Below are 62,875 nucleotides of genomic sequence, written 5' to 3' on the forward strand. Positions count from 1 at the left end.
ACACTTTTTGAACAATGTGTGGAATGACAAAACAAATGTGTGTACCAGAACCTGCTGTTTTACTTGATTACACGCGGAAAAAAAACTTGGATAAGAACATGGAAAATGATTTAAATAGTCCTGCAGATGGGCTTTATCCAGATGGAGTTGGGGGACGGCTGGGGGCACGAGATGAGCCAGAGGTGAGGTCCACAGCCAAGTACAGGAACCGGAGCACAGACAAGGCAACTGGAACCTGGAATCACTCCCACTCCCCTGTGGGAGTGGGAAAGAGGGACAACACATGAATTGCACTGCACCAAACAGGGGCATAGAGATGATAAATGATCAAGTATTGATGAGAGGAAAAGTAAATAAGTAAAGAGGACAGAAGCCCAGTGCACCATACTTTCCCCAGCTTCTAACTTCTAGAAGCCTACTCAGTTATTTAATTCAATTCAAACATGTTAATTGTAAGCCTGCTAGAAGGCCCTGCTGGCACCAACTCAAAATTGGTTCAAGGAAATTAATGATCGCCATTGATTTTGCATTAGAAGAACTTCAGAACTCATTGGTAAGGCCTCTTTAGCTCTGACCCTCCCTGGCAACAAAGGACAGCTGAAATGCGATTGGTTAAATGCTCCAATATGAAAATGTCTAGAGGCAACATAACCATAAACCAAACTATTTGGAATGATTAAGTGTATGCATGACCAAAACAATGCAGATATTTAGGCCTTCAGAGAAGGCCTTGACGCCCCACAACTGCTCTCATTACTAGCAAGCCTACAAGAAGACTGTCCATAGAGGAATGTTTCAAACCCAACTTTGATTGTAGAAACTGGCGGACTCTGACATGAGCTGGGAGCTTACTCCATAAGACAGGGGGTTGGTGGCGTAAAGGCGCCATCTCCCACTATACTTTTAGAAATTCTGGGAACCACAAGCAGCCCTGCATTTTGTGAGCCAAGACTGGGGCAGTAGCATATTCCAATAGCAACTAGGTGATCTGAAATTAGGGGGTTTAAGAAGAACAGTCTGCTGGCCAACCTCTAAACCAGGAGTTAGAGGTCCAGGGTGTGCTTGTGACAGCAAGAGTGTGAAAAAGAAGTTGCAAATGCATTTCCTAGTAACTACGGTGATCAGCATGATTAACCAAATGTGAAAAGAAAAGTGCATTTCATTGAAAACCCATTTATTTCACTACAGGTTTACAGCTACGTCTTCAGCATCCAGCCTTCATCTGGTTCTGGGGTGGCAAAGGTTTGCCCAGGTGAATGCCCACTGTCAGACCAAACTCCTGGCTGGCATGTTTCTCCTGAACATCAGGAGTCAACTGGAAAGACTTTGGGTCAAAGCAGTCCAAGGAGATGAAGGACAGCGGCTTCTCTTCCAGCAGGCCCTGCAGTCGGGAACGCCAGCCCTCCAACATGGCTGTACGAGCTTCAGGAGACGCACAAGAAGGAGCCCAAAAGACCTGAGGAGGCAGGACCTGGAAGCCACAGTAATGCAGGATACCATTCTGCATGGAGAAATAAAAATAAAAAGTCTGTTAGAAGCACTTCTGCAGATTTCACTTTAAATTAGTTGCTGCATGCAGTACCTGGATTGGCCACAGAGTGACGTTCATGTCTCCATTCATGCCAGTGGAGCTGAACATGGATTCAAGAGAGCCAGTGGTGAAGGACAGCATGGCTTTCTTCTCCTGGATGAAGAGGAGAAGTTCAGAACATGATATCCATGCACACATCTGCACTGAAGCCTCACCTTCAGGAGTCCCTGGCTGTAACGCTTCTCTTTAGTGAAGGCAAAGCCACATGTGAGCACACGGTCAATCCAGCCCTTCATGATGGCAGGAACACTGAACCAGTACATGGGGAACTGGAAAACAGCAAACAAAATGAGCATGTGCCAATTTCCTGGTGATCAGTGCAAACTGGACTTCACCTGAAAGATAACCAGGTCTGCCTCAGAGAGTTTAGTTTGCTCTGCAGTGATGTCTTCTGCCAGCCTGCCCTCCTCCCATGCCAGCCTGGTCTCCTCCTGATACCGGAAGTGTTCAGCATCCTTAACGTCCCCTGTCACAGAGACATGGTCACTTAGTGCTGGAGTAGAGTCCAGGTTTCTGTCACATGCCAGCATACCTTTGATGTCCTCAGCAGTGGCAGCAGCTTTAAAGTTCATAGCATACAGGTCAGAAACCTCTACTGTGCAGCCCTGAGCTGCCAGAACCTCCACAGCAGCACTTTTGGCTGCAGCATTGAAGGATCCAGAGCTCTGGTGGGCAAACACAATCAACACTTTCTTGGCTGCAAACAAACAAAAATTGAAAATATCAGAAGAAGAAAAAATGAAAACAGGGTTGTAGATGCAAGTTTAAAATATATGAAATGCCAGTCAAAAAGCAGAAAACCTTCACCCATTGTTAAGAAGGGGACAACGGTGATAATCTCCATAAATAAATAAATGTTAAACTAAATCACAGAGAAAAACAAAACTGCCTAACATGCAGCAGCCCTCTCTGTTTTATCTACACACTCTCAGGTGCTTTCAATCAAAAATCAAAGGCACAAAGTGATCAGGTGGTTTTAGCTGGTTTAAACAGATGCTAAATAAAGTTGTATTTATTTTACCAGAACAGAGACGAAAGCAGGGATATAAACAATAGTTGCAGTTGTGACATTTAAGACCCAAAGAGAATTTCCAAACCAAAAAAAAGGAAATGTTTCCAGCTTTTTCAGAATATCTTTTGACTTAAAATGACATTTTTATGAAGAAATAAAAAGGCAACTTTTGTGTATATTCCTAAAAATAGACCGTTTTTGCTGTTTTGGGATCTTACAGATCTCCAGTGGCTCACAAAATGTGTTCTTTTTTAATGACTGAGAGTGAATTGAAAAAGGATTGAGGAAAAAACAAAGTTCCACTCCAATCATCTTTTAAGCTATTTTAAAAGCCTTCACAGTTGTCTTTCAATGATTTTTTTTTTTTTTTTCATTTTTAGCAAAAAGAAGAAAGGCAGTTGAGGAAATATGTTTCAGTGAATTCAGAGAGGGGAGTGGAAACTCTTAGGTAATAAGTTTGGTTTACTCAGAAGCCCCCGTGAGTCTACATTTGTGTTTTGACTGTCAAGTTTGAACATTTGGATACGTGCATGTCTGTCTATGTTTCAAAGATGTCTCCGAATCGTGCGTCACTCCCAGTTTCCTTAGACCACATGAAGAAGCACATCCTGGCTAATCCTCTCACTCTCGGCTTCTGGTTTTTCTTTACATCGACGTCCTCTCACGGAAGAGTTGCGTGAGGTCGAGCCCACTCATAAACTCTGTGAGAGTACAATAAAAGGCTCAGCAGTGATCTTCAAAGAGGCAAATACAGGACTCGCCCAAGCCAATGTGAGGAAGAGGAGATGCAAGCACAACTGGTGGATGTCAACATAAACACAACCCTGATAAACCTTAAGACGTCTTCATGTCAAAGGTTTTTATTCTGATTTGAGTTAAACACAGAGTCAAACCAGCATTTAAATTTCCATGAAACAGGAATTCAAGTGTTTATAAATTTGTAATCTTGCTTGTTCCTCAGCGGTTTCCACACAAACCCACTGTGGTTGTTTCAGTGCTAAGCAACCGCATAGTTGAAAACAGATTCATTAAAACTATTTTTTTTCACTGCTGGATGTATATCATGTTACCTCATTGATGACACGCTAATCCTCAGCCCTTCTGACACACAATCCCTCTTTAAGGTGACTCCACCTTCAACCAGCAAAGGGTTTTTCCTCCATATTGCAGATATAAAAGGCCTAAACATGGTTTCGCAATTACTCCTGTTGTTAGAGTGCAACACTGCCACGTGAAAGTTGAGCTGCTCTTGTGGAATATTTTTTATAATTGAAGGAAATTACAAATTGGTAACAGTTATACATTTCCTGAAATGTCAGTGAAATTTAACACTGAAAATTTGTATGATCCTCTGTAAGAGAAACAAAATTCTTTTTAGATCTCATTAAATTGTTGTTTGCTCATGTCAGTATTGAGTTAGAGGAAACTGAAATTTGTGTGGATTCTGTAGACAAAAATAAGCCACTAACATTTTTTACCTAAGTGTTTTATTTTTATTTTTATTGTTTTATTTCTTTCTTTATTTTACGTTTTTTAAACAGGAAAAACGGGTTTCCTATATTTTAAATGAACATGAAAACCTCCAAAAGTCACAGGGAAAACTCATAGAGGTACATCTCAAAGTCTGAATGAAAACTTTAAATTGTGGGTTACACTGCCATCTAGTGGTTGAAATGAGACTTTCATTTAAAAAATAGTGCATTTGCAGTAGTACAGTTTTTCTCAGTCGCTTTAGTACAATTCTCAGATCAGAATTGAAGTTTGCAAATACGTGTGTGTATTTCTCAAAACAATTTATACAAACAGCAAAACACTATGGATTTCTTGCAAAAGCCTGTAACTTGCTCAAAATCTTTAGTTCATCTCCCAAAACTAAGTGTTTATGTCATTGAACAGTCAGTGCCATCAGAATGTCAAGTCCTTGTGTCATTGTCTACGAACAAGACAGTCAAATTACTTAGTCATGTTGTTCAACATAACTGTGTACTTTAGAGGGAGGTTCTGATGTAAACTATGGCTAAAGTTTTGATGACAATTATTGTAAAATGTAAGTTACACCTTTTTTGTTTGATTGGAAGAGACTGGACAAGATTCACATTTACACTTTTATTGTTCATATTGTAATTTGTTGACAGACCATGTCATACCAACATAGAAAAAACCCACTGCAAACAGTAACACAAAGGGAAAAAAAGATAGGACAATATTCTGTCCAACAGTACAGGCAGTGCAGTAGGAATTGGTGTGGTCTTCATATACCTCTTGTCGTTCCTGTATGTTAGGCCACAAATTCTCACCCATATCACAGCCAATATCCTCTCTTGCAATGCAGCGAAATATGTTTGTCACATTATGACAACCTGGTCAACCATTTTGCAGTTAATGACTTATATGATGAACTAATGACTAGGTGTTTTGAGGAGTAAGACTATTGCACAGTGAACTATATAATACATTTTGATCAACATGACATAAACAATTGATAATGTAGCAAAGAGCAGAGAATTGTACATAATCATTTGCATGGATGTACCAAAGCAATTGCAACTTGTTCAAAGAAGTGAGAAACTCCTTATATGATGTGCACAAGTGAAATCATGATGTGAAGATTGAACAAATAGTTTTGGGAATTTCATTCTGATCTGAGAATTGTACTAAAGCGACTGAGAAAAACTGTAACAAACGTTGAACGTGATTTTTTTTTTTTTGCTTCTAAATTATTATTATTTAACAAACTGTATTTTTCTAGGAACAATGTGATATTGCAAGCGTCCAAGTTTGGAATAACTGTATTTTTATTAGTCACAGAATAATCTAATTCATTGCTGTTTTCGTTTTATAACCCTGTTAACGTTAGTATTTGTTAAGCGCCGTGCGTTACTGCGATTTCATTTAGTAAACGGTGTAAATTACAGTAAAGGCACTCAGGCCAGTTGAGCCAGTAAGTATGTTCCAGTCAGAAAAATTGACTGGGCGGAGCGACAACAAAATAAACGATTTTGATTGGCTAACAGCAGTGCCTTGTTTTATGGGAGCCAATCAGAGCCAGCGTGGTTTTAACACACCAGCCAAGGGGATTGCTCCCCCACGCAGATAGATAGATAGATAGATAGATAGATAGATAGATAGATAGATAGATAGATAGATAGATAGATAGATAGATAGATAGATAGATAGATAGATAGATAGATAGATAGATAGATAGATAGATAGATAGATAGATAGATAGATAGATAGATAGATAGACCAAACATATAAATAATATATAAAAATGCATTTAAAAGTGCATTATTCTGTAACTAAAAACAGGAAATTAAAATTAAATTAAAAGTAAATTTGTCAATAAAAAAAACAGGCTACACAATTAATAAGTATTAAAGTTTTTTAAACCAGAAAATAAATAATATTATACAAAACATCCACTGTCGCACAATTCAAGAAGAGGTCCATGTTAACTTTGTATGTTTCCTAGCAAACACTTAACAGGTGGAAAATGTGGCAGAAACTGAATCTGGAACAGCCTGATGGAAAGATGACTGTCTCTGGGTAAAGATTTAGGAACCACATCCAGATTGTTTCATTCATTTAATTAGCTACAATTACTGCAAGAACATTTTATTCTGTTTTTTACCTGGTGACGTTTAAAGAAAATAAATTGATGTGAACCAAACTGGTTAGCTGAGGTTGTGAATTTGAGAGTTAAATTAACTTAACTTAAACTTCTACTTTAATGTGAACAAGACGATGTAATGAATACTGAATCTTGTGTAAGTACATGCTAATGAGATTTATTCACTTTAACTGACATGTGAAAATTGATCAGTAAAATATCTATTTTGACATAAAAAAAACTTTTTTTTTTTACTGTAAAGCAAATTTTTCCTGTAACTCTCCATATAAAAACGCTTTAACTAGTTATAGTTTTACAGCCATAGCTCAGTTAGTTTTTGGATCAAATATAGTCAGTATTGCTATTACCTTTTTTAAAGTAACATTTCCAACTCTGGTGAATTTATATGAAGGATGTTATCACTGACATATTCTCTAGATTATTGTAAACATGTCATTTCATTGTGAAATTCTTCAAAGTGCATTAAAGCAAAGCTGCATCTCAAGAATCTCTTAAGTTTAACAAAGCATGTTTATCTAAACTCTGCTGTATTTGTTTAGTCCTGCCTCAGGTTTTTCCACATAAATCCACTGTAAAATTCAAAAGTTCTTAAACAGTTTTAGGTTTAGATTGTAAATTGTTTATTAAACAGTCCTTAAGTTGCAACATGTGTTGCCTGGATATGGATAGATAAACCAAAAGGCTTTAAAGGAAAAAAAATACTATAAATAATAGGTGGAGCTTTACTTAAAAAAAAGGCTAAGAATGATGTATTCTTTAGGCAAACAGCTCTTACATGACACATTTAGGCTTTGCTACCATCAAGTCCAGAGCTTCATTATTTACAGGACAGTGTGGATGTAAAAGGTTCAAATGTATCCACTAAACCAGCTTGGTGGATGCTTAACCTCAAAGGTGCACAAGAGTGCTTTGGTCATAGTTGGGTCAAACGGGGAGTCAACATTAAACCAAACCAGCTGCACGGTGGCGCTATTTTTCCGGTTAGCGCTCTTGCCTCACAGCAAGAAGGCCCCCGGTTCAATTCCCGGCTGGGAAACAACGGGGAACATTGTGTGGAGTTTACATGTTCTGCATGATCACGGCTTCCTCCCACTGTCCTAAAGCATGCCTCATAGGTTAATTGGCAACTCATAGGTGTGAATGGGTGTGTGATTGTGACCCTGGAACAGACTTGGCAACCTGTTTGGGGTGTCCCCTGCCTTCGCCCATAAGTGGCTGTGATAGGCTCTGGCAGCTTTGTGACCCCCAAAGGGAACAGATTAATTGAACCAAACATGTGAGTCACAGAACATGGTTGACCTTTGGGGTGCAGGTGGAAATTAAACATCTGTTGAAAGAATGTGAGAAACATTTGAAGTTGAACTTTGACAGAGAAAGCTTAAAGAGTTGGCCGACAAAAAGTAGTGCATCTGGGAGCCGAAGTGGGTTTTTTCTGGTGTGGAAAGGAACCAAGGCATGATCCTAAAGCTTGCAGACATGTTCTGGAGGTGAATGGTGTACGAGAGGGTGATGAGAGACATTGAAAGCTGAAGGTGTGATGTCAGTAGCAATGACCCAGTGGTGATTAGCAGACAAAAAAATTAAAAAAAAGTTTGGCATCCAAGACAGTACAGATTGTCAACTTCAAAAATGACCTGCAAATCCAGAAAAGGATATAAAAAGGTGTGGCCAGACAATATCCAAAAAGGACATTAAACCTGGCAGATTAGCATTTGTATAAATTCTGAGAAAGTAAATGCTGACTTTTCCAGGGTAGTTCGTCCTCAAACTAGAGGAATAGTAGCAGAATCTCAGGTCAGAAGTGAACATTTGTGAGCAACAGCATCATTTCATACAAAAGAGCCACAGACTCAGAAAGGTTAGGATAATATACACTTAAGTACAAGCCTTTATTTCACTACAGGTTTACAGCTACATCTTCAGCATCCAGCCTTCATCTGGTTCTGGGGTGGCAAAGGTTTGCCCAGGTGGATGCCCACTGTCAGACCAAACTCCTGGCTGGCATGTTTCTCCTGAACATCAGGAGTCAACTGGAAAGACTTTGGGTCAAAGCAGTCCAAGGAGATGAAGGACAGCAGCTTCTCTTCCAGCAGGCCCTGCAGTCGGGAACGCCAGCCCTCCAACATGGCTGTACGAGCTTCAGGAGACGCACAAGAAGGAGCCCAAAAGACCTGAGGAGGCAGGACCTGGAAGCCACAGTAATGCAGGATACCGTTCTGGATGGAGAGAGAGAAAAAAAATAAATGAAAGTCCGTTAGAAGCACTTCTGCAGATTTCACTTTAAATTAGTTGCTGCATGCAGTACCTGGATTGGCCACAGAGTGACGTTCATGTCTCCATTGATGCCAGTGGAGCTGAACATGGATTCAAGAGAGCCAGTGGTGAGGGACAGCATGGCTTTCTTCTCCTGGATGAAGAGGAGAAGTTCAGAACATGATATCCATGCAAACATCTGCACTGAAGCCTCACCTTCAGGAGTCCCTGGCTGTAACGCTTCTCTTTAGTGAAGGCAAAGCCACATGTGAGCACACGGTCAATCCAGCCCTTCATGATGGCAGGAACACTGAACCAGTACATGGGGAACTGGAAAACAGCAAACAAAATGAGCATGTGCCAATTTCCTGGTGATCAGTGCAAACTGGACTTCACCTGAAAGATAACCAGGTCTGCCTCAGAGAGTTTAGTTTGCTCTGCAGTGATGTCTTCTGCCAGCCTGCCCTCCTCCCATGCCAGCCTGGTCTCCTCCTGATACCGGAAGTGTTCAGCATCCTTAACGTCCCCTGTCACAGAGACATGGTCACTTAGTGCTGGAGTAGAGTCCAGGTTTCTGTCACATGCCAGCATACCTTTGATGTCCTCAGCAGTGGCAGCAGCTTTAAAGTTCATAGCATACAGGTCAGAAACCTCTACTGTGCAGCCCTGAGCTGCCAGAACCTCCACAGCAGCACTTTTGGCTGCAGCATTGAAGGATCCAGAGCTCTGGTGGGCAAACACAATCAACACTTTCTTGGCTGCAAACAAGAGACAAAGATTTTAGAAATGCTTCAAAAAGGCAGCCCAAACTAAAACTGTTAAAGTACCCATTTTGAAAGCTTCTTTCAACCAGTGTCTGTTTTCTTCTGCCACAGAGCTGATGAACACAAATGAATCCACAACACATGACTGTCAGACTGCAGTTTTATACAAACCTCCACCTCAGACTGTCTCAGGTGTTCTCCGTCAATAAATCAGTCAATAATCAGCTTCACTTCTCCAAACATTTACTTTTGAACAAAGGCTGCTTTTCAATTAACAAATGGGATGTTAACCTTTTGTAACACAAACATCTCAAAGTTGGGCTGTTTTTCCCCCTAGAATAAATTTACTCTGGAGGGAGTGTATCATTTTTTAACAAGAAGGTTTAAAACCGATCCTATTTTATTTTCTTCTTTTGTGCATCTTTTTTTAATGATGTTATCTCTTGATAATCAATAAGATTTGTTTTTCTCTTTTTTATTGTAACGATCTGCTTATTTGATTATGTGGCTAAAGAGACACATGGTGTTGTAAGCGTGCTTACATTTCAAAGATGAAGAACCACAACACTGCATACATGTCAGATAATTCATAAATTCAATCTTTGAAATTTCAAAGAAAAATAGTTTTTCTATTTTATATAAAATAAAAAACCCATGCCCCAGTTCTAGATTTTCACCAGTAGGGGGCGACAAAGCACCGCTGTATTTAAAGCCAAAAGCTTTGATACATGGTTTATGGTTAAATCACGTTCAGAGTAAATAATATCGATTCAAATTTGAGTTAAAACTGAATATTTATTAAAATAATCGTTTAAGGATTGGAAAAGAAAACCTTTTAAGGATTAATGTTGCTGTTCTAATCAGGATTAGTTAGAGTAAACTGGGGATTTGCTGTGAGATTTTTGGCAGACAAAACTGTCAGCTGTTTTAACAATGTGGATTGAAAATACAATCAGTTTATCTTTGTATAATAACATGTTTTTGCTTTTTAATTTGACTTTAAAATTACAAGAGAGACTGAACAATCAGTACTCAACTTTTTGGTTGTTTGCTTTTTGTCTTTATGTTTGTTTTCCATCTTTAAGAAAGTTTGGCTTTTCTTTAAGCTTGGTGTCAAATTGAGTTTATTTTTATTACAATCTTACAATTAAAATCATTTTTCATCTTTGCATAATTTATTTTGTCCATTATGCTAACTATTTTGACTTCTCACACAGTAAATGTTAACATAAAATACATTTCTACTAAATGTACAAAAAACACTTAACATTCATTCATTTTTATTTAAAATAAAGGTGTTTTTTTCAAACACTTGCTCACTTTTCCATTTTACTTTTGTCTTATGTCCTGTTTTTAGTAGATTTCACTTTTTACACATTTTCATTTGGATTAAGCAAGTGTTTTAATGCTTAAAAGATCATTTTCATCAGAAAATTACCGCTTACACGTTTAACATCAGTTTAACATTTTCTATGTGCATTTTTCTCATGTTTCTCCACATTTGAGAATCAGACTAACAAATCACACATTCATAAATGATAAAAATGTTAAATAATCTTAGAGTTGTGAAATTGTGCTTCAGCTGGTCTTGGCTTTGTTTGTTTTCCAATTTCTCCTCTTCAAATGAACAATTTGTTTACTTTTTTTATTATCATTTAAGTTAAGATTACTGACTTAGTTATTTAGTGTATTGCAAACAAATGTAAAAATTACATTGCTATTATTTTTTTTTACGTTTTCATTTGAAAATCTCTGCAAAGTACAAACAGCAAAATAATAGTGTGTCTCCAAAAAGTCAACCTATTCATCGGAACATTGTGTTCTTATTTCATTAAAATATTTTATATGTATTATTATTAGTATTTTTTTTATTAAAAAGATTAGTAATTAATCAATAATTAGTAATATTTATTATGGATGACGTATTTAAAAAAATTATTTTAATGGCAGAAATCTTAAGAAATTGGTTGTTTTGTATTGGGAGGCTCATTTTAATTTTTAAAGACAGTTTGAATCCAATATTCACATCTTAAATTTAAAAAATCTCCTTCAATGAGAATGCCTAATAGTGACTTTTTTAATTTGTTATTTGCTTTTTTTCCAATTTTTTCTCATCTCAACCTTTCAGTGTTTACTCTTTTTGCAGAAATTATGGGATCCTTAATGATGTTGTAACATGTTTTTTTAAAGGAACAACAACAAAAAATGAAAAAATTAAATTTCATGGTTTTACCAGCAAATAAGCTCAATAAACTGAAAGTCATTGGAAACAAAAAACAAGTGGGAGCAAAAATAATAGTTCAAAAAAAGCGTACATGTGTTTATTAATAGCATCGTGCAATGCTTTTTCCTCAATTAGTAAAATATTAAAGAGATTATTCAATGCAATTGTGTTAACAGCTGAGAAGGTGAAATTAAGGGTTTTTGCCTTTCACATGTTGCCAATTGAAACTAATCATAAACCCTGCAGTGAAAATAATAAAAATAAGTCAAAGCAATCCCAGTTTTTAACCATATATATACCATATAAACCATACCATATATATGATATACAAGGTTGTAAATTCTTTTTGCAACAATCCAAGATTTCCAATCTTATTATTGTAATCTTTTATTTTGGAGGAAAGAAAGTGTCAATGTTGAATAACGTTCAGCGTGTGAAAGAACTTTTAGTTAATTATGGGACACAACTAGGAATATTTCCTAATTCTCTTCAGTATAATTTGTTGAGACATTTCAAACTTATAGTGAATATATTAATAAATAAAAGTGTAAATCATTCTTCCAAAAACGCCAATTCCAAAACAATCAAATATGACTTTTAACAAACTTGCATGTAGATCAGTAACAGATGTCTGTAATCTGAGCCTCTGACACAGTGTGGAGGTTATTGAGACACAAAATATGATAATTCATAAAACAATTATTATTCTATTAAAGGAAAAATTTGTTTCTTTTTTTTGTTTTTCCTGATTTGGGCATTTTGCAAAGGGTTGCATTTTTGTGCAAAAAACACTTCAAACATGTTTCCTTTCAAAGCAGTTATAGTTTTCAATGGCATACACCTCAGGAAAATGTTGACAATAAATTTGTAATAATTAAAAGATACTCATTAAATTTGGGCACAGACTTTTATAAGTTTGCGTTTAATGTATCTGTCCATGTCTTCTGCACGCTTTGGTGAGAAACATTTTTCATTTTGTCCTGCAGTAATTCTCCTGTCAGAATTCTGACTCACATGTCTTCTGATGTTTCGTTTTCATCTGTGTCCTTTTAATAACTTTTGCATTTGAGTAAAAAGCAAAGATTGCTCTGGACAACATTTATTTGTTTCATTAGTTGTTTTTTTTAGCCCAACACAAGTCTAAATTTGTCTCATTATAAGAAAGTGTGTTTACTTTACTGTCAACAAAACCACAGTTCTGCCCTCTAAAGAAGATTATCTGTGGCTATGTCCTTAACTTTCCTTCTCGGAACTTAAATTTTAATTCAGATGCTTTAAAATGTAATAAAAATCAACAATCCTGGAAATCAAAGTGTCACCATTGTACTATGAAAGAAACTTTCTGTAAATTCTGGCTCTGTTTTGTCAAAAAAGTTAAGTTAATTCACTGTTAACTTCCTAAAATATTTAATAAAAAAGGCTCAGTGGCAAGATCAATGCAAGGCTGTTTATTCAGGAATTTGTCATTTTATTTACATCCAAATAAATTATGTTCCATGTGATAATTCCAGGATCTTGTAACATTTCATTGTAAAAAAAAAAAATCCTCTGTTTGTATAGTTTCTGTATTTTCCTCATGCTGAGGCTCCTGCTCTCATCTTTGTCTGTGCATCTCTGTGCTGCAATGAGACCTGGAGGGTTTGAGGTATTGTTCATGTCCACTCCAGCAGCAGGAACAAGCTTTTCATCCACACACTCTGCCCACTGAATACAGTTTGACAGACGGGATCAGTCTGACAACCAACAGAGCAGGAAGCTGCAGAAAGGATTAGGCAGACGGTCTACTACCGTTTTATGTTTTTTATTTTTAGTCTTGTTTACTATATTTTATTTTTCAAAAAATGACTATGAATATGTCTAACACAAATTTGACCCTTTGATTAAAAGGATCTTCTATTTTCTGTCATAACCATGTGCATCGCCCTGCAACAGACTGGCGACCTGTCCAAGATGTCCCCTGCCTTCGCCCACGAGTGGCCGGGATAGGCTCCAGCAGCCCCGTGACCCCGAAAGGGGCACAACGGGTTTGGAAGATGAATGAATGAACCATGTGCATCACCAGTAGATGGTTTTATCCTTTCCAGTTAAATAGTCATCACTTCCTAATGGGTCAATTGTTTTATTTTCAAATATCACTTCCTTATTTTATTTTTTTAACAGCTCCCAAAACATGTCTACAGTGACAATACTTAATATTGACGGTCAATTCTTCTGGATCCAGGTTTTTTTGGTGTTTTAATAGCAGTTTGGCTTTGGTTAAAAAAAATACTCCCGAATATCTGATGAAATTTGGCATTTTAGAAGGTGACATGGAACTAAACTTATTTTAAATGTTGGTATGCACCCAATATAGTGCATTTGCCCCATATAATGCAAGACTTGCAAAAATATATTTGATTTTTGATCAACCCACAAAGTTAAATGAAAACTGAAAAAACACCACAAGGATCAGAGAAAGTTTAAAATCTTGGACTTTAAATTGTGGAAAATGAAGGTTTAAATATAACCCAATTTAAGCATTTTGTTTAAAAAAGTATAAAAAGATTCTGAAATCTGATAGATCTGACTTAAAAAGCTACCAAGAAAATAGAATTCCTTTTTTATTTCATTATATTTATCAATTAAAGAAGGTTTCTAAATAAAATTATTTTGAGGACAGAGTCTGATCTCTTATCCTTTGTTTGGAGTCTTGCAGCTAATTTCAACCAAAATGTTTAAACTAAAACAATAATAAACAGAAGAAATTATCTAGGTAAATTTGTCAAATGCATTTTAAATGTCTGTTTTACTTACGACTCAGGTTACATCTTTGTGCCAATTTCTTTTTCAATTTTAATATTGTTAATCATAATTGTTATTTAAACTACTGTATTTTTCATGCAGATTTATTTCGTTTTATCTCAATATTATGTACTTCATGTTGAGAAATTATTTGTTGAAAAAACTGAATAAATATCCAGGGGGAAAAATAGAAATATGATGGTTTGTCTTATTTATTTTCTTTCTTTTTCTTCTAAACTTGTCCTGTCCAACAACTAAGCAAACAGATTATATATATATATATATATATATATATATATATATATATATATATATATATATATATATATATATATATATATATATATATATATATATATATATATAAAAGGAAAATTATATTTCTGTGCAGATGTCGTTTGTGAAATCTGCCGTTGGAGCGCCCTCTTGCGGTGAGATGTCAGAACGGGAGTCATTAGGAGCTGCACATCCCCTCTGCCTTCCTCTCTGCGCCTTTCAGCCACAATGAACGGGCTCTTCTGAGGAAGACGCGCCTTTCAGGAGGCGAGCAGGAAAGGAGGCGAGCTGTTTGGACTATGAGCCCCCTCCGGATCACAGGTAAGACCTTACATCTCTACCTTTCCCAGCGTTCGCCTCCAGGTGAGGCGTGTCTTTCCCCCCTCCAAAAGATAAAATAAAGCCGGAGACGCGCTAGCTGATCTCAAAAACTGATCGTGGCGACAAACGGGATTCTTCCCGCCGGGATGGTTTGGGCGTCGTTTTTTTTTGTTTATTTTTTTTACATGCAGGTGCAGCTTCGTGGGTCTCATATGCAGAGACCCCGCTCCTCTTAAAGGGACATGAATCTGGGATGGGAAGCATTGAAGTGATTGCAGATCTCGTGCAGGCCACTGTGCTGAAGTGCGTTCAGGCTGATCCTCCTGCAGCTGTGCGTCAGGCTGCAGACTCCGGGGTGTGTGCAGCCGCCTGCAGGGCTGCCTGCACAGCTGGAACTCCTGACTCCCACTCACCTTTGAGGTGCACGGATGCCTCCTGAGGAGCAGGGGAGTCTGAGAAACTCTGGATAAGATGACTCATGGATATCAGTCCTTGATGGAAGGTGATCAAAGGAAAGGACCCTGTCTTACTCTTACTGAAGCCTTTTGTTCTCTTTAGTTTTCTGACTGGCTGGACAGAATGTCAGAGGGGTAATGGGAGGTGGAATTGCCTTTGGGCTACGGGGGAGCACGAGGAAGCAGGGATGGTGTAATGCATGCTCCATAATGGACAGTTTGCATTGACATAAAAGCTCTTTTTACCAGGAATGTCCTGTTCTGCAACCCCCAACCTCCTTCTCTTTTCCTACTGTACTTTTCTGTCATTCCACATGAGCGAACTTGATGTCTGAAGTGCCCAACTATGTATCCCATCTTTACTTGATGACTGTGGCTTCAAAAAATCAAAGCAGCATCGGATTTAAAACAAATTTGAATTTTTTGAAGCTGTGTTTTCATAAAATAAGAAATATATCTGTTTATTTTGGAGTATTTGAAAGATGTGATTGAAGTGGATTTTTAAAAGTGGCTTGATGAAATGAAACCCACTCTGGATTTCTGCACTACAAGCCTAAAAATGGGAAGAAAATCCCTAGAAAACAAAATTACCAGTCCATGCAGCAAGTCCTTTTTTAAATAGTAAGAAATCTGATAATGAGATGTGAAAATCCTGAACACATTAGTTAAAAGCTAACTGTCTGATAGAATCAATTCAAATTCAATGATATGCAGCATTTTTAGCTATTATAAGCAAATAGTTTGTATTTTGTATCTTTACTCTTTTTATTTTTGTACATTTTCCTCTTGCTCTTGTATTTATACACTGTATTCTTGCACTGCTGCATATTTGCACAGACAACTCGTTTTTGCACAACTGATGTCATCTGTTTGTCCTGAGCTGCTCTGGTTAATATTTATAACAGTGATTACAATAAAATATTCTGATTCTGATTTTTCTTAGTATTTATAAACCTAACCGTAGATCATTTTAATCAAAGTGACAAAAAACTACAAGTGGAAATAACTCATTTTAGAAAACAATATGTAAATAAAATCCAAACTTAAAAATCGAAATTTTTGTTTCCAAATAATGACAATGACCGTCTGAACTTTTATTGAACTTCATAAAGACTTTCTCAAAACTAATGTTTTGAATGTTTTGTCTTATTGTCAAAAGAATCTTGACTCATTTGAATATTATAAATATATAATTAGATCCTAGCTCTTAATGAGACAAAAAATCATAACTGATTTTGAGAAAAGCTTGGAAAGTTGTAGAGCAACGAGAAGCTAAATTGGAAACCTGGTAAAATGTCTTAAATGTGGCAAAGCAAGGTTTTAAATCTTTGCAAGTGTCAAACAGTGTGCTAAAAGTAACCTTTTCTGTCTGGGAGTTTTAATAAAACAGAGCAGCTACAAGAACACATCATTTTTCTGTATTAAATTCAGCTTATTTAAAAAAAAATAAAGTGGAAAAAAGCTGCTGGAAGTGGCAGAACGGAGGCTGCAATGTCTTCAATGTCTGCGTGGGTTTAGTGCTTTGTGGTTTGTTGACTGCTGTGAAAGTGTGAAACAGCCAGCTGCTGCATGTGGCGGATTATGGCATCAGGCCACCACAGAAGGGTGTATATGGAGGAAGGAAGGAAGGAAAAATGGGGTTTATGCGAGAGCACAGGTGCCATGGCAACCAGGCCTCAGCATGAGCTGTGGATATGAGATTGATCGGTACCATTTAGGGGTGATAAGACCATTCTGGACGCCCTAATGACACGTCAGATTCCCATCCGCTCAGCAAAGGAAGATTTCGGCAAAACTCAAACCACACTCTCCTATAATTTTCTCCAAATGACACGTTGCAGCTCTGCTGGCTCCAAGAGCCAGGCTTATTTTTGAAAACGTGACGTGTGTGCACCTCTCTGTGTAATTACGTTAGCCCCCGCTGCTCGGTGACCTCCGTCCACTAAATAAACACATTAATGAATGTTTGTTTTACATTAGTGTCACTCCCTGCCCCTGTGAGTCGGTGCAGCCAGGCAGAAGGATGTGCAGCGATGCAGCTGAACTTCAATGGAGAGTGCGTTTTCTACCGAGGAGGGCCGCCGCTCAGAGGGAGCACATTTGTACCCTCGTCTGCTGCGTTCGCAGTTACCCTTGCTCTGTCATTGATAGCTTTTCTTACCCCGTGGCTGCGATTTTCCACGTGACCTGGTTCACGGTGTCTCCACTTGCTCGTCTTGTGGATGAAGTGGCCTCTCAGTGGGGTCCCCCTTGGCCCACATGCTCACAGATCAGCACTCAGGGGGCTAACAGCTTTCTTCCAAATCATCAGGTTTATTCGTTTTACCATAAAAAACTATTATTTCACATCTTTCACATCTCCAGTCCCCCCACCCTCACACACACACACACACACACACACACACCACCCAATTTACTCCCAGCCAGGGTGATTGATTGTTGCTCCTCAACGGGGCCTCCTGCCTCCTGCGTTGCCAGGGCAACAGTGGACTCTTCAGATGCGAGTTAGAGATGAAAAACGAGCGTGATGCCGTCGAATTCGATGAACGACATTTGAGGCAGTTAAGAAAGAGGGCTTTCACCAAAGCACGCTGCATCTGACAGACTGAGACCAGCAGACAATCTGCTGAGGAGTCCAGAGAGGAGCACCAGCAAAACATGAAGGCTGGGCTTTTTAAAAATCCTTTTTCTCAATCAAACATGCGACAAGATGCTTGGTTGTGAAAACACATGAAATCACTTCCTGTAAGGTCAAAACATGTTTTTCCTTTAACCTTTAGCCATCCATCCAGGTTTGCATTAAATTCAGTTTAAATGAATAGTTGTAACAAAATTCATCTTTATAGGAAAGAAAAAAAGTTTTTTGAAATAAAAATTGAAACATAAATAAATATTGAATAGAAACTTAAGTTAAATCTTGACTATTGAATCTAAAATAGTCTAAAATATGTATATTAATCTGGTAATTGGAATTATTTTGTCTGAAAATAAGCTTGTTTTGCTGCAAAAACGTAGGTATTTTTATACACAATCCAAATGCCGTTATCTCCAGTCTGTTATAATCTTTGGACTACAAACTATAATTACACATTCAAACTTTTATCTCCTAAAAATTACTGGGCACATGTAAATTATTTAAAGAAGTAAAATAAAACTTTCCTCAGATTAAAGGTTTCTTGAAGCAAAATCCCTCACTAGATAAAACCTCAAATAATATGTGAAATTGACAAAAAGAAAAATAATTACCATAGAGATATTGCATAAAATAAGATATTTTCAAGATCAAATGACTAAATATTAAAGATTTATTGTTTTGAAACAAGTCGTTACATTTCAAAAGTTACTAGTGAGTTAGTTTTGCCTTATATCAAGTGTAATATTCCTTTTGTAGTGTATGCACATGAAAAAACTATTACCAAGTATCCTTTTATACTTGATATAAGACAAAACGAACTCCCTAGTAACTTTTTTGTAACATGTAATGACTTGCTTTAAGACAATAAATCTTACATTTCTTTTCTGAGTCATTTTATCTTAAAAACATTTGCTTAAGGCAATATCTCTAATGAAACAAAAGTTTTTTTACTTATAATAAACATTTAATTTTGACAAGTTAACCCTAAAATATGTATTTTTAGCCTCAATTTAAGTGGTCTAAAATAGGATATATTTTTGGTGGAAGTATACGCATGTATAAATGTACCTACTTTAAAGATAAGAAATGTTTCCTTAACAGTAAACGCTTATTTAAAGCCAAAATATTTCAAATTACCAGAGTAAGATATCGAAATATAAGTGTTTATAGCTAATTCCAAGAGTAAATTTTGTCTTAAGACCTTACGACTTCTTTTAAGGAATCATACCAAGGCAGATCTTTTATTGTATATTTCATTTATGTCTTTTAAGAAGGACTTTTTTTCCAGTGGGGACTTTAGTGAAGGGAGAACAATAATGGGGCAGTTATCAGCTGATGGTAGGAGGCAGAAATTCTTTGAGGCATCATGAAATTGAATCTTTATGATTTAACTTAATTTAGAAAAAAAAAACACTGAAAATGATCACATGTACAGTGATACGAGCAACAATAAAGATGAAAGAGAAATCATGAACCATGGAGTAGATAAGAACCATAGTTAAAAGCCTTTTTGCTGCGGTATGTGAGTCATCAACTTGGGCCAGCTGCCACTCGCATCAGACCTCCGCCATCTTGAAGACTTCTGTGGCTGAGTTCACGTTCATGGGCGTACGTTATGACGTCATCACGTCTCATTACTCATAAGTTTTGACTCCAAGGTTTCATTTACTCAAAATGTTTTAGTCCAATAAAGATATAACTGTGGCAAAAGTTGAATCGGCTTATAGGTTTAAAGCTGACTCAACTTGTTTGTTACTTTTGAGTTCAGTGATCATAAAACTTTTGAGCTCATTGGACTATTCGGGTTTACAGTGTGGGATACCAGAAAGTTCTGATCTCATTTGGTAAACCAACTCAAAAATGTAAAAACCAAAAAGAAATGTTTTATTTTTATTCAGGTTTTCCATCTTGCAAAACCGATATCTGTCATTAGGAGTTTACAAAATATGGCAAAAACATTTTTTGGAAAAGCAAAAAAAAATATTATTAGATGCATATATTTAGGGTTTCCATAATTACAGTGTTCACAGTTAGGTTATACACACATAATATCCACTCAAATAAAGCCTTTTGTGAAGTAGTCTGACCAGCTGCATATATTTGTTTGCTACCAGGGTAAAAAAAAACACATTTGTGTTCTTAATCTTTACCTTACCTAGTGAAAAAATGGTTTAACGTAACTCGCAACTCCCGCTTTCATATGCATTCCTGCAATAAAACTGTAGGGATTGTGAGCTTGTCATTTTTTGCTCAAGTTCTGTTTTGAATTGTCCTTTTTTGTCCGTCACACCATTTTCTGGTGATTCACAGCTGTTTTCATCTCAGTACATTGTTCTGTTCTGCTGTGTCACCCTTTTTGTTTCGCTTTTTGTCATGTTCTGGTTCATTTATCAAATGTTTAAGATTCTTTTACTCACAATGTTTACATTTTTATTTTGACATTTTTTTAAGGGTTGCATATTTTTTTAAAACAAAATGTTAATTTCAATGCCTCCCTTTGAGGAATAAAAAGTAAAGTCTTCTGAATGGTCCTTTAACTTCCATAATAAATGCGATGGAGTTGACTAAATGATTTATACAGCTAATTTGGTAACGCGGCATCATTGGTCACGGCTCAGCTTTTCCTTCCTCTCACAGATCTTTCATTCGATTTTGAAAGCTTGGTTCTAACATTAAAATCCAAAACTTTCCATCTTTTTATCTTAACATTAAGCTTTCTAGGATTGTATTTTTTTGCATTTCGTATTCCGAGGAAATTCTGTCGCCCATGTTTCCACACCAACACCAACTCAGTTCTGCTCCGATTGGGCCAAAAACCTCCAACCACCCTGATCGCATTCAAGCGCCCAACATGCTGCATGTGCTAATTTCATGTTTGCAGGCATTGTTGGCTTCAGAGGAAACAAGCGGCCTGTAAATGAGGTGCAGTGTGACTCCGGTTAGTAATTGAGATGGTGCAAGGGATGAATATTAGCTGCCGGTTGTCAGGGTAACGGCTGGAAGATAGACAGGATGGAGATTGATGTCTAAAAAGAATAGAGGTGACTAGTGAAGCAGACAGTCTGCCCAAGAGGAAAATGCAAAAGTTCAACAGCATTTCTGGGGTAAATATGTTAGTTTAAGATAATTTTTTAGTCCTATTACTGTTTTAGATGGGCCTCCATGCCAAGCACACAGGTTTCTTAAAGGGGGTGTGAGGTTACACACAGGTTTTATAGCGGCTGCACCCAAAGTACTTCCTTCCTATGATGAGGCGTTCAAGGATGAATTTTTTGGTACTGACCCTGAATACACAAACTGTTTTCGCTCACTGCAAAAATAGCAAGTCAGCATTGAAACAGACAAATTACAAGACACTTTGACCGTGAGCGAATGATCGCCCAGATAACGGCTCCGCGGCTGATTTAGCTGTAACTGAACTCATGTTCGACTCCGGAGGTTTAGATCGGAGGATTAACTTCTCAAAGCTTCATTCTTGGTCTCATAGAAAGCCTTTGAGAAGTTAAAACACTTCCAAAGAAGTTGATTTACTTCAGACAACAGGGCCTTTCTTTATAGTGCATAGTGCTGAAGTAAATAAAACAGCAGATAAAAACAGTTTCTGAAAGAATCTTTTACTCACAGATGCATCAAACAGCTTATGTTTTCCTGTAAACACTGTTCCTTATGTTACCTCCACTCCAAAAAGAGTTTGCCTAAAAATAGGAAAAGAGCACTAATCTCAAGACGAAAATCACTAGAAAGCGGGGAAATCATCTTTTCGTGCAGAAGTAAGATATCATAATCGACAAACAATGAGTTCCACACAAGCATTCAAAAAAAGGGAGCCAAAAACACAAACTGTTTGATAGAATTAGTTCAAAATGAATGTTCTATGGCCCGATAACTATTTTTTTGTTAGTTCTAAGTAAATAGTTTGTATTTTTTTAGATTTAATGAACCTAATAGTAGTAAATTTTGATTACAGTGACTACAAACTAGTGTAATGAGAGGAAATGACTCATTTTAGAACTAAATATGAACAAAACAAGAATAAGATCTCAGTATAAGCGTATATAGTGATAGTATAAGTTGGTCCGTCTTAAAACCTTCATAAAATACATATATTTTTTGTTTCCAAAATAAAGACAATGAATCCCATCTAAACATTCATTAAACTTTATAATAAAATGATTTCAATGGAACCAAAAATTATAGTGCAATTTGAGTTTTTTTTAGTTTAAAATCATGTTGTTTTTTAATTTCAAGAGTTTGTAGCAAAGATTTTGATTAATTTTAATGATGATTTCCTTATTTCTAGATCCTAGCTCTTAATGAGACGAAAAAATCTAGACTTTAGAGCAAAGAGAATTTAAACTTAAAACCTGGTAAAATATCTAGAATGTCTAAATCTTTGCAAGAACCAACATTTTGCAGTGTGTGTTACCTGTGGATAAAGGATATTATTTTATTTTTGCCATAAAACGAACATATAGATGGGCCGACAGGAGAATAAACTCATAATTATGTCGAACAAGTCTTTGAAATTGAATTTCTTGATTGTTTTGGTTTGATTTTATTCATAATCCGGCTCTGTTACTCTGCAAAAACAGACCCATTTTAAATAAGTCAAAAATTCTTACCAACAGATTTTCTTTGAATAAGCAAAGAAAATCTGTGACGCATTGAAAAACTCTCTGATAAGATTATTTTTTCTTGTGAGACAGAAAAGATTCAGTTATTGCAGTTTTGTTCCTGTAACCTTCTGCTGTAACTTTTTGGTCTTTACTCGTGTGTCCCTCAGGTTAACGCAGCACCTGAAGCGACTCTTTGGGACAGTTGTCAGTCACTGTGGATTCCTCAGGTTTGTCTCCATAGCAACGCCTTGCTCCTCCTGACCACTGCTGCCAACTCGCCCTGTCTGCCACGTGAAAGCTTCCTCCCCATCCTCTCGCCTGATCAACCCTGAGTTCTGCCGGGATGGACACAGAGTCAACCCACTCCGGCTACTCCAGCCGCTCCGGGAGATCAAACCGACACGGGTATGTTTCCCGTCCGCCATGTTCCTCGCTCTGCTTCTTCCCAAAACAATGTGTTTTCTCTCGCTGTCTCCTCTGTATCCCCCCGCCACCGCCACCGCCTCCGCCTCACCCCAGCCATATGCTTTTCTACTAGTTTTACTAGTTTAGCTCCAACCACATGGTTGAGGCCCAATAAATGAGATGAGTGAAAAGAGGAGGACGCGGCGAGCAAGAGATTGTGGATTAGGGTCGTCACAGCTCAGTGCCTCTAACCCATTTCTCTGATTGAGTCCGTCTATTCTGCAGACGACAGATTTATTTCATCCTCTCCTCAACTTTGATGTTAATTTTATTTTCCTTCTGCTCTCTTTTTATGTAGCTGCCATCCTTTGTATTCATTTATGTCAGAATATGAATCTTTGTCCTGGTAAAATGTCATGAAATAATGACAATCACAGCCTCCCCCGGCATAAGATCTATTTAAAAAAAAAAGCCCTTCAGGTTTAAAAAATGCATTAAAAGTTTAATTTATCATATTTACTTTTTTATTCTTTTCTTTTGCTGCCTCCACGTTTTCAAAAGTAGAATTCGTCTGGAAAAATTTGAAATTTAGTCTTCATTTTTCCAGATTCTTATTAAATAAAACTGTGTTCATCCCAGAGATCGAAGCCGTGAGCGTCACAAAGCCAGCAGCAGCAAAGACAGCAATCGCTCCGAGAGATCGGTGGTCATCAACCCCCCCGACACATCGTCTCAGGACTCCCCGGTCCACAACGGAGAGCCGCTGCCCGGTGAACCCGCACCAGCGTCCGCAGAAAATGGGGACGAGGCGCAGGTTTGTGTTGGAGCAGAGCTCCGCCACAGCAGAGATTTCAGTTAAAGAGTTGTTTTTGTGTTTGTCTCTGATCTCATTAGTTCAGAATAAACCCAGTAATCCCTAAATGAACTTTGTGTCCCGACCTCATAAACTCACGTTCCCACACAGCTGGCTGCCCACTGCCTCACATCAAACAACAATGCTTGCACAAGATGAAATAGGTCAGTGGATTATAGCCTCCCTCCTGTAAGCACCGCCTCTTTACGCAGCCGAAAGACCGAGTCGGTGCTTCAACCAGCTCCACCTTTCAGGAGATCGTTTAATTGATCAGATACTGTACGGATACTTTTTTTCCTGATGAATTCCTCCAGTTTTATTATTACTCTGAGACTGCCAAAAAATTAAACTAAAAATATGTTTGTATTTTAAAGAAAAAGCAAAAAAAAAAAAAAACTGGGAAATATCTTTGGAATCACAAGGATGTTTTTTTTTTTTTTTAGAACTTTTTGCAACAGAGCATTACACACAGTCGTCTCCATGGTTTCCACAATAATCAACCTTAATACAGTGGGTGCATTCGAACGAGGATAAACACAGGAAGTTGAATTACTATAAGACTCTTCCCCTTAAACAGAAATATAAAATCTAAACATGACAGCATTTGACTAGCTAGAGACAAGGATGTCTTTAATTCCTGGACAAAAGCTGCTTGTGGCAAAAATAAAGCTTTTAAAGACTCACTCCAATGAAAATAGTGGGGATTTTTTTGAGTGTTTTTTAACATGTTCTTTTAGCATTTTTCTGATAATAGAAGACATACATCAATTACAAGTTTATAATTGCATTACTAAGTATATCTTTACTCTAATCGATATGAATCAGGAATGGATGAAAACAAGCAGTTGGAAAACGTTTGTAACAGTGACAGAGGTGCTACAATCGGCGGGCCTCAAGCTTCCTGCTCTGCTCCATACTGATGCATCCACTTGGAGACGACTAGATTCATGTGCGTCTTTGTTTTTCTAGTCCGAGCTTGCATTTGGGGCAAAACTGCATGGCTGGATAGCTCCAATATTGCTCGCCATATTTGTTGAACCAGTAATGATACATTGGGGGTGTGAGGGGCTGTAAACTAGCTGGAAAGCGCATAAACAGATGGGAAGTGGGGGCGGGCTTGCTCTGCCCTAACAGTCCCGCCCAGCACAATATAATTCCACAGGTTTTTTATTTTTTATTTTAGCTAGGAACGTCATTCAAAGGACCACTGGGAACGCTTTGAAAATAGATCAAAAGATGATCTGAATGGGACTTTATCTACCATAGAAAGGAAAAAGACGTATTCTTTGTATATCATGTGTTTTAAAAACATTGAGCAGAACCGTCAAATCATTTTAGCAATTTTTACACACAAAAAAAACTTCCCATCTCTTTCTATCTCTGCAGAGCATCTTCTTCTGCTGGGAAACTAACATTCCCCACATTCCCCACTGACATGAGAGTGTCAGTGTGCAGCCCGCATCCATTGTTGTCAGTGTAACACAATCTACCATTATACTGCATTTGTCCCCCCCAGTTCTGTCTTACCTTCTCCACCGGCAAAGTCCACTCCAGGCTGTGTTTTTTGGAGCGGCTCGCATTAGCTGGCAAAGCTGCTGTAACACTAACTGGTCTCCAGTTTGGACAGATACTCTCACAGACTGAGATTAGCCCCAGTATTCCAGCCAAACACCACTTTGGGGAAAAGTGATATGAGTAATCCTCTTTGTTTACCCGCATGACATAAGGATACAGTCTTGGAGTGCAGCTTGTGTGTGTGTGTGTGTGTTTGTGTTAGTGGGACGTCCTTGCTGCTTTGTGAGACTCGATGTGCCAGGAGGGAGCAGCTTTAGTTTCATCCCAGTGTTAACTCAAGCAACACCAAAGCAGATGGTACTTTGGTTTGTAGCATTTCACAACTCCTACTCCCGACCTTTTTTCCTTTAAAAAAACATAAAAAGAGAAAAAGATTCCAGTTTCATTACATGTTCTCCAACCAGAAAAGGATAACTGTCATGCTTTACTCAGCAGCTGACAGGATTTTCCCTGTGTGGTGTTACGCTTTGTGACGGTGGAACAAGCTTGTCAAAGTTACCCTCAACTAGGGAAAATGTCAGAAAAGGGCGGTCAGATTTAGGGACTTGGACAGAGAAAGTTTGGCACACCAAAGAATTTAGAGATTAAGTTTGAAAGTCTGACAGCCTCTGAAGTCAGAAATTAAAGCCTTAGGGGACGTCAAACCGCATTTAACTCTAAATTTCTGTAAAAAAGAAGGAAAAAATGGGAATTAAACTGGATAACTATTGCTGTTCTTGCTAGTTAGGATTTACTGATTTATTGACCCACTGGCTCGTAAGAAACTAGCCAGTGGGTCCAGTTTCTTACCAACCAAAGCCAAGTGAGAGCTGCAAAAACAAAGTAATAAAAATCACCTTCTGTGGCTATTTATTTCTGACATGTAGCTCTTAAACATTACAACACATATATATATATATAAATATATATATACATATATATATATATATGTACAAGTTCTTCTCAAAATAAAATACACCTTGTGTTAACAAGATCGTCCTCTGAAGAGATGTTTGTCAGCAGAAGATAAAAATATGTCCTTTTTACCTTATTCTAATACTAAACCACTTGGTTTATTATTTTTGCTCACTTATCTGACACACTAAAATGCAAACAGAAAAGAAAGCTTAAATTAGTAAAACAAGAGGTTAAAAATTCAAGCACAAGATCACAATAAAACCACATCACTAAATGGTAAAAAGGTTAGATTGTAGACAACTAGAGAACAAAAAAGCATCACGGTTTAGGACAACTCTATTATCGCTCTGTTTAATGTGGAATAATGTAACGCTATGACGTGAAAGAATATCTCAGTTTATCTGATGAAAAACACAAGGTGCCCTCATGGCAAAACTGTGTAAAGTCTACAAACTGTGAAGCAACACATCACTAACTAACACATCTACTGTAAAATAATCGCTTTTACCTTTTATTTGGTAATGCAGTGTTTTTCAATTCAAATGTTCAGATTTGATTATGAAATATAGCAGAGAATGAGAGATCACAAAGTTCATCCCAAATGAAGTCTGATCAGAGGAAATCCTTAGAGCTGCTCATTCCAAACATACTTGACCCTTTAATTCATCTCCGTCTTATCAAAGAAGGTCTTTCTTTTAATGTCCGTCAGCCAATCTGCCGCCATGTGCTGATGAGCAGAGACTCTATTCGTCTCAGAGAAAATATTTTTGGAGTTTATTCTGTGTCGCTCCAACAATCAGTTTACACTGATGGCCTCTTTCAAAAGTCTGTTTTGTAGAGATCGCCCTAAGTTCATTCAAACTGGCCTTACAGTAGAAAGTAGATAAGTATTGCTTGGTCTTTAATTATTATCGAAATCTAAAACATTTTTAGGTTGTTGTTTTTAATAGAAATAAAAAAAAAAAATTATAATTGAAATTGGGGCATGGTCTTTTCAATAACAAATGATTGGACCCTCAGGTGTACGTCAGTTTTACACTATGTCAGTGTTTTTCAACCAGTGTGCCGCGGCACACTAGTGTGCCGTGGGAGATGGTCAAGTGTGCCGTGAGAAATTGCCCTCATTAACTGATCTAAAAGCAATTATTACCATCTCCAGGAAATCAGCTCTTTGTTCATCCAAACAGGCCCTGATAAAACACTGAGAAGTTAAGAATATGAAATATCATAAAATTAGTTTTTCTTTGTGTTTATATGATTCTATTAAAGACATTTTGATAAGAATAACGGGATACCGCGATTTAGCTGCAGCTATAACTGTGTAAGGAAAAGTCCCGCCCCTTTAACTGTCTCCACCAATCATTCTTGAAGGCTTAATCACATGTCATCAGTCTGACCAATCAGAAGTGGTTAAAGTATTCACTTCCTTGTTTCGATTTAGCGCAAAAAAGTCTCTCTGTTCTAACAAAAATACCAGCTAAAGCTCGTCTTTAGCGGTGTAGCTTTCCACATAATCTGGTTTCAGACTGGAACAAGTGAACAAAACCATGAAGCTCAAAGACGCTGGTCTTTCTGCGGTCGGCGGATTGCGGGCACTTCATCTCCCATGATGCAGTAAAGTGACTGTCTTAGCGCACAATGAGTCTCTCCTCTTAACGTCTTAAAACAACGAACACACATCAAACAGTTTTTGAATCTTTTGACTTAATTTTTAATACATCTTTTAGAAAAAACAGCTGCAGCTTCCAGCATTTTCTGCAACAATTATCACAAAAATGCATGTGAGATTGCAGAGCGGCTGTAGATCAATACAGACTATGAGTTTTTTCTTTTTTTATTTATTTATCTATTTTTTGGATGCTGGTGTGCCGCGGGATTTTTGACAAGGTTAAAGTGTGCCGTGGCTCAAAAAAGGTTGAAAAACACTGCACTATGTCTTTGTGCTCTGCCTAATGAAATACTGAAATACTGGCTTCTAATTGGCCCAATACGAACCTAAGAGTCACATGACCGGATGCTTTTTCCATGCCTGTATACCATCAGTGGTCCCATAACTGATGTTCTTGTTTTTGTCTCTTTCTTTCAACCCTTTTGACAGGGTTACCTGACTGCAGACGTTCATGTTCTCTTTGATGGTAAACAGCATTTACATAAATCTAATCATCTTTCAGGACCCTGGAAGTAGAGTCAACCATCAAACATGACCAGATACGAGCAAAGCCAAGAATCTAACAATGAACAAAGGAGAGTCTGAGGCAGGGGATGAAGATCATGATGCAAGAAATCTGATATCAAGGTTAAAAAAGAAACAAAGCCACCGTGTGAAAGGTGAAATCTGAACGATTCATATAAACACGATTTGCCTCAAGACAATAAAAGCCTCTCCAACCACCGTAGAGCTTCAGAAATACAAAAATTAAAAAAATATTTGCCTAATGTCATTTATTAGCTATAACAGTTAGTATTTATGTCTAGAAAAATGGGAATTTGGACCCCAAAAAATGTTGTTTTAATATTATTTCTGGTTTTATTGAATCATCGCTGAAATAGGGTGAGTCGATCCGTTTATTAGGGTGTGATCCTGGCAGGTGGGGGTGGGCTCAAGACAGAAATGGAGGAAGAGCTCGGAGATGGGAGCTGAATGCAAATGAGGTTGGACTGTAGATGAAACAGAAGTTACCTCCATAGAAGCAGATGAGGTTTGGTTTCACTCATTAGTCTCGTCGGCACAGTCGGAGTGAAACGCTTCGTCTCCATCCGTCCCTCCCTCTCTCCTCCTTACACCACCTCCAGGCCTCTCTGCCTCTCTTTTTCGCTCCCTCCTTCCTCGCTCATTCATCTTCCGGCTCCCACATCCAACCCCCTCCTCCTCCTCCAGCAAGGCTGAGTTAATTGGCTGTTAACTGCAGTGAAGGCCAGAATTTGCATTCGTTCCGGTTTTTGTGCAATACTGATTTCACATTTCATCATCTGCAAATACCCACAATGCTCAGTAAATCTGTTTATCCTAACCTGAAATGACCCAGAATGCTGCAGGACTCCTCCCCACCACCACACACAAACACAAACACACTGAAGCCGTGATGTCTGCAGCTCTGGCGGTGATTCGATTTGTTGCGCGTGTGCGAGGAAATGACAGCGTCTCTGTTATTTTTCCAGCTGCTGCTTGTCTGATTGGCACAACCCTTTGGGGGATAGTAAATAATTAGCTGCACAAATTATTGATAGCCACAATAGACAAAAATGCCTTCCTTAGTGTAGAATTCCCACAAAGTATCTCTTTGTTGCAAACATTGGTGCTATAAAGACGCATGGCTGCTCAGAAAATGACAGTCATTTGTGATGATGGCGCAGAGGACCGCAGCTTTTGTTGGAGTGATTCAGAGGCTGCGTGCACTTCTTCCTTCTTTTTTCTTTTTTTTTGCTGCTTTGTGTATCTTTCCTCCAGCTTGAAGCTCCCTAAAAATCCGACCCTGTCATCCTGCATTACTTCATCTGGATTTTAAAGGTTCGCCATAATGAGACGGAGCGCAGGAAAATAAGACGTCTCTAAAAGGAATGTGGAATGCGCTGTGGGCACAGCATCTGAGGGCGTTTTTTAAATGTGAGCTAGATTCTCACAGATCTGTCCCTGTTTGTTTTTACACATGGGAGGGATGATGTGACCTGAAATACCGACCTTTTACTCTGCTTTTTTAGCACCAAATTGGGCCACTCCACTGTCATCTGAATAGGAAGCATGCAGCTTTTATGTTGGTTGATCAGTTTGAAGGTGGAACTTGCTAAATTCACTTTTGTAGCAGAGCTTCAGGGCTTCATTTATTTGAACTAAACCAAAACAAAATAAATTCTAGGAAGCCTTCAATGGTGTAAACCCACAAAAATTTGACAATAAATCAAAATCCTTGGGAAAAAGAAATGCTCTCACTTGAATGATCAGATTAGAGAGATTTATCTCATCTTAGTTACACTTTGCATCACAGGTTTATGATATTTTACTACTTCATTTACTTCATTTTTCTGTGTGCCTTTGTAAATAATAAAAATGCGGTTTTGTTATCATTTTTTGCTTTATTTTTAAGGAATTATCATTGTCTTTTAATCAGGATTATGCTGCTTTTTTTAGCCAAGATCAGAAAACAGAACATAGTTTCTGCAGAGCAGCAGTGGTTCATTAGAAATTCGCCTCTGAATTGTGTAGGGGGATTGTAAGCCCAACCCCACTTCCCATCATCCATCTGTTTACACGTTCTCCTTAGCTCATGACCACCTGACACCCACAACCTAGCATGACCGGTGCAACAAAAGTGCAGGGGAATATTGGAGCCATTCAGCCGGACAGTTTTGAGCCAGATTCCGGCTCGGACGAGGAAAAGGAATACGTATAGGGATCTAGTCGTCTACAAGGGGAGGTATCAGAATGGAGAAGAGCAGTGAGCTTGTGGTCCGCTCAGCATATTTTCTACATCATCAAAACAGGCTTTTTCCAAAGGCATTTCTTCGTCTGCTCCTGATTTCACAACAATTTGTATAAAGAAATACTCATAAATACATTTTTAGGCTTAATTTTCTTTAAATATGTCCTCCATCATCAGTGGTCTTTAAATATAATTGTTATAGAAAGTTCATCAATACGGGTTTTGGCTAAAGCAGGTGAGTTTTTCTTATTTCATTGTTGTTGCTTTCAATAATGTAAATGTTGGGATGAGTGAGTTTGAATCTTTATATTCTCCTTCATATTACAATGTGTGTTTTAATAAAAAAGAAGATGAATGAGGTCAATTTACATTTCAGTTGCTACATTAATTCTAAAATTAAAGGATTTTGACTCCAGTTGTATTCTGAATGAAGCTAGAACACATTTTTAAAAATTCTAGTTCTACTTTGTAAAGTAATGGAAAATATGATGCTTCAAATATGAATATTTTTAATTTTTTATTGCATCTTATAAAGAAAAATCCTTTTGAATAAAAAACAAACAAACTTATTTTTCAACTCAGTCCCAGTTGTGCTACTATGAAAATCCGTTTTGGGTTTGTTTATTAATTCCTGATTGTTGACTACAGCCTTTTCGATCAAACACAAAAGCTGGTGTCTGACAGAAGTGGGTTCTGTTCGGTGAAGATGCTTCCTCTGACAGGCTGTCATTTCCAAATAATCTCTTATCTGCTGCTGTAAATGACTGATTTTTATACAAGTGGGTGTGGAAAGTGGCTGCACAGGAAGGACAAACACAAAGCTGCTCCTCAGTTATGCATGCATGTTTCTGAGTTTCTGGGAGGAACGTGGCCTGAGGCGTCTTCTGCTGCACTTGTTGGTTCGAATTAGCTGGGTCAGACAGCATGCAGTCAAGATCGGTGTAGAAACAAGCCGAGCAGGATCTTTTTTGTTTTATCATTCTGAAAGAGGTTTGAAGCAGCAGCTTGGTTCATATGATGAAAGCCTGAGACAGTGGAAAGTCCAGAATGTTGTTTGTTTTCCTTCTCAGGATGATAACTGGGCAGAAACCACCACGGCGGTGACGGGCACCTCCGAGCTCAGTGTTTCCCAGGAGGAAGTGGTTGGTCTGGGAAAGGAGATACAGGACCGAACCCAGAGCTTCCGGCGCTACCTCCCCCTGGCTGTGGGTTTATGTGTGGGCCTGCTGGTGCTGGCCACGCCTCTGGTCTTTCTGCTTCTTCCAGCTGTGATGTGGCCCGACAGACTGCAGGCCTGTGGAGCCGCCTGCGAGGGGCTCTTCCTCTCCATCTCCTTTAAGCTCCTCATCCTCATGGTTGCTATTTGGGCCTTGTTTTTGAGGCCGGGCCGGGCCTGCCTGCCCAGGGTGTGCGTGTACCGTGCCTTCCTCACCACCCTCACACTCCTCCTCACCATGTCTTACTGGCTTTTCTATGGAGTCCGGATTCTGGATGCTCAGGTTAGACATCCTACTGTAAACTCTCCATCACTTACATTTTCCCAAAAATACACACTTTTTTAAATTTTTTGAATAATTTTTGAAGAATAATATATAGAATATTTCAAATAATGAAAAACCTTTTGCATCTGCTGTTTTTCTTTTTTTTTTTTGTCGAAGCTTAGGCTACTTTCAAACATTTATTTTAAACTATTTAACTGTTTTAGAGATAAATTGAAATAAAGTAATTAATTTATACCTTTCTACATTTAATTTATTAATTTCTCTGTTTAATTTTTTTCATTTCTACCTTATCTTTTATTGATTTCATTTTTATTTTGTCAATTTCTAATTGTTATACAGTCTACTGAAATGATAAAATAACCAAAGTAAACTCTTCTTTTTAAAGGAAAAGAGCTCTTCTGGCTCTGTTAAAAATAAGAATTTAAAAGTAAATGGTTAGCATTTATTTTGAAAGTTTTGTATAGTTTAAAAGGTTTTAATTATGACAGACCAGCTCATTTAGAAAATCACCAAAATAAAGCAATTTTCCAAGCAAAGGAAATATTTAAAAAAAAACAGCTAAAAGCAACATCTGCATAAACAAAGAAAACTGTGAGTGGTTGAACAACATCTAAAGAACCTAAGGCGTCGCTTGACCAAGTTAAGGTCAGAGTTCATGATTCAACAGTAATGAGAAAGACAGAAAAAGGGCATAAGGCAAAAGAGGGGCTTTTTAGAGGGCGTGCATCCTTTTACATCCTAGGTCAAACCAAAATAGTGTTTTTATTTTAAAAACAATATCAACAGTAGGACACGGTAGTGGAAGCGTGATCCCCTTTGAACCTGGATAGCTTGGAGATAATTGACAGAAGTTTAATGCTTTAGGTTTTTCAGTAGGATCATATATGAGATACTGCTTCTGCAGGAAGATTTAAGTTTAAGGGGTTATTACTTTTTTCCTTTTAGGCGCTAGGTTTTAAATGAATATTGTTTTATTAAATATATATAACATAATATATTTAAACTAGTTCTTAGTCTTTAAAAACAAACATGCCCTAAAATGCTTTTGAAATTGCTGTGACTAACCTCTGTGGCTTCAGTTTTTAGTTTTAAAGTGTTTTGTCAACCGTCAGTGTTAATAAAAGGGAGGAATGGTGGTTCGCTGTGTAGAGGGGTGGAATAGGTCTTTTCCTGTTTGAATCTTGGCTTCATTTAATGTACCGGTAAGTGGGGCGTGCGAGCCGGGAGCCAGATCAATAAAGTTTGGAGAATGGAGGTGAAGGCGTGAGGCCAGCAGGACATCCTGCAGAGCAGCCGTCATGAAGGAAGGTCAATGCTGAAGAGTGAAGAGAAAACAAGGCGGTGGACTGAGTTTTCATTTCATTTTGATTTGAAATAGTTTATTTCAAGCAATCAAAGCAAGAATAATGCACAAATCAATACAATCAGCAGTTATACATTCATACAAAGACATATCAACTTAGGATAGAGTTCAGTATTTTCAGTGGATATCATTTGAAATCCCACAAGAAAATCTTAGGTTTTGCACAAAAATTGCCTGAGAGTTTGAGCAAATGGATCAATGTTTGTTTTTCTTTTAACAATAATGAAGAATTCTGGCTCTTGATCACAAATCCCATTTATACATTCTGATTTCTAAAGTAAAAATGTCCCCGCTTTTGGTTTGGTTCAACAGGACGAGGATTTTTACGGCATCGCCCAGTTCGCCGTGTCGCTGGTGGACTCCCAGCTGTTTGTTCACTACCTGGCCGTGGTTCTGCTGGAACTGCGGCACCTCCAGCCGTGCTATAGCGTGTGTGTGATCCGCTCCACCGACGGGGAGACCCGTCACTACAACATGGGACAGCTAAGGTACGGAAATCTCTCTACCATGATGATTTCTAGTAACTCCACTGTCTGTCCACCAATATTAATGAAATAATGTGAATTACGAGCTTTAGTTGTTCCATACGCCAAGACAAGTTTTTCAATACTTAATCTATAACCCAGATCTACATTATATAACTATATCAATGTAAAAATAGTGCTGTGACTTCAGGAACAGGATCGTGCAATACTGCATGTAGGATTTCAAATAAATTTGACTCCCAAAGTCTTCCTAATTTGACAGGTGAGATCTCTCTGTTCGGTGCTTTCAGCTTCGGGTGAGGCAGCTTACGGTTCAGTGGACCCTCACCTGACATGTATTTGTTGTGATACCTAAACAAGCCTGAGCACGAAGCTCAAACACAAATCTAGGCTTCTGTAAGCCAGTGTAACCCTTGTGCTATCATAGGCACTTCAACGTTGGGAGTTGGGTCATCCAGACCCACTAGACAGTGCGCTGAACCTTTTTTCTTCAATGATTTGTGATCTTCACTGGTGTCCATGATTACATTACATATTTCCACCTTTATTCAGCTTTGTCATGGTAGGAATAACACGTCAATGTAAGGGTGGGGTCATCAAAGATAGGACAAGGGTTAAAATGACTGAACAGTGCAAAAAAAAAAACACAAACTGTGTCATTTTTGGTCATTATTTCAGCATACACTCACTCAATAGAGAGAATAATGCATGCCTCGGAAAAAAAGAAATGATGGTTGTTGGTCACTAATGATGGTAAAATGTACTTGAAGATAAATTTGATGCATAAAAAAACCTCAAAATACGTTCAAACCATTGTTTAAAATTAAATCAGCAGAGAGAAAAAAGAAACAAGCAAAAAGTTTTAACCCCTTGACACCTACATTTATTTTCAGCTGTGAAAAAAGTGTCATCCTTACACTAGAAGCTAAATAAGATTCGGTTTGGAGCAGAAGTAGTTTGGTGGATATTTTGCATCAATAAGCATCAAGTGGTTAAAAATCTTTCAGGAGGAAAGAGACTGAACGCTCTGAAAACCAGAGTCATTCGAGTGGCAGAAAGCATGACGCAGACTGTATTCGCTGAAAATTAGTATTTGCTAAAGAGGTGCAAGAAAATGAAGATTAAAACTTCCAAGCAAAGAAGAAACTACTGCACATTTTAGTCTGAGGAAGGTAGGAGGAAATAAGGACACCAGGTTAATTTCATGCACACTTTTGGTGAAGGAGCATTGCAGATGAAGAAGAGCCAGAGTGTAAACTGGGATTTAAAATTGAAGAGATTTCATGCTCAGATTATCACGACATTATAACATCTACTCTCTGTTTTCTGTTTTTTTTTATGAGCATATTCTATTTTTCATTTCTTTTTTTGGTATCTTTTATTACTCTGGAACTGTCCTGACCAGAGATGCAAATTTGGGATCACCTTGTGGTGAAATGACAATAAAGAGCCTTGAAATCCTTGTCATCCCTGCAAAGATCAGCTGTCTTTTAAAGTTTTCTCCCCCTTTTTTCTCCCTTTCTTCCACAAAGCATTCAAAGAGCTGCCTTGTCCATTTTGGAGTACTACTACAGAGACTTTCCACTGCACAACCCATCCATTCTCTCTGCCGCCAAGCATCGAGCTGCCAAACATCTAGCCGGGTTAAAGGTCTACAATGTAGACGGTGAGTCAGTCATTTCCTCCAACAGCGCTGCTTGGGCTCTTTTGTTTGCGTTACCTGTATTTGTCCCACTGTTGGAGCCGTTTTCCTGCTCTGGCGTCCCCATCCACGCCCTCACATCTTCCTGGCCTGCTTTGAAAAACAAACTGAGGGCTTGAATCTTGCACAGTAAGCACAGATTAAAAAGAAAAAGCCCTCTCTGTCACTCCACACAGGAAACAGCTTGTTTTGTGGTTCACCCCTCTCCATTTCAGGCGTCCATCTTTGACATGATGAATGTCGGATCTCCTGCTAAGTGCACTCACGTGCATCTCTTAGTATGCAACCTCCCTGGACAAACCCACACGTCATCCAACACCATGATTGTGTGCAGTTAAATGATCCTCCCAACATTTATCACAGGGAGGCTGCAGGAAGCTGCAGAATTTGAAAGGGTAAATAATTAACAAGAATGTTACTTATTTTTTCACATCTTTTTCCTCTGGCTGAGCTGCTACATTTTGTTTCTCTTTTTTCCTTCCTTGTCAACCCCAACAAATGCACATTGTTTTCCATTTTTTCATTTGCAGCTGCAAATCTTTTTCAAGTCCCACTCTGATCATCTTTTAAGCTATTTTAAAAGCTTCCCCCGGTGACGCTTTTCTTGGGCCCAAACCAAAAACTTGTGTCGTTTTGTAGGACTTTGTTCCTGCAGAGCAGCAAGACCTCATTAGAAATTTGCCACTGAGTTGTCGGTGTGAACCCAACCCATCTATTTATCTGCAAGTGGATGCATCAGAATGGAGTCGGCCAGGGAGCAGGTGGCTTGGCCAGTGTATTTCTACTTAACAAATATGTTCTCCTTTAAATAGCATTTTTTTTCTTCCGCTCCTGATTGCCAATGATTTAAACCAAAAATATGTAGGAATGCAATTTTATGCTTAATTTCCTTAATATTTACCTACATCCTCAGAAAAAATGCCACAAGAACACGTCAAAAACACCCAAAACACAATTTTTATTGGAGTGGGTCTTTATAGCACAAGGTCATTGTAAAAAGGGGTAAAACATGCACATTTTCCTGTCTGTTTGTATGATGTGTTCACAGTGTTACTCATACTGTTTTTGCGTTAAATCTTTGTCCATGCTTTATGGCTTCATGCAGAGCTTCCCTCTCACCTGGACACACACACAAATCATATGCAAATGACATTATTAATGATTTACAGCCGTGCGTGACCTGCAGCTTTAAATAGGTCCTCATAACTTTATTTATGCTTATGAATATGCAGAGAGAGCCCCCCTCCCCTCAAACCACAGGAACTCTGGCATACTGCTGCACAAGCTCCATTAGGTCTATGCTTATTCTTTATGAACCGGTAAATCCACATGTCAGGGGAGAGCTATGGCCTTTGATCTGTTCAGAAATTCATTTTTAATATGAGCTGCATCCTGGGAGAAGGTTTCTGCACAAACGCTGGCATGTTTGTTTGTTTGTTTTTTGCATGTTTTCTGGGTTTCACATGGTAAAAATATTCAGTGACTCAGATTATTGCCCCAAATACATTTACAAACACAAAACATTCCCGGTTTTGAAACCTTCCTGAGAAAAATCTTACTTGAAGGAGTAAATTAAATTTGAGTTCTTTTCCTAACTGTTTCAGAAAGCAGTGTGTTCATCAGAGCCGGGGAGCAGCAGGGTCAGCTTCCCCCCAGCTCCGACCGATGTAATCAGTTTACCTTTTGTCCTTATTCTCCTGCTGCAGCCCCAGGGAGCACAGCAGCAGCGCAAACTAGCAATGGAAATCAGTCACGGGCTACGGTCGCAGCTGCAGCCAAACGCAAAGATAGCGCGCACAATGAGCTGTACTATGAAGAGGCTGACTACGAAAGACGAGTCCGCAAACGCAGAGCCAGGTGAGGAGGTCTGCCTGGCAATCGGCGAATTGCTGGGTTAATAAAAACTCAAATTCTGCCTTAAATGTACATTTTTTTATTTGCATGCATTCTGGGGTTTTTTTAGCCTCTGAATACATAAACACATTTAGAGGTGCATTACAGAATGTTTCTTTAGGATTTTTTTAACTATTTGGGGTCTAAGTGTAAATGTTATTATAATTTATTGGCAGAACTCATTTTACAAACTCTTTATGTTTGTGTGATCTGATTATTTGAATCAACATTCTGCTAAATCTGCTGCAGTGGATGCAGAAACTTCAGTGTGGGAATTTGTCAAACATCTGTGTGTGTTTGTATATGTGTGTGTGTGTGTGTGTTTGTCAGGCTGGTTGTAGCAGTGGAGGAGGCCTTCACGCATGTCCGTCGCATGACAAAGGAGGACGAGAACGCACCACCTTCAGACATCATGGATGTGCGTGAAGCAGCTTTGGCCGTGTTTCCGTCTATGGCTCGGTCTCTGCAGAAGTACCTCCGGACCACCAGGAGGCAGCACTGCCACAGCATGGAGAGCATCCAGAAACACCTGGCTTTCTGCCTGGTCAATAACATGAGTCCTAAGGTCTGTGCTCCATGGGTCCTTTAAGAAAATGTCACATGTTTGGCTCCAGCTTTGCATAATTTTAAGTTTTATCAAATTAAATGAGTAAGTAAAATGAATTCACTTTTTATTTTAAAAATGGAGATGACAAATTCATTTCCAGGCATCAACATAAAAAAAAGTTAAATATTAAAAATAAAATCTTAAGTCCTACGGTCTGTGCTTTAGTTATCATGTTGGGTCCTATAAGAAAACTTTACTCTAAAGCTCCATCTTTGGATTAATTACAATTTTTTGCAATAAACTGATTGTGTTTTAGTATTGTGAGGACATAAATACAAACCAGGAAAAAAAAGCATTTTGCGTTTTTTACAATAAGGGTTTTAAATTTGCACAGACACAGTAAAAGTATTTACTATTATTGAATCATTTAATTATTGAAGTACTGCATTTAAACTCTCACCAGCACAACATTTCCTTGCTTTTTATTTAAAGAATGCAGCTGACATTACTAGATTTTTAGGAATTAATGTGTAAAATTGCAAAATAAAAGCATTATTAGGACAAATGTCACATTTTTAGTAAAAACAATGTTAGTAAAATTCTGACATTAGCATATAATCCCACATGAAGTTAAAGATTTTAATTTCTTTAAAAATATCTTTCTACAATTATTTTATACTTAGTGTTTTACAAAAATATATAAGGCAAGACAGTATTTGCTAGTTTAACTTTTACGTTTTTTTTTAAATACCTTTAGTAAAAAGTACTCTATTTAATTGTACCTCTACCCAGTCTATACTAAAAGTGAGGCAGTATAATTTGAATTTTACTTTATTATACTGTGACATATTATAGACCTAAAATTTTCCAATTTAGTCTGAAGAAGTATTCAGTTAATGTACTTCCTATACTACACATACATGGTCTATAGTAGACTTGCTATACTTAAACGTAAATATAAAATGCATTTCAGGTGTACTACTTTTTTCTAAGGGTACAAAAACCCAAGTCATTATGAGTAAGATCTTGACTTTATTTTATTTTATTTTTTGTCTGCCCGTAGGCCTTCCTGGAAGCTTATCTGTCCCCTGGCCCAACCCTGCAGTACGGCTCTGAACGCTGGATGGCGGATCAGTGGACCCTGGTCAGCGAGGCCTCTGTCACCAGCGGCCTCAAGGACGGGGCAGAATTCCTGCTGAAGTGTTTGGATTTTAGCTTAGCTGTTGTCGTCAAGGGCATCCCTTACATCCGCTTGTCCGAAGAATACGTCGACCCCAAATCGCACAAGTTTATACTGCTGCTCCAGTCAGAAACTTCGGTTTAACTAAAAAAAGGTTCACCACAGAACTCCTAGTATCTGACTGAATTTTGGAAAGAAAAACAAAAAAACAAACATTAAAACTTTTTGTACTGTTTCCTTTTTACATATTTGTATGTAGTTTTTCTCGTAGATTTTCTTGTGTTTGTCACAGAAAACTTGAAAGTGATCAAGGACTCAAAGCAAGAGGAAAGGCGCTCTCTGTGTGGACATTTTCTGAGCACAATGCAGTTATTCCTCTATGCAATACAGCGGACCCTCCCGGACATTCATCGTTCTGTCTGCATGTGTTCGTGTGTGTGTGTGTCTGTGCAAGAGCGGTTTAGAAGAAATGTTCAATTGCAAGATGCATCATTGCGATTTTGTCATGAATATACATGAAACCATACTGAACTAAACTTTGTTTTTAAGGTATAGATATGCTTATTTATACCCACCAAGTATTTCAGATGTATGTACAGTATTTATATGTGAATATACATACAAACAGATTTTATACCACAATTGTGTTTGTTTAGATGCTTTTTTTTCTCATGTTGTTAAAGTTTTGTTTTATTGAGATACCTGAATTGGAGTTGGGTTCAAACCCTTTTTATGTCTTGGCACCAAACCTTTAGTAAATGTTTGTTTTGCCCCGGGTTTTAATCTTTTTAAGTATTTGCTGTTTTTTAAAGCACATCAGCCATGAACCTCAAGCTTTGCAAACATCAGGAGATGTTGGAAAGATTTTTTTTAAAAACTGCGAGGATCCACTTCAAAAATACTCAAAAGACAGGAAGCTCATCTTTTTGTTCCAGCTGACATAATCACTGTTTTCTGTCACAATACTGCCACCTAGTGACAATGTTTGGAACTGGCTCAAACACCAGCCCAGCCTTTGTTTGGTTTTTATTTTTTTACTTCTTGCATTTTTCAGAGTTATTGTACATTTATAGTGTCAACGTGCTCAAGGAGGGTTTTGTTTCAAAGTGTTATTGATACCTTTTCTTACTGAACAAACATGTGCCTCTGCTTTGTTACTTTTATGAGCTCAGCATTCACGCCTGTGTTTGTGAAAACAAGGAAGAAAATCACAGACTGCTTTCCCCTGACGTGAGTCCAAAAGTCACGACTTCCAACTTGTTTCTGACGTTTTTGTACAACGGAACATGTGAAGGCACAAAAATAAACATTTGTATGAACTTTTACAACGGTTTTTCTCTGCTTTACTACAAGCAGTTTCAATGTTATAAATAAATCTGAGGCCATTTGAGCATGATCAACTTGAAATGCAAAGCAAGATACAGTCAGAAAAAGAAAGCATTTTCCACATTAACTATACCGGAATAAAAATCAGCAATTTTCAAACTGTATTAGACAACAAAATACCGTAAAAAAATAGCATGTAGGAAAGAAATACACAATAACTCACATTTTGCATTAAATTGCAAAACAACCTAAAGCACTGGTATTGCACGGAAAGAGTTATAGTTGTCTTTTTTTAATGTAACTTAAGATTGAGATGTTAATGCGATAAAAATCATATTTTGCCTTTAGATCAAAAGGGAAAAAAGCAGTTTCAGCTTAATGCTTTTTCCTCTGATTTTTTTTTTTTTCGTTTCAATCGTTTCAATTAACAACGGTAGATACAAGATGGAACCAAGTCAGATAAAAGTTGTCTTTAGAAAAAGTGTTAAAATTAAAATACAAATGTCTCTTTTTCTTTCAGCTTTTCTCTTCAGGGGTCGCCACAGCAAACCAGCTTCTGCATCCTCTCCTCTAACAGCAGTTAGCACACCAGTCTTCGTTTTCTTCGTCCATAAACCTCCTCTTCCTCTTGCCTGGCAGCTCTAGACTCAGCCTCCTTCTACCATTGTATTCTCTGTCTCTCCTCTGGACATGTCCAAACCATCTCAGTCTGGGCTCTATGGCTTTATTGCCAATAAATAAACGGTCATTGTAGCTTAAAAGGGATGTGACCGTTCTCTGAGAAAGTTTTTAGAAATATTTCAGTTTATTCATAAATTGGCCAAAAACCAAAGAATCATAGTAAAAGTTTCTTTTTAATTTTTTCTTTGTATGTACTTCATATCATATATTGTCAAACCTTTTTAGGTTTGCATGACTTCAAAGTTTTTAGTAGTTTTTACTCTTTGCCGTGTTATTTATTAATTCTCCGTTGTAGAAATTTGTCCTTGCTGAATCACTTTAGGGATGGTTGTGATTTAAGGGAAGTCACCATGACAACAGATCCTCCCACTGCCTCTTTGATCGAAAAAAGTGTCTATATCCTGTAACAATAAAGTCACTCCATTTAAGAAAGGATTTGGTTAACATTTTCTGACTACAAGGGCCTTTTAGGAAATTCTCTCCACAATCGAAAATAATCAATTTTAAGAAAACATGAACAATCATTTATTATTGATGTATTATTTATTCATTAACTTATCATTTGTCAAGTCTTTTCCACATAAAAGCCATTTCTTTTTTTTTCTTTCTTTTTTTTAACTTGTCCTGTCCAACAGCTAGGCAGACAGATGAGAGCTGAGGGCCTCTTGTGTTGGACATATTTTACTTTAACAAGAGGGGTTATTAATCTTCAGACAAACCAAAGGTATGTCTGGATAAACCCCTTTTGTAATTGAGGCCAAACTTTATTAATTTCAATCATGTTTGAAAATCTTTGGTGTTGGACCGGACGGAAAAGGAAAGAGGGGAAGAAGAGAGAGGGACGTTAGAGAGAGGGGGGGGTAGGAGGGTGATAATAGGAGGGGAAGGGGGGTAAGACCATGAAGCAGCATAAAGCAACAAGTTTACTGGTTGTTAATCATTATGGTAAGGTTCAAATGTAGTACAAAAAGGGCGGGGCCTATCCACACACACACTCAAATGTTATAAACACACCTGCTAGCTGCAAAAATGTCCACCTGTCGACATGTACACAAAACAGATAGTGTTCACACGCATACTTATGCCTTAAAACCAACTAGTGTGAAATATTTCAGTCATTCAATCATGCAAACTGTTAGTGCAAAGGTGAGCTAACACCTGTGCTCAGGTGAGTGTTTATGTTCTTCTAAAATGGATGGTGGAACGTGACAAGAAGGAGGGAGAGTGCCCAGCCATCCCCACCCCAAGACCCCCACCGCAGCAGCAGCGGCAGCCGAAATCCCCCCAACGCCACACGGGAACCGGCAGGGAACAACCGCCGCCCGGGCGACCAAGCCCGCCACCCAGGCCAGGGCCAGCAGGACTGCCGCTAGGCCCCCAGAGCCAGAGAGCAGGGAGGCACGGAGGGAAAGAGAGCGCCGCCCCAGCCCAACCAGGAGAGCAGCCCCCCCGCCGCGCCGGGAGCGCCCAACGCAGGGCCCCACCGGAGAAGGACGCCCACAGCCCCAGACGAGCACCCCACCACCACCCAGGAGTTCCGGCATCCCCCCGCCCCCACCCCAGGTACGAGCCAGGACCCCCCAAGGGAGACCCGCTCCGCACTCCAGGCAGCCATCCGCCCGGCCAACGGTTGGTCCAGGGAGGATCAAGGCAGGGGCCCGCCGCCCCCGCCCAGGAGGGGGAACCCCGGGGAAAAAAGAGGGCCCACAAGGGGTGTTATAAATACGGCCCGACCAGGCTCGGCCATGTTGGAAGTTTGGCGGGGCCCAGCGCTCAGGGGCAAGGACCAGGACCCACCCCCCAGGGACACGAACACCCCCGGCTCAGTTGTAATATGAACCCCCCCACCGTGCGGAGAGAGCACCGCCGGGCCCAGGGAGCCAGCACCCAAGGGACACGGCCGCCATCGCCAAGGGGCCCGCACCCCCCACCAGGGAAGGGGTAGGGGACAGATGGACCCAGCTCCCACCTTCCTTGCAAAATGTGTGTGCGTGTATGTGTGTTTGAAAGGGTGTGTGTGTGCATGTGTGTGTGTTTATGTTGGAATGTATATGTTGAAGGGGGAGGGGTGTGTGTACTAAGGGGGGTGCAGTTAAAATTGGCAAGTAGGGCACTAAGGGGACATCTCCTGATTACTCACAGTGATGTCCCCTCACCCTCCCCACCAAGGGGCCCTAAATGTCTAAGGTGCGGTTAAAATTGGCGGGTAGGGTGCCAGGAGGACATCTGCTGCTTGCTGGCAGTGATGTCCAAGCACCCCCCCTACCAAGGACCCTACATGTCTAAGGTGCAAATAAAACCGAAAGAGGGGGGGCCCACTCCATACGGCAACCATAGGAGGGGGGCCACTGCCAAGTAGCCCCCCCCAAGGCGCATCGCAGGCTAGACCCCCCACCCCCTCACCCTAATATGAGGTTATATGAGGAAGGGGGTAAGTTGGGGACAGCTGGTAGACTGTCCCCCGGTGGTCAAACAGCTGTCCCCCAGTCCCCCCCACCCAGCAAAGGGGCCGGGGCCACCCGGCCCAGGGGCCCCACCCCCGGAGGCGCCGACACCCCAGGCCCAGCACCACCCACCCCCCACAGAGAGAGAGGAGCCAGAAACAAGGGCCTTTTAGGAAATTCTCTCCACAATCGAAAATAATCAATTTTAAGAAAACATGAACAATCATTTATTATTGATGTATTATTTATTCATTAACTTAACATTTGTCAAGTCTTTTCCACATAAAAGCCATTTCTAATTTAATCCCCCCAAACCTGTTCCAGATTATTTACAGTCAAAAAGGCAAATTTTAAATAATGAATGATAGATTTTTTTTAACAATCAATAAGAACACATCAAAAAACTTAAGTTATCAATGACATATCAAAAAACATTTACTCATCATCATCATCTTCCTCCTCATCCTCTTCTTCATTATCATCTTCGGCATTTTCATCCTCGTCTTCATCATCTTCTTCTTCATCGTCATCTTCATCCTCATCTTCTTCATCGTCATCATCATCTTCAGTGTTGACTTTGCCTGAAAGCACATCTTCAATCCAGTCTTCCAGCTCTTGAGGTGTGGGCAGGTCCTCCTCATCCTCCATTTCCATCCACACACTGTCCGCCTGCACGGGTGTGCACAGACACACACACACACACACACACACACACACACACACGCACACACACACACACACACACACACAGAGGTTAATCAGGGTCAGACAGACTGCCCTGTCCGCTGTCACTGACTTACATCCGTCACATTAATGACTCCGATCTGTGGTCTGAACAGGTCCAGTTTGAAGGTCTTCTCCCAGTGAGGAATGAGCTGAAACACAGCGGCAGCAGACAAGCGGATCACATGAGGATCAGGATGTCAACCTGCCTCTCTGTTCGTCCATCTAAAGATGAAGACATGTCAGTCTGACCAGAGGGAAGTCATCGGGATCGATCCAGATGATGCTGAGGTTAGGAATGTGAGTGTTTTCTCTGGCCACCTCCTTCAGGATCTCTAAAAACTCATATCCGTCTGAAAGATAAATCATGAAAACAACCACAACCTAAATTCCTTTTCTAACCCAAACTTTTCTTTACCGGAAAAATTGGACAAACTCCTTTAGGCAACTTTCAAAATAAATTCATATATGGTTGGTTTATATAAACACGTTTTTCAAAATAAATTAACTTTTTTCTTAATTAAATAACGTATTTGAAAAAAACACACATAGCTTCTGAAGACGTAGTTGTTAATAGTCAAAAAGAAGATGCATCGTAGTTTGATTTCTTAATGCTGTTGGTTTAATTGCTTATGGCAAACAAACCAATGTAAAAATGTAAATTGTCAAAATTGCTCCAGAAAAATGTTCTAATAAAGAAAACCTTTTGGGGGTGGTGTGGGGGGGGGGGGTTGTAAGAGCCCCTTAACAAATATGAATTAACCTCTGTAAGAAGTTATTTAAAACTAGAAATGCTCAGCATATTGGTTGTGAAATCTCTAAAAACTTTGACCTTTAACCTTTTTAGGTTTCTGCTCTGTGCATCTGTTAGTTGTCACACATAATCATATATGTTATACTAAAATTGTTGTTAATTTATAATTCTTAAGCAAACGGAGAAAGTCTGTAGATATTTTGCTGGTTTAAAAAAAGTTTTTTTTCTGTTTTTCTGATCTAATCTCACTTTTTTGCCAACATGTTAAATTAAACTCTTGTTTTTCATTATTCTTCTTATACAGGAGTTTTACATGTTCTTTGCTGTTTTTATCAGTATAAAGCAGAATACCTCCAGACATCATCAAGCTGCATTCAACAGCATTACACATTCTTACCAGGGTCTTCTTCCTCTGCAAACGCCACAATGTGGATTCCTTCTATATCATCTTCCTGAAAATAAGAGAAAAAAACATTTATACTTCTGCATATGTTGGGGAAAAAATTGTTCCTGCTGTTTATTACTGACCCACGTCTCAAACATGTCCTCTGCACGCAGCTTTCGCAGGGTTGGTCTGGTGCAACACACAGAAACAAACATATATTTCTTCTTTTGTAGAAGAACTTGTTGGATTTGCATCTTGCTGACCTTCTGTGTTTGTTGATGAAGTCGACCAGTTCCTCCTCAGAGTGAGGCTTGCCAGGGATGGTGACAGGCTCCTCCATGAAGGGCTCATAGAAGTCTACTTCATTCAGTTTAAGAGTCAGCTCTTTGGCCACCTGCAGCAGCAGACAAGGTCAAAAATACTGCTGAGGCAGTGGGAATGTTAGTGCGTTTGTTACCTACAGATCTATCAAATGTAGCAAAGAACTTAATGTAGGGTTGGAAATGCTCTGCAGCTTCTTTAAATGCTTCATAATCTGAAAAAAAAAAGAAAACAAAGTGTTCTGCTTATTCCAGACCAATATGAATCACAGATCACCAAATAGTCAATGAATAACAGACAAATACATAAACAAGTACTGATAAATAGATAAATAAATGAGTAATTTTCTGGTGATACAAGAAGCATATAGAGATGACAGAAGATCACTCACGCTCAGACTCTTCACTCTTGAAGTAACCGACGAGACGGATGTCTGCCTCCATTCTATCAAAGGCTTTGAGCTCCAGACTATTTTCCAAGACTTCCACAGGCTCGTCCAGTAACTAGAGACAGGCAGAAGGAAGCCGAAGCTCCTAACTTGGTGTTCGTGACGACAAACAGCTGAGAATCCCTCTTGAAATAACTTTACTCACATCCAACAAGAACTCCACCAGAGTGTTGGCAGAGAGCAAACCATCAAACTCGATCACCCTGTCAGCCTTAAAAACATAGACGCTTCCCTCCTCCTCCAAGCCTGCGAAGAGAAGAAATCAGGTCATTCTTTCCTGGTGTCACGACTCTTCAAAGACAAACGGGAGAAGACAACTTACCCAGTTTCTTGGCCACCTTTGCATCTTTAAGGGCGTCAACCATTCCAAAGCCAACGTCTTTTTCCTCCATCACCTGAGCCACAAGCTAAAGCCAAGAGAGACCCATCATGAGGTGAAAAAAGAGGCTAAACTAGATGAGGGTTTATCATTGTTGGATCTGGACCCTAAAAAGAGACATTATTTTAAAAAGAAATGATTGTGAAGTTGACCCTGATTACAGCACATGACAGAAGGGTCCAGCCTGCTTAAGCACACAGCGATGAGGTTACATAATCCCTGTCCTGCCTTGTTCTAAATTTACCCACAGAAAGAAAACCCTTTGCTGTTTACAATTAATCTGGCATTTGTTGTACAGGAGAGCAGCTCTGGACGAGTGGGATTTCTCCTTTTACAGCACAGAACGCAAACCTTCAGGTTCAGCCTTCAATCATGGGAACTTTTCCACATCCTTCATGTGAGAACCAAACATCCAATTGAAACATGTGGCTCTTTTATTTATACATTTCTCTAATGGAAAATAATAATGCACATCATAGTGTATAAATAATAAAACTGATATCTTCATTAGGAGGTGAAATCCTGAATACAATATTTTGTTCATGAATCTTATCATTTAACACTTATGTGAAGCACTTTTTAATTGGCTCAAAGATCACCTCCAAAGAAAATTGTGTTTTTGGTGTTTTCAACATGTTCTTTTGGCATTTTTCTGATAATGAGGGACAAATATTTAAATATTAAGTATTTATCTATTCAAATCACTGTAAATCAGGTGCAGACGAAAAAAGGTCTTTGGAATGAGCCTGCAGGTGTGACATAGAAACTGCAGCTAGCCTCAAGCTCTCTGCTATGCTCCATTCTGATGCATTCACTTGTAGACAAATAGATCCGTGTGCGTCTTTGTTTTCCTCGTCTGAGCTGGAATCTGGCTCAAATCTGTACAGCTGGATAGCTCCAATATTGTTCACCATTTTTGTTGCACCTGTAATATTAGGTTAAGGGTGTGAGGGGCTGTAAGTTAGAGGGAGAGCGCACAAAGAGATAGATGGTGGGAAGGGGGCCCATCCACAACTCAAAGGTGAATTTCTAATGAACGCCTGCCACTCTGCAGAAACTGTCTTGAAAGCGACACAGGTTTCTTGATTTTGGCTGGGGGGAAAAAGAAAACAAAAAAACAACAGCACATTCATAACTAAAACAACACTGGGAACACCTTTAAAATAATTCAAAAGATGATTGGAGTGAGACTCAAGCATTGCTTTCTCATTTTAAACCTCTGTCCACTTTCGGCAACTGTAATGCTAAGAAAAAGTCAGATCAGATCAGAAGCTTAAAGCTTCTGACTTCCTCCAGGAATCAGCAAATTTCTTTTTACCCGTCATCTAACTTCCCTTAATTTGTGTAACATCATGTTTCATCATCCGAAACATCTCTTATTTGTAAATAAATAAAAACTTTAATGGCATCCTGCCATCAAAGTGTGCTTCCACCTTGATCCTGTTTATGTCTCCTGCATGCCAGACAAGCTGCTGACATATCTGGCTTCCATGGTTGCCCACCTGTGTTGCTAATATCTGGATGGATGGCATTACATCGAACAGGTCAAACCGTGTGTAAAACGAAGTGGGGCACAAGGGAGTGTATTTTTTGCTGTGTGTCATTCAAGCAGAACGATTCAATTAATCAATTAGCTTCCAGCTGCTTTGCTGGACCAGAAAACAAAAGACCTTGTTTTGTCTAGCACACAGGAGAGAAGGTGGTTGTGTCCTTGAGTCAGAAAACATGACATGCAAGCTTTTTCTTTTTTTTTACACCAGGGTGAACACGCTACATTTATTTCTGTAGGGATGGCGGTAAATGCTGAATTAGGCCAACTTAATCTCAAATGACAGCCCAGGATCTCCATGGACCCACACTGGAAAAAGGTCATGCATTCCACATATTGAACTGAGAATCCTTCTTCTTATTGTTTGTCTAGATTGTTAGACTAATTTTTTTGAGTAACCATACTTTACCTCCAGCACCAGCTCGGTCATCTGGTGTTTTTTTTGCTGCTCCTTGTTGTCTGGGATGGGTTCGTGGTAGAAAAGGCAGAGCATGCCGTGCTTCTTCAAGGCTCTTTTGTAGTTCTTGCCATTGATATCGAGAACACGGTCCTTTCCGTCGTACTGTGGGAACTCCAGGCCCTTCTCAGCCGGAGACAGGGTCACGAGGCTCAGGCAAGGGAGCAGGAACAACCACAGGTGGAGCATCGTCTCGAGCAAGGACAAAAGCACCTGTGTTGGGGGTTTGGTTCTTGAGAAGTTTTCAGTAAAACTTGGTCCGTTTGTGCAAGTTCCCAAGCATCCCAAGAGAAATCCAACCACTTCCTCAGAGTCCCCCTGTGATCACTCCTTCCTGTCTCGACTCTGCGGACACAAAGGCTAAAGAGACGGTCAGGCCTTTGAGGGGTGGATACCATACATAGCAGCACCGCGGCGCGGTTCCCCTGCCCATACAAGACAGGCCCATTTTTAGGAGACCAGTTGTTTGAATGCTAAAAATAAAATGGCAAGTGAGAAAGGGAAATAGCAAAGAATGACGGTGAGGGAGCAGCCATCTGAGTGCTGGCTCCCTCTGATGATTCAATGAAGGATTCAATAACGTCAGGGGTTAAGAGGAGGAATCAGATACGTCCAAAGATTATTTTTCATCTCCATGCATCCAAGGATTCAAAACAGCAGGCATTGTGTTTGGGGCTAAAATGAGGGTGCAAAGTGGGGTGACAGCTCATGGGATAAACTGCCAACAGGTGTGTGACAAGCACCTCCAACAAATGTGCTTCTACATTCTTACTAAGTAATCCTGTCTTCAAGATTAATGCAGACTGTAAGTTATAGACAGAAATAATTGACTTCTGTTAAATCTAATTGTCCATTTTTAAGACTGGGTCTTTAATAGAGAAAGGCTTGAGACAGGTTTTTTAAATTAACAAGACTTTCTTTCTCAAAGGAAAACTGTGTTTTTGGTGTATTTAACATTTTTCTGATGATGGAGGACATATGTCAAGAAAATTCAATTTATAATTGGATTTCTGAGTATTTTATTTTATTTTTAAATCGTTGTGAATCAGGAGCAAACGAAAAAAGTAGAAAGTAGAAAATAGAAAATAGGCCACAAGTTCCCTGCACAAAGGTCTCAGGATGGGGAGGGGAAGAGGAGGCGGGGGTGCTCTGCACCAACAGTCCCACCCACCACTCTGAGGTAAATTACTAATGAACTGCTGCCGCTCTGCACAAACAGCATCATCATAATTAAAAGACCACTGGGAAAGCATTTAAAAAGATGATCAGAGTGGAACTTAGAGTAATGTTACACAATGTCAAATTTTGAGTTTATAATCAGTTTTTTCCTAATTTGAACCGTTTGTTGAAACAATTCAGAGGGGGAGAGAATGCTAAGTGATAAGACAGTTTTTAAATCCAGAATCATTGATCAAGAGTGATGGATGATCAGTGAATTGTGAATACAGAAGCTTGTAATCTTTGAATGCCAGTTTTTGTGCATCACCACAATTCAATTTATTTCCACAAATGTTACTTTACAGTTGAAATATATTACATGAAATCCACTGTGGGATTTCACAGCAAAGACCCTTGTGAAAAGCTAATAGCTAATGTTTTTTTTAAATAAAAATGAATAAAAAAATAAAAAAGAAAAAAGAAATAATATAATATTTTTATGTTCTCAAACATAAAGAGACAAAATTTAAAAGGAATAAAGTATTTTTTAATGCAGTTATGGCCCTGGATGAGTTTTTTTTTTAGATTACAACTGCTGTAAGTCCTGTGTGAAATGCAGAAATGTGGGAACAAGAAACTTTATAAAATTGGGGGTTTTCTGTAGTGATTCCTTTCTTTGTGTCCTTGTTTTTTTGTTTTTCAATAATTATCCTCGTTCTTGTTTTTAGGCTTCCTTTGCTAATTAATCACAGGTTTCCTAATTTCAGTAATCATCCTGAGTGTATGTAGGCATCTGGTTTTCAGTTCATCCTGATTAATTAATCTGGGTTATTATTCGTGTCATGTCTCAAGTCTTTGTGTGCTTTAAATATGTGACCCTGTAATAGACTAATGACCTAAACTTTGCTCTATAATAGCAGGGACTGGCTTTTGCATTCTTGCCTCATATTTGAGTTGTTAAGGATACAACTCATTAACAATGATGTGTTCTCTCAATTTACAATTTATTCCCACATTTAATCATTTAATCAGCCAAGCTACTTAATAAACATTAAATTCAATAAATGGCTTAAGTGATTGTGACTTTTTTTTATTGCTGCATTTTTTACAACATAGTGTCCAAAACAATAAGGACAGATTGACAGATCAGTTACTGATGTGGTGCAGCTGTACAGCTGCTTCCTCTAGATGGCAGTATAATGCAGCACATGGAGGAGCGACGTTTAGCTCTTGAGAAACTGAGATGTTTTCCCTATCAGACAAGAGCAGGACACAACAAACACATCCTGTTAAAATAAAAATAGATATTAAAATAACCCTCGTCACACTTGTCTAACTGGGGGGTATTCCAGAAAGCAGGTTATGGTACTTACCACGGAAAGTTTGAGGCTAATGAAGCGGATAACCTCAGCCTTGGGTTCCAAAAATTGAGCTATGTTTCAGGGTATGTGAAGCTGCCATAGCAACTCATGCTCTGAACATAACCTGGTCTGGAGCAGGTTTAGTTGAAGGTTACTTTGTTTACAGAGAGGTGAAGCAGCATGGCGTGTCCATTTGAAGATGATTTAGTGGATGAAGAAGCTCAGACAATACTTTTTCACCATGAGAGGGTGATAAAACCACGTACGGATGTTGGAAAGATAAACTTTTTTACATTGATCTAATTTAATTATTTGCTTCAGTTACGATAAATCTTTTTTGTTTTTGTTAAGTCAGCTCAAAAATAACACGTAGTTCAGACAGTTATTTTACTCTCATTCAAATTAATTCAATTAAGTAGGTGTAACTTTGGTGTTGCTGTTAGATCGGCACCGCAAGGGATTGTGGGATACCATTCCCTTTGCCTGTCTGGACGGATTTGGGTTTAAGTGTGGGTTTTTGACCAAATGTGTTTAGTTGTTTAGCTTTTTTACTGTGTTTTGCCGCGTTATTTGTCCTGTTATGTTTAATTCTTTCTGCACAATGAGTGAGAGGGAGGGAGAGGATTATCAGTTTATTTAGCACCCCTACTATCCGATGGCAAAATGATTAAGATGAAGGAATGGCAAATGATGTGTCATATTGCAAATCCAGTTTTGTTTCATTAATTTTATTTAAAAATATCTGCGGGCTCAAACTTAGACATATGAAAGTTCAAGAAGTACAGTAACTTAAGACGGAAAAACATTTAATTGAATTGTAGTAATATGACATTTAGTTAAATACGTAAATTTGAGTTGTAAAAAAATTGAATTAGAAAGACTTAAGAAATTAGGTTGAATATATTTAACTCAATTACTTGTTACCAATTGAAGTAATTCCTTTAAGTTGGATAAGTTAGATATATATATGCGTCACAATGAAAATAGAAATGAGATAGAAAGTCGTGCATTTACTTTGTCTGTTCTTTTTCTCCAAGCAGAAACTCTTTCTTTTGATGATGCGGCCGTATTACTTTTTTGTTGGACGTATAATCTTCATATGCCGTCGTTAAAATCTCTGACTCCGTCTTACTGAAGTTTAGCGCTCTCTTTTTTTCACCAGGGTTACCAAGTCCAGTGTAATTACACTAACTCACACAGGTCCAGGCGGATTTCAGCCAGAGTTCAGTGTTAAAGTCAGGGTAGTTTAAACATGCTTTCTGGAATACCCCCCAGGATAAAGTTCCTGGTTTGGTTACATATTGTGACCTGCTTGTGTCTGCATGGGGTCTTTGGACAGTTCAAAATCCTGCAGATTAGGTTGATTTGTGAGTTTAATTAGGATCTAGAGTGTTGTAGCCTGATTGTGTCTCTGTGTAGCCCAGACATAAAGCGGTACCCCCACCATCAGCGTCCAAATGGAATCTCCAATGTCCCACAGCAGTAACTAGGCAGACAGGGCTGCTTGGATTCTTTGTTATTTCTGTCTCTTTTTGATTTTTAATTGTAAAGCGCTTTGAGCTGCGCAATGCATGAGAAGCGCTTTTTACAAATAAAGTTTTATTTGAATAAAATGGGTGCAGTATACGTTTTTCATAGGGCTCTAATAGAAAAGGTGAAAAATGAGAAATCAATGTGAGCAGCAAAGATGAGTTAAACGTCCTAAAAAAGGATTCCTAACCTTTAAAGCAACCTTTTTTTTTAGTCCTTGGGAAACAATCTTTGATCAGTTTCAGATTTTTTGGCCTTTCTGTGCATGGACGGTCAGTGGGTGGATGATCGTAAAGTAAAACCGCAGGAAGATGGAAGGAAATGTGCTCAGAGAAAAAGACAAGAAAAACACAGACACGTGAAGCTGATAATTGTTGCATTTAGATCTGTTCTGGAGAAAGACCAAGAAAAAGACATTGAAAAAAATGTATTTGCTTTAATTAAACTTTTATGTGTTTTACTCCATCTATGACAAAAAGTAGAAAAAACATTGTTCTTCTTTTGCACATGTAAAATTCAAAATGCATGTGGAAATCTTTGGGCCTTCATGATAAAATGAGATTAAGCATTATAAAACATTCAAACGGTGCAACAATCTCTACTATAATCCCTAAATTTTCCAGCATTCCACTTTCTCCCCAACCCGCTCTCCGCCGGCTCAGTGTGATGAAAGCCAGTTCTGTTGAAACAAAACAGCAGGAATCAGCACATCTGATGCTCTCTCCCATGATGTGATACCACATCACCATGAAAAAAGCTTGTACTTTTCCTTTTACACAGATTAATCCGGTTAGTGCAGTCTTGCAGAGGGAACTACTTAAAGGAAAGTCTCTGGGGCCATTTTTGAACCAGCGGAGGTCTTCTGCCTCTTCTGGACTGGAGAGTGTTGACAGAGATGTGGTTTTGCAAAACAATATATATCTATACGTGAATATATAAAACTACAAAGGATAAATAGTCAGGGACTGATTGGAAAATTTAAACAAAAAATCAAAAAGTAAAAGAAGTTAAAGAAATACACACACAAATATACACATCCACACGTGATTAAAACTACGCCTAATCATTAAACTATAATTATATGGTTGTGCGCCACTAAATTTCAACAAAAAGAAACAACTTAATACCACAGAGGGATGAGAAAGGACAAAGGTATTTGACATTTTATCCGTTATATGAGTCATTTGAATGCGTGATGAAAATATTTCACAACTCTTCAGTAGATAACCCATGAAATCCATTAAATATTAAAATTGTTAAAAAGAGTTTGATCAATTGCTGGAAAGGAATAATCCCACCCCTATTATATTTATGTTTTTTGATTGAAAAAACTTGCACTTTTTCTGACTAAAATTGGTCGTGGAACCCTAAAAATCCAAGGGTCACATTTGTTATTGAGTTATCCTAGAAAATTCCAAGATTTATGAAGTGAAGAGAACGTATCCAAGAGGCAAAGACCTGCAACTTAGAACCAGAAGCCCTGACTCATCAACTCTGACAGTGGAAGCACCAAACAAACTAAAACGCCTTTTTACTTTATATGTACCGGTACTTGAAATCCAATTTTACATTGGACATGAGGAAAGCATGTTGGGCTTTTTAACTCCTCATCACCTAGAATCTTTAGTCAGAAAATGAGGGTTTTGTGGTGTGTGACCCTGATCTGCAGTAATGTTGCAAAAGTGTGTTCAAATAAAAATGTCACCAGCTGCAGCTTTCCTCAAAAAAGAATATTTTTTGCCTTTAATGCATTTGCAGAAATTGTGAAAAATTATAATAATTTGGTTGTGCTCCACTAAATTTCAACATAAACAAACAACTAAATACCACAGAGGGATGAGAAAGGACAAAGGTATTTGACATTTTATCCGTTGTATGAGTCATTTGAATGCGTGATGAAAATATTTCACAACTCTCTGTGGGAATGGACGAGTCCTGGGCAGCAATGCTGGAACTAATGTGATCAGAAATCATCCCAAGCCTGGACAGATGAAGCATCAAAGGTCAAACGTGAACAGCCTCAGAAAACCCAGAGGCGAGCGTGACGTGTGAGCAGAAACGACGGCAGAGCCAGCGAACCACAAACCCTCAGCTGAGCACCAGTGTTACATAAACCCATACGTGTAGATCCCAACACACACTCGTAGAAACTTAGTGATTCTCCATTCACTCTTTTTTTTCCACATGAAACACGAGGCAGACTTACATGTTTGCGCATTGGTGTGCTTAACCGTTGCTTTCATTTCTTTTATCTTAGTTCTTTGCCTCACCCAACGGCCGGACGCACCAGAGGAGGTCTTTCTAAAGAAGTGGCAGGTCCTGACAAGGCGAATGATTCATTTCGCACTCAGTCAATAGAATACGTTCTGTTGGAACTTGCTGTGTTTGGAGTCAGAGTCTATTATTACTCTCCCATGAATCGCCCATGCGCCCTTGAGGTGATGTGGAGGTAATTTTCCATTCAGGCTCTGCTGTCTTATGCTATCAGCCACTTCCTGTGGATGAGGTGATCATCAATCCTGTAATCTCATTGACCTGTAACAGTTAAAGTTTCCTGACTTCAGATACGTTGATATTTAAGGAAACTGTTTAACCCATGATGTCATTATCGCATGCTTACCCACAGAAAAGTCTTCCTAGAGTCCCATTTGAAACAAATAACAGAAATTTAGATAATAAATTCTATTTATTCTAGTGAGTGTTTTTGCTTTCCCTGAATTTCTTAGAATTGCCGTAGGAAGAGTTAAAGTACAATTTAAACATCAAGACCGGAATGAAAAAGTCCCTTAATCCTGACTAAATTTATCTCCCACTCCAATTATCTTTTGATCTATTGTAAAAGCCTTCTCAGTTCTCTATCAAATATAATTATGCCGTTTTTAGCCAAAATCGGAATGGAACCGAGGTCCTCAGAGAACCCTGGTTTCCATTTTTTCCCATTTTTACCCTGCTCAAACATACCTGCCTTTGATTGCTGCCATAATCAGGCTTCTTCAGAGGTTGATGATGAGCTGAATCAAGTGTGCTCAAGCAGGCCAACATGGAAAACACAGTGTGGCCTGGGGTGAAGGGTTGGGAAGCACTGTTCTTTCTAGGACACAGTTTCCACAGGCAGTAGTTCAATGGAGATTTGCCTCTAAGTTGTGGGCGAGATCGTTTGTGTAGAGCAACTCCTGCCTCCCCTCTCCCTATTGCCTAGAGCAGGCAGCTTTGGTGTATTTTCTACATCACAAATTCGATCTTTTTCAAACTGCATTTTTGTTCGTCTGCTCCAAACTCACAATTATTTGAATAAAGAAATATTCAGAAATGCAGTTTTTAACCTTAATCTTCTTTATATATGTCCTCCATAATCAGAAAAATGCTACAAGAAGATGTTAAAAAAACAAAAAACATCATTTTCATGGGAATGGGTCTTTAAAGAGGTCATGTCGTTCTGTTTTAGTTTTTTCTAATCCTGCTTACCTTGCCTCTAGTTTCTGTTGGTTCAGGAGGCTTGTGTTTGCAAAAACTGATCTCAGTTGATCTTTTTATGTCTTGCCTTGTTTGTTGACAGCGTGGCCCCGCCCCTCTGACACAGGGTCTTTTCCTGATAGATCAGTTTATCAGGGGGACTCACACTTTGTAAACATTTGGATGAATTCTGAAATTGCCATGTTACTCTGTTTAAACAGCACCAATAAGACGGTTTGAATTTCGTCATGTAAACACTGCAGATGATCAGCCTCTGTTCTATACCCTTAGGCACATGTGTCAAACTCAAGGCCCGCGGGCCAAATGTGGCCCTCCATGTCATTTTATGTGGCCCGCGAGAGCATAAAAGTTTTTAATTTCTTAAAATGAAAACTAAAATTGGTGTGTATTTATTCATATCTAGGGGGAATTGGACTTGAAATCTCGAATTGGGCAACTATACATTAGGACTTAAACACAGTCAATATAACCTAACCTGACAGAATCAAATTTATAAGGATTTATGCTAGAGTAACAAGCAAACATGTTTTCTATGCAACTGTAATTGTCACTTTAAAAAGTTATAATAAATAAATAAATGAGTTATTTAACATTAAGGAGTAGTTACATTTATTTTACGTTACATTTAGTTACATGTATAAGTTACATTTGGTCCTTTGAGGACAGCTGCTATACTGATGTGGCCTTCGGTAAAAATGAGTTTGACACCCCTGCCCTAAGGCTTCTTTGGTTCATGACAAAGGTTTCCTGACTTTTCCAAATCTGGGTTTTTTAATTTTCAAAATACAAGGCGAAAAGTTTTTTTTTTTTCATCTATACACAGCACTGTTTTATGACTTGTTTTACACTTTTGACTGAACCTAACTGTTGAACAGATGGAATCAACTGTGACTGTAGAATAATTGGTGTTGAAGTTCATGATCTATAATCCCAATTATCATAGCCCCTTCACCTCCATGATTGAATGCTTACACAAGAATCCCTTTTTTGGTTACTGTCTTCTAGACGGGCCTCACTTATCCCTACTGTCCTGAGGAAACCCACATGGCGTCATGGAGATCATCAGTTTGTTTTTCCTCAGTTAATCTGATCCTTGACTTCAGGAAAACTTTAAAAGGACCCTTGATAAATGTAGTAAGTGCCTTGAACTGTTTTCTTAAGTAAATTAAGTTTCTTTTTGAGGAAGAACAAGCCAAAATATCTGAATAAAACAACTTTTTTTTTTGACAACAATAATATAAAAGAGCAAATTAAGATAAAAATAGCAGGAGTGACATTAGAAACAGTGAATCATTTCAAATTCCAAGTTTTCCTGGAAACAGCGTATTAGCTCTGTACAGACAAAAATATCAAATAGCATTTCAGTCATGGCCAAAGTGAAACACATTATACATACTGTATAATTCTCCCGTGTTACCATACTATTGTTTAGAAATTGGGGGAAGGACACACAAAATCTCTTTAAAACCGTTGTTCATTTTACAAAAAACAGCAGTAAGAATTATTTATAATGTAAGTTATCCACATCACACTAATCAGTTATTTCTAAAATCGAAGATTTTAAGCTTTTGGATAAAATAGAACACAGAACACTACAACTGATGTACAAGGCAAGACATAATTTACTACCAGAACATTCACAATCAATGTTTTTATGACAGACTGGGTGGTTATAGTTCGGGGAAAGAAAATTATTTTAGAGTACTCTAGGCACACACGACTAAAAAGAGCCTTTGTATGACAATATATGGAGTTAAGTTATGGAAGAGTCTAAATGATGTACTAGGATTTAGCAACAGTTTAAACTACTTTAAGTACTTTAAGATAATAGTTTTCAGTAAACACAGTTATGAAGAAGAATAATTACTCTAATTGAGTTATACAGGTTGTTGTTTGTGTAGGTGCAAGTTTATATGAATGTGTTACTGTGTTGTGAGTGTTGTTTAGTATTGGTGAAGATGACAGGGGTCAGGGGTCATTCTTTCACTGGGAGGTCCCAGTGGAAAGAATTATGGACAGGGAAAGTATTCGAATGGTAAATCTGGTGTGTCTGTAAACATGTACATGTTTGTGTGTAGATCTTTGTGTGTGTATCATTATGTGAGCAGATGTTGATGACATTAAAAGGTATGTAATGCCGGTGCTGATATGCTGTAAGGTATATTGTTAGGGGTAGGATTAAAAAACTTTTAACTTCTTCCCACTCCATTTGGAACTATAAATTGATGTCATTTATTTTAATTTATAATCTATATAAAATTTTCCTTTTTTGTTTTCTCTATGTATTTTTCGAAATAAATTTAGAGGCACAGGAACAAAACGTTGCATGGAAGCTGTTTTAAAACCTGAGGCTTCACAGGAATTACTATTCTAAGAATTTGCTGATGACAGTCCCGCCTGGAATTGTGTTAACACACACCCAGACTTGGTGACATCCGCTTCCACAGAGCTTCTCACAGCGAATGATAATCAGCAGCTGGGTGCTAAAGCTCTGGAAGCAGTTAGATGGTACCTGTTCTTTAAAATCCTGTTAATTCCGTCTGACTAACCAAACATCTGTCCTGAATTCCAACACTTCAAATGCAGTTGCTTGTGTGAAATAAAGCTTATGCTGAAGCTTAGATGCTTTACACCAAAGGAAAAAGAAGAACGACAATCACCAAAGTTTCAGAAACAGTCATAACAGCAATTTTCCCCTTAAAGTCAGTTTGTTCAACAGAAAAGAAATTTGAGCTTCTGTGTTTTTAGGTGACACATAATGACACGTTCGCACCCACACATAACACAACACATTAATGTGCACTGATCTTGTAAACTAATCTTGTAAACCCATATAAAAAAAACACAACATCAACCAACCACCACCATGCTTACAAACACTGTCTGCTATTTCATGTTGTTTTTTGGACAAAATCGCTCCATATTTGAGTATCTGGTCCCATGTAGACAAAAAAATCTGAAACAACTTGAATAGGAGATAATTTAACACAACTAAAACAATTTTGGCCATAGACATTTTTTTAAAGGAGTACAATCTGTAATCTTGTTCTTGTTTACAGACATAGAGGTAACCAAAAAGCCTGAACTTGAAGACTCACTAAGATGAAAATTGTGTTTTTGGTGTTTTTAACATGTTCTTGTGGCATTTTTCTGATGACGAATGACATAATTAAGCTCAAAATTGCATTTCTGAATATGTCTTTATTTGAAATTGCTGTGAATCAGGTGCAGACGGAAAATTGTATTTATTTATTATGTATTGTATTTGTCACATAGAAAATAGTCTGGGCAGTGTCATGATTCGAACGTGAGTTCAAAAATGACCCAGATGCTGGAACCCGGAAGGAGACTGACACAACGGTAGATTTTCAATGGTTTAATTTAAACCAGAACTTGACAGAGCTTCCTTCCAGGAAGAGTGAGCGAGAGCAGGCTGGAGGAATCTTGAACAGGAATCTCCTTGAGGGGACACAGCGGCGGGAGCGAGGCTTGGACCAAGACGTGGCGAGGCGCAGGCTGGAGGCTACTTGAGATGGCGTGGGCGAAGCTTGAACCTAGGCGAGGCGTGGCGGCTGGCTGGAGGTTCTTGGGTTCGGCGTGACTGCAGCGTAGGAGGACTGCGACCAGGTGAGGATCCAGAAGGTTAACGTCCTGTGGCAGAGCGAGAAATATCATGAGCTTGAGTCTACAAGACTAGAGACAAAAACATGAGCTGACCAGACTATGCACCATAGGAGGAACAACGAACTGGCACCGGCTGATGATCCAGGAGGAGCTTATGAAGGAGGGTGTAGATGAGGTGAGTGGATCCAGCTGGTCGCGTCCAACAGAGAAAGGAGGGGGGAGGAGGGAGTAGCTGCCAGGCCATGACAGGCAGTCCACAGGCTCCCTGCTCCATTCCAATGCATCCACTTGCAGACAACTAGATCGATCCATCTACGTCTTTGTTTTCTTTGTCTGAGCTGGATCAAGCTGTACGGCTGGTCAGCTTCAACGTCTGTAATATTGGATTGGGGTTTTGAGGGCCAATAAGCTAGTGGGAGAGCATGTAAACAAAGAGCTCTCAGCAAAGGGAAACTTCAGAATAACGGTCCTGCCCAGAACTCAGAACCAAATTTTTTTATGAACTCCTGCCGCACTGCAGAAACTATGTCCCAGAAAACTACGCTATTGTTTTTTTTTTGTGGCTAAAAATAGTATAATTAATTAAAAGGCCACTGGGAACACTTTTTAGACGAGCTCAGAAGATGATTAAAGTGGGTCTTTAAACAAAGTCAAACTTTGCACAGTTTTGAACACCATCAAGAATATAAAAAAAGAATTTATAAACAGTTTTTACTTCATAAAAAATGAAAAAATTATTGAATTTTAGCAAAAGATAGCAACCACAACCCTTACATACAGCCTTCTGACTGATTTTTTTTAAATTTCATAGATCTGTGTACAAAAGACTGAAAATTAACAGTCTTTTCAGACGTTCTAATAACTTCTAATCATTCTTTTATAAGTATTGTCAGGCAGTGGTGAATGTATTTCCATGGGACTCTGGATAGCCATGCAAATTCATGGAAATTTCAAATGGTGTTTGAGCCCAATGTAGAAAATATCAGTGTTCTACATTGTAGGAAATTGCAGGGAATTTGCAATTCCCTGCTAATTTAAACCATAAAAATGACAAAAACTTACTGAACAGAGGATAAAAAAGGACAACAGACAAAAGTGACATTAAAAAATACAACAACAAAAGATTAAAAAAAGAACACAGATGATCTAAATTTAAAGACATGCTGATGCTGATTGAAACGGCTCATCAAAACCAAGAAAAGGAGATTTTCATAAGCTCTTTCTGATCAACTAATAAACATTTCTAACCCTAAACCAACTCGTATCTTTCATTTTATATTTCTGTTCATCATCCAAGAAAAACCCAGCTACGACGAATGTTTATGCGTTATTTGAATATTGAGAAGTTGATAGAATGAAAATCAGGCCTGCAGGGGAAACTCAAGAGCAAAAAGGGAGGATTGAAACTTTAGACTGTTTTAAATATTTCCGTTCCTCCTTTACCTCTTTGGACCTCTGCTAGTATATTTACTTGTGCTAAACCATCGTTTCATAAGAGGGATCAGAAATTTCTTTCCTCATATGATGTGAAATTTAAAACTGACTTGTTTTTTCCTAATGCTCATTGGTTATTGTTTTGGGAGCAGTTTACACATCGGCAGCAATGAAATGTTGTCATTGGTCAGTTTGACCTACATAGGCAGTAAAAGGGTCTCATCAGCATTATTTTGTCTCGACATTATTCTTCCTGCTGTTATCTCTAAAGGAGGTAAATATTTCCTTTTGCCACTGAATCCCTTCTCAACGGATTACTGCCAGAATCCCAGGCATGCTGCCGTAGTTTAGTCGGGTCTTTGCATGGGGAACGTCAGGAATGCAATGACTATGTGTTTGCTGTATATTGCAAAGGTCACACCACATTCCCTACATGGCTGCCGCTCTTGCTTCTTCAATTGGAACAAACAATGGACGCATTTTTTAACCTTCAAAGTGTCTGGATGGCGCCGATAAGAGAACAAAGGCTGGGGCAAAAAAACTGTTTTCCTTGCAAAAAAAACATGTTTTGCTGCAACTGGCAACAATATTATATCGTTAAACATAGTTCCAGGAGCGGTTTTTATACGTTATTTTGAGAAGAATATTCTTTAAGTAGTTCATTGAATATTTATTTTCCCAAAAATGAAAAATTAAAAATCTAATTTAACGTACGTTTACGCAAAGTAGTTGCAACTGCGGTACTATATAAAGCAGAATTTTTTCTCTTTGGTTTTGTTTTCCTTTATGCACAAGGATTTTAGCTCTTTACCAGACTTGTGATTGGCTATCTCGCTATTTCATTACCAACTTAAGCAGACATGAGAAAGGCAAATTAAATATGATATTATACATAAGTACTTCTAGCTTCACAATTTACAGAACATTTTTGATCACAAATGCAATCATCTGATCTCTTGATGGTCTTCAGAGTTATTTTGTGAGCGATTTTAACTTGTTAGATATAGATTACAAATCCTTTTACTTGTATCAGGAGTGAAATCCTTTCATTTTATTTGTTTTGGCACATTCATCTCCTCAAGATCAAATCACTATTTTAAACCCAATTTGATTTGATTTACTTCAAGCATTACTTAGACAATACAGGCAAAAAAACAGAGATTTCTCAAAATAGTTGCAGAAATAATGAAAACGATTGTTCAAAACAAGAAAACACACTTAGGTCATGTTTGATTCATTTATATTAATTATTACTTATATCTTTGAATAGTTTTCATTATCCGGTTCTGATCAGAAGAAAAGTCGAATTTTTTTGTCAAGAAACAAAATCTAGTGCTCATTGATTTTTAATTATCCTTAGAAAACCTTCATTCGTGATTTCAATAAACACTAACATGTACATAGACATGTACTACTCATTGATTCGTAGTACTTCTTATCATCAGGTA

At 38.5% G+C, this 62,875-nt stretch overlaps 4 protein-coding genes and 1 long non-coding RNA gene across 6 annotated transcripts; 1 reads left to right on the top strand and 4 right to left on the bottom strand.

Moving 5' to 3' along the window:
* Window positions 1–1,153: 1,153 nt before the first annotated feature.
* Window positions 1,154–2,500, bottom strand: LOC101170381 (ribosyldihydronicotinamide dehydrogenase [quinone]). Of its 2 annotated transcripts, none has more exons than XM_020712888.2 (6): window positions 2,399–2,500; window positions 2,124–2,288; window positions 1,927–2,057; window positions 1,747–1,860; window positions 1,583–1,684; window positions 1,154–1,501 (listed from the first exon to the last, which is right to left on the bottom strand). In XM_020712888.2, the coding sequence occupies exons 1-6, from the start codon at window positions 2,433–2,435 to the stop codon at window positions 1,205–1,207; spliced, it is 846 nt and encodes a 281-aa protein (XP_020568547.1). In that variant the 5' UTR covers window positions 2,436–2,500; the 3' UTR covers window positions 1,154–1,204. The 2 variants fall into 2 exon arrangements, with proteins under 2 accessions (XP_020568547.1, XP_023806894.1); XM_023951126.1 differs by having other exon boundaries at window positions 2,393–2,417.
* A 5,593-nt stretch (window positions 2,501–8,093) lies between these two features.
* LOC101170885 (ribosyldihydronicotinamide dehydrogenase [quinone]-like) lies at window positions 8,094–9,421 on the bottom strand. The gene is made up of 6 exons (XM_020713178.2): window positions 9,315–9,421; window positions 9,081–9,245; window positions 8,884–9,014; window positions 8,704–8,817; window positions 8,540–8,641; window positions 8,094–8,450 (listed from the first exon to the last, which is right to left on the bottom strand). Exons 1-6 carry the CDS (start codon window positions 9,316–9,318, stop codon window positions 8,154–8,156), a joined length of 813 nt encoding a protein of 270 aa, XP_020568837.1. The 5' UTR covers window positions 9,319–9,421; the 3' UTR covers window positions 8,094–8,153.
* Window positions 9,422–14,690: 5,269 nt separating this feature from the next.
* LOC101170632 (vang-like protein 1) lies at window positions 14,691–40,704 on the top strand. The gene is made up of 9 exons (XM_004081793.4): window positions 14,691–14,853; window positions 22,727–22,964; window positions 23,604–23,778; window positions 31,778–32,206; window positions 33,885–34,060; window positions 35,590–35,723; window positions 37,466–37,616; window positions 37,983–38,217; window positions 39,263–40,704. The coding sequence occupies exons 2-9, from the start codon at window positions 22,903–22,905 to the stop codon at window positions 39,521–39,523; spliced, it is 1,623 nt and encodes a 540-aa protein (XP_004081841.1). The 5' UTR covers window positions 14,691–14,853; window positions 22,727–22,902; the 3' UTR covers window positions 39,524–40,704.
* Window positions 40,705–44,061: 3,357 nt separating this feature from the next.
* On the bottom strand, window positions 44,062–49,225 carry LOC101171288 (calsequestrin-2). Its single transcript, XM_004081796.4, has 11 exons — window positions 48,799–49,225; window positions 46,784–46,868; window positions 46,607–46,707; window positions 46,405–46,516; window positions 46,154–46,227; window positions 45,956–46,086; window positions 45,836–45,881; window positions 45,705–45,759; window positions 44,806–44,906; window positions 44,631–44,705; window positions 44,062–44,499 (listed from the first exon to the last, which is right to left on the bottom strand). Exons 1-11 carry the CDS (start codon window positions 49,033–49,035, stop codon window positions 44,266–44,268), a joined length of 1,251 nt encoding a protein of 416 aa, XP_004081844.1. The 5' UTR covers window positions 49,036–49,225; the 3' UTR covers window positions 44,062–44,265.
* A 4,091-nt stretch (window positions 49,226–53,316) lies between these two features.
* LOC111946774 lies at window positions 53,317–55,459 on the bottom strand. The gene is made up of 2 exons (XR_002872528.1): window positions 55,102–55,459; window positions 53,317–53,574 (listed from the first exon to the last, which is right to left on the bottom strand). It is a non-coding gene; the product is annotated as an uncharacterized LOC111946774 (long non-coding RNA).
* Between the last annotated feature and the right edge of the window lie 7,416 nt (window positions 55,460–62,875).

The sequence above is a fragment of the Oryzias latipes genome, chromosome 21 (genome assembly GCF_002234675.1).
Source record: "Oryzias latipes chromosome 21, ASM223467v1".
NCBI classification, from domain to species: Eukaryota; Metazoa; Chordata; class Actinopteri; order Beloniformes; family Adrianichthyidae; genus Oryzias; species Oryzias latipes.

Excerpts from the sequence above, each read along its gene's own strand:
- LOC101170381 (XM_020712888.2), bottom strand. The coding sequence starts at position 2,435 with ATGGAGATTATCACCGTTGTCCCCTTCTTAACAATGG. Across the intron at positions 2,289-2,398 it reads TGTCCCCTTCTTAACAATGG|CCAAGAAAGTGTTGATTGTG; the intron begins GTGAAGGTTTTC and ends GTTTGTTTGCAG. Across the intron at positions 1,502-1,582 it reads TCACTCTGTGGCCAATCCAG|AATGGTATCCTGCATTACTG; the intron begins GTACTGCATGCA and ends TTCTCCATGCAG.
- LOC101170885 (XM_020713178.2), bottom strand. Across the intron at positions 9,015-9,080 it reads CACTGCTGAGGACATCAAAG|GGGACGTTAAGGATGCTGAA; the intron begins GTATGCTGGCAT and ends TCTCTGTGACAG. Across the intron at positions 8,642-8,703 it reads ACAGCCAGGGACTCCTGAAG|GAGAAGAAAGCCATGCTGTC; the intron begins GTGAGGCTTCAG and ends CTCTTCATCCAG.
- LOC101170632 (XM_004081793.4), top strand. The coding sequence starts at position 22,903 with ATGGACACAGAGTCAACCCACTCCGGCTACTCCAGCCGCTCCGGGAGA. Across the intron at positions 32,207-33,884 it reads TCCGGATTCTGGATGCTCAG|GACGAGGATTTTTACGGCAT; the intron begins GTTAGACATCCT and ends TTGGTTCAACAG. Across the intron at positions 35,724-37,465 it reads AAAGGTCTACAATGTAGACG|CCCCAGGGAGCACAGCAGCA; the intron begins GTGAGTCAGTCA and ends CTCCTGCTGCAG.
- LOC101171288 (XM_004081796.4), bottom strand. The coding sequence starts at position 49,035 with ATGCTCCACCTGTGGTTGTTCCTGCTCCCTTGCCTGAGCCTCGTGACC. Across the intron at positions 46,869-48,798 it reads TGACCGAGCTGGTGCTGGAG|CTTGTGGCTCAGGTGATGGA; the intron begins GTAAAGTATGGT and ends TCTTGGCTTTAG. Across the intron at positions 44,907-45,704 it reads TGCAGAGGAAGAAGACCCTG|ACGGATATGAGTTTTTAGAG; the intron begins GTAAGAATGTGT and ends TTTATCTTTCAG.